This window comes from Hypanus sabinus, chromosome 15, assembly GCF_030144855.1.
Source record: "Hypanus sabinus isolate sHypSab1 chromosome 15, sHypSab1.hap1, whole genome shotgun sequence".
Classification (NCBI taxonomy): Eukaryota; Metazoa; Chordata; class Chondrichthyes; order Myliobatiformes; family Dasyatidae; genus Hypanus; species Hypanus sabinus.
The window spans coordinates 27,941,273-28,002,220 of NC_082720.1; the positions used below are offsets into that span (position 1 = coordinate 27,941,273).

At 38.9% G+C, this 60,948-nt stretch overlaps 1 protein-coding gene across 2 annotated transcripts; it reads left to right on the plus strand.

Annotated features, from left to right (window-relative positions):
* Positions 1–11,054: 11,054 nt before the first annotated feature.
* ttc1 (tetratricopeptide repeat domain 1) lies at positions 11,055–56,222 on the plus strand. 2 transcript variants are annotated; one of them, XM_059990144.1, is made up of 8 exons: positions 11,055–11,123; positions 12,373–12,786; positions 17,467–17,527; positions 22,911–23,023; positions 26,944–26,980; positions 27,167–27,315; positions 46,990–47,044; positions 51,974–56,222. In XM_059990144.1, exons 2-8 carry the CDS (start codon positions 12,388–12,390, stop codon positions 52,108–52,110), a joined length of 951 nt encoding a protein of 316 aa, XP_059846127.1. In that variant the 5' UTR covers positions 11,055–11,123; positions 12,373–12,387; the 3' UTR covers positions 52,111–56,222. The 2 variants fall into 2 exon arrangements, with proteins under 2 accessions (XP_059846127.1, XP_059846126.1); XM_059990143.1 differs by lacking the exon at positions 11,055–11,123 and adding an exon at positions 11,145–11,443.
* Positions 56,223–60,948: the final 4,726 nt, after the last annotated feature.

Below are 60,948 nucleotides of genomic sequence, written 5' to 3' on the forward strand. Positions count from 1 at the left end.
GTGTAAGGACCCGCTTATGAACTTCTTTCTGCCACAACATCATACCTGCTGATCTCTGACTGTGCTACCAGATCATCTACCTTATTCAGTGATGCAGACAACACAAATTGTGGGACCGCTTTGTTGAGCAGCTCCGTTCCATCCAGCAAAAGCGGAATTTCACAGTGGACAACCATTTTAATTCCTATCCCCATTCCATTCCAACATGTCAGTCAATAGCCTCCTCTTCTGCCACGATCAGTCCATTCTCATGGTGGAGGTGCAACATCTCATATTCTGTCTGGGTATTTAACCTGTGTGCATGAACATTAATTTTTTCCTTTCGTTTCCTTTTCCCCTCCCTTTCCTTCTTCCTCTTATTCTCTGCATCTGCAAAATTTCATGTTTATATTGCAATTTGCTTTGAGTAAACCTAACTTAATTTTCTAGACCATATGGATGACATCCTTTGGGAATGTTCTATGAACAAGTTCCTACTGTTCCAAGTACATTTATTATCAAAGCATGTATATGTTATCATATATGCATGGAGCATGAGTAGATAGGTGAAGCAACTTTTGTGAATGTTTAATATACAGTCTATTTTCTCATAATTTTAATTAGTGAGTTGACAGTGTCCTGGAGAGAATGCACGTGCTCAGTTGTCATCTTGGTACTGTGGTGATATCACGTGTAAGAACGCGATTGGAAAGAGTTCTGCGCATGCGCAGGAATGATACAAAGATCGAGAAAAACATGGCAGTATAAATACGTTGTGGTTGTTGTTAAATAAAAGTTCTATTTCTTCCAGAAGATGTTTCTTTAGTAGTAACCCACGGTACGCATGAATATAGAGCACACAATATGGTGTCAGAAGTGGGTCTGGAAGAATAATGCATTTCCTAACACGGGAGAATTGAAGATAATTTTCTGGAAAAAAAAGTTTGAACTGTTTTGTTGTTTGCTAACAGTTTTAGAAATGGAAGGTTTGCAGCCTCCATCAACAATTTAATTGTCTGGGAATGTAGTTGCGAACTGGTGAAAATTTACGCAGCATTCGAAATGTATTTATCGGCAATCGGTGCAGATAGAAAACCGGAAAAAATGAAAGCTGCACTTCTACTCCACGTAATAGGTGACAATGCAATTGAGGTATATAATCATTTTATTTTTGAAAATGGAGATAATTCATAGTTAAAATCGATAATGGACAAATTTGAAGCATTTTGTACACCAAAGCATAATGTGACGCATGATGAGAGGCACAAGTTTTTTATATGTATGCAGAGAGCTGATGAAACTACTGATCAATATGTTACTGAGTTGAGACACCGGAGTAAAACATGCGAGTTTGGAGAACTGACAGACTCTCTCATTAAAGACAGAATTGTTTGTGGCATTCTGGATAATGGTCTGAGAGAAAGACTGTTAAGAGAACAAGACTTTGACTTGGAAAAAGCTTTGATGCTCTGCAAAGCTTCGGAAACAGTGACATCACAGGCTAAAGAGCTTTTCATTGAGAGCTACAACGTAGACACAATGAGAAAGCGTGAATGTATTAGAAAAAATAATAATATGACAACAGAAATGACAGAGAACAAGACGTCATCTGAGAGAAAAAAGCTATGCGTTCGCCGTGGGTGGCAGCATCGGCCAAAACAATGTCCAGCGTATGGGAAAATGTGCAACGACTGTGGTAAGAGTAATCATTTTTCACGCTGTTGCAGAAGTAGAAAGAAAATAAAGCAAGTAAATGCAGTGCTTGAATATGAACTTGAGGAGTTTTATATAGATGTGCATTGTGAAAACAAAGAAAGAATGACTGGACTATTCCATTGCAAATGAACCAAAACAATATTCTGTTTAAACTTGATACTGGAGCACAAGTAAATGTTCTTGCGGAATCTGAGTTTACTGCATTAAAGCCAAGACCAAAGTTATACAAGACAAATATAAAAGTGACTGGGTATTCAGGTGCAGACATTCCAGTTAAAGGAAGATGTGTGGCAAAAGTATCACACACAAATATTGTGCACACACTTTCATTTGTGGTGGTGCCAAGGAATGGACAGTCAATTCTGGGTTTATCTGCCTGTGAGAGACTGAATTTGGTGAAAAGAGTCTTAGTCCTGGACAGTGACACAGAGTCAGAATACAGTGACTTGATGAAAGAGTATGAGGACTTGTTCAAAGGGCTTGGTTGTCTTCCAGGAGAGCACATGATTATAATTGACAACACAGAGCCACCTGTTGTACATCCATGTAGAAAAGTGACTTTTGCATTACGTCATCAACTGAAAACAACGCTCGACAGAATGGAACAGCTAGGAGTCATACAAAAAATTTGATGAACCGACTGAATGGGTCAATTCGCTTGTCATTGTTGATAAGAAAAATGGAAAACTGAGGATTTGCTTAGATCCAAGAGACTTGAATTGAACCATTAAAAGAGAGCATTTCAAATTGCCTGCTCATGAAGAAATTATGTCACAATTTGCTAATGCAAAGTACTTTAGTAAATTAGATGCATCCTCTGGATTCTAGCAACTTAAACTAAATGAACCGAGTTCAAAGTTGTGTACCTTTAAAACTCCTTTTGCCAGATATTGTTTTCTTAGGCTTCCATTTGGAATCGCATCAGCTCCTGAAGTGTACCATAAAACCATTCACATGCTATGTGAGCACATTGAGGGCGTGGCTACTTCCATGGATGATATCATTGTTTGGGGTCATCTAAACAAGAGCATGACACCAGACTTAGACAAGACTTTGAGGCAACACGCAAGGCAAAACTGAAACTGAATAAAGACAAATGTCAGCTAAGAGTGACTGAACTTACATTTGTGGGTGATATCATCAGCAATGAGGGTGTGCGTCCTGATCCATCGAAGATTTCTGCTACTGAGGACATGCCAAGACCACAATGTAGACATCCCACTCTGCAAAAATTCATTTCAGGGAGGTAGCACCACCACCCCTCCCCCGGTCATCCTCCAAGGGTGTATGTATACAGGACATTTGATTATGAAAGAACACAACAGTTTATATCCTTGTTGAGTATTTTGTTAGCAGTCTCAATGCTGATAGCCAAATGCTAATACAAATAGTTTTTCTATTTCTTTTGCAAACTTTCCTTGTACTGTGATGTGACTTGCTTGGCAGACCTGAGCATTTTGCCGGAAGTCTCAACCTCATAGCAGTCTGTGTCAATGAATTTTTTAAATTTTGCAAGACACCACACTCACAAGTGTTTTGTCAGACAGCTGACTTCTGAATTCCGTCTTTACATGACGCACCATGCTCAATGCCCTTTCTACATCACAATTAGAATTTGGCAGCACCAAAAGCAGCTTCAACTGGCAGAGCTCTTTGAGTCTCAGCTGCCCTGTGCTCACAGATTTTACTTTGGACAGCTTCCCCCAGAACTCATCAACTGGCGAACTTTTGTAGTTCGGCACCAGTCCTTCAAGGTTCGTTGAGACATAATCCAGGACTTCCAACTGGAGCTGTTCTCTTGCATCTGCCTTGATCACATTTGGAAATCTCTCTGCCAAATTCAAAATCTGCTCTGGATTCGCCTCATCTTGGTTCTCTGTATTGACTACTGACAGATTTTTCAAGATTTGGTCTTTCATTGAGAACTTCTCCAAGATTTTTTGACAGCACCTGACACAAAATGCTCTGGCATCTTTGAAGAACTGCTTTGTCTTGTAAGGGGGGATCTCTTGTGCTTCCTTGCTTAGCAACTGCCTCCTTGCCAGGTGCCCAAAAAAAAAGCTCTTCATCTGGGCGGCGAATTTCAGGGTTGCTCACGTTATATATGATCATGGAGTCGTTTTTTTTTATTCTATTACAACTTTAAGCAAGTCTACAGGGAGTTCGTCCTCATCACGTAGGACATCAATAGAGTAGCTCCTTAGCATCTGGCTTAAATAATGTTAGCTATGCTAATGAACGAATGACACCTGTTAAACTCAACAAGTCCTTTACTGTCATTTAACCCACCATGGGCAATAGAGAAAAAAAATTCACTGTTGCAAACAGTGCAGCAAACAACACCGTCATTATTTTTGACCCCTATTAGGCAGGGGTACATTTTAGTGTAGTCTGGAGTGAAGTATGTTTTATATATTCTTTTTTTGGAACAATCTGCCTTGGTGCTGCAGGACACTAAACTGAACTGATGGACAATGAAAGAGAGAGAGAGGTCGACTGTAAAGCCCGCCCACGGAGAAAACTGATAGGTCTACTTAGCACAAAGAGAGACCAATCAGGATGCTCTTTCTCTCTCTCTCACACACACACACACACACACACACACTCTCTCGTGCTCTCACTCTCAAAAAAAATTGATTTCCGGGATATTGTGTATAATTTGCGGAAGTCAGGGAACTGCTATCAATATGCAGGAGACTCCCGGAATTTCCGGGAGAGGTGGGATGTCTGGCAATGTAAAAAGGATGCTTAAAGGTTCATGGGAATGGTCAACTATGAATGGTCTTGTACATGGGAAAATTCATACCCAATCTTTCAGAACAGCTTGCTCCATTGAGGCAGCTAACAGAAAAGAAAAGCGAATGGGGCTGGAACCATGAACAGGAGAAAGCATGGCAAAATCTCAAGAAAGTGCCCACCAAAGAACCTGTGTTGAAATTCTATGATGCTGAGAGACCCATCAAAATCTCATGTGATGCATCTCAAGCAGTTTTAGGGGCAGTATTACCCCTGAAACATGATATGGAATGGCTGCCAGCGGCATATGCATCTCGTTCATTGTCTGATCCAGAAACAAGGTATGCCCAAGTTGAAAAAGAATTGCTCAGCATTATGTTTGCTTGTGAGAGATTTCATCAGTTTGTGTCAGGGCAATCTGTTGATGTTGAAACTGATCATGAGTCTCTGATTGCACAGTTTCACAAACTTTTAAGCAACTGCTCTTTGCAAATTCAGCGAACGATGATCAAATTGCAAAGATATGTGTCATACACACCTGGAAAATTCATGTACACGGCTGACACACTTTCCAGAGCTGTGGATCCAACAACAAAAGACAGTCACAGGAATGTTATTGATGTTCAGATATTTATTGATAGAGACTGTCCCGAAAAGTTGGAACTGCTGTGTAGTGTTCTCGCTCAGGTGTAAGAGAACGCTGAACTAAACACCGAGGTAAACGTAGTCAATGAAAACTGGATTGCAGTAAGATTAACCATTTACTGTTCACTCTTCCTCATTAACGTATGGTGAAAACTGTTGATAAAACAACACAAAATTTGTACAGTATTTGTTTCCTTCTTGATATCACATTTACATCATAAATACTTGCAAAAGTAAAACTACAACTACATTACATTAAAGTGCAGCATACAGTCAGAATCTACCTACGCCATTGACTGCTTTAAATACACTTCAGCACAAACTATCCGCAACTCTTTAAATAACAAAAACATAAACCTTATCAACCGTCATTACTTTTAACAGCATCAGCGTTAACATTTTAATTCGACATATCGATTATCTCATGAACTTGTGGCGTTGCTTCACTATGTTTCTAGTGCATAGAAAGACAACTTTTCTTGCGTTGATCTTGCACATGTGAGCCCCCTCCTTCCCGTTTCTCCAAACCCGTATTTTCCCACAAGACGCAGCGAAACCGGATGTGACGTCATCACATGCCGCGATATATCACAGACAACGAATTTACTTTAAACAATCCTACCTTTAACTAAAAAATGCTAACAAATGAATTACTAAAGTGAAAATATTATAAACTAAACAAATGCCATAAAGGCAACACACGCTGCATCTTGAGACAGAGAAGGACAAAATTCTCAGTCAGGTGATACAAGTGGTGACGGATGGATGGCCAGATAATAGGCATGACTGTACCTCAGTAGGACAAGATTATTGAATCAGAACTTTCTGTTGTGGATGGGATATTGTACAATAGGCATCCGTTAGGATCGTGAGACCATGGATTTGCACCTTGGAAGGTTTCCAGGGCGTAGGCCTGGGTAGGGTTGTATGCCGGTGGTTGCCCAAGCTGAAAACCTTGCTCTGATGCCACTGATGTTGTCCAAGCAGCTTGGCACTGATGTCAACGTGTGGTTAAGTGCCTTGCTCAAGGACACAACGCTGAGGCTCGAACCAGTGACCTTCAGATCACTAGACCAATGCCTTATCCACTAGGCCACACGCCAACACAATATTGTACAAAGGTAGCAGAATTGTGATTCCTAAAAGTCTCCGAAAAGAAATGCTTGGAAAAATTCATGAAGGCCACCAAGGCATTGAAAAATGTAAGAGAAAGGTGATGGAGTAAAGGGATAGGTAAATAGGGGTATAGATGATCAATTACCTGATGCATGTTACTGTTGCTAGACAGCCAAAAGGGAACCTTACCCAGCGACAAGTGACATACTAGACATTGTTCGCTAATAATGTTAGATATAGGTTGAAATAAGGAATTATTTGGTCACACAAAGCATTTTGAGGTATGACATAACTAAATATGGGAAGGATAGGTTAGGGGGTAGAACGTTCGAAAGTAGGGGGAGGTGTCAGCATGAGGAACTAATGTTGTATCCAGGCTAGCTTTGGCAGAAAATAATTATAACTAACCAATGATGATTTTACATCTAATTTTATCTTAGCATGTGATCAAAAGTATTCTAAAACTGCATTAACTTGTGTAATTATAATATTTCCTGTGATGATCAATGTTATAAATTGTGAAGAATTGTGTTCGGGGAAGGGCAGTGTCCGGAATGGCTGTTTGGGAGATCAGACTGTAACTTCCCCCATAGCATGCAATGGATAAAGAGTAAAAGTTTGATAAAGTATCGCTTGTTTTATGGTTTCATTGCGTCCGTGGTACTTGCGCCTTTGCATCGGGTCGGCCCGTCTTTGACAAGGGCGCAGGAAGTGAAGTTTTGGTACAGGATTGATCAAGAGATTGCAGAATTGGTGTCTTCTTGTCAAATATGGCTTAAATACCAACCTAGCAACCCTAAGGAGCCACTGCATCCACATCCTAGTCCTCAGAGACCTGATCAAAAGGGCAGCATTGATCTTTTTGTAACTGACAAAGATTATCTTTTTTCTTTAATTTTTTTATGAGTTTCTACAATGCGATGAAACAAAAAAAGTAAAAAGAGGTTTATACAGTGCTAAACAAACATATCAAAAGTACAGTTCATAACAATTAAGAAAATGCACACATAGTAGAATCATATAAAGTTAGTTACCACCCCACCCTCCCACTACCTAACTCCAAGCCAACCTTATGATATATAAAAAAGTTAATCAGAACTTTATCACCACGAAGCTGTATTTATAAAAAGAAGGTATATTGCCTACTACCCAATCTGTAATATGTTTACACATCAAAACAAAACATAAATCTTAACCATAAGAAGCTGGAAGTAAGGGATTTAAGTGCAAAAGAAAAAAAGGGAGGATGCACCCTTAATCTAAACGGGAATTATGAAAATATTCAAGAAAAGGTCCCCACACCTTTTGGAACTTCATGTCCGACTTAAGAAGTGAATAATGAATGTTTTCAAGGTCTAAGCAGGACATAGTATCTCTGAGCCATTGAGCATGAGTGGGTGGGGCAGCATCTCTCCATCTAAGAAGGACTGCACGTCTGGCCAAAAGGGAGGTGAAAGACAATGTACGACACTTAGTCGGAGTCAAATGCATGTCAACTTCTCCCAAAGTACCGAAAAGAGCAATCAGAGGGTTAGGTTCCAAATAGCAAGTAAGTATATGAGATAAAGTTAAAAAAAACTCTCCAGAATTTCTCCAAGCTAGGACAAGCCCAATACATATGAATAAGAGAGGTCTTGCACCCTTTGCACTTATCACAACAGGGTTTAATATCAGGATAGAACCAAAACAATTTAGTTTTAGACATATGAGCCCTGTGTACACCATTGAACTGTAAAAGGCAGTGGCGAGCACATACAGAAGTTGAATTAACTGACTTGAGAATTGAATCCCAAACCTTGTCAGACAAAGAAAAACTTAAATCATGCTCTCAGGCAGTTTTAATTTTGTCAAAGGGGGCTCACCTCAACATTGCTAACGTATCTCGAATAGTAGAAATTAAACCTTTACCCAATGGATTCATACGAAGAAACAAATCCACAGCATTTTTAACGGGTACCTCATGAAAGTTAACTTTTCTAGACTGGCACAGAAAGGGCATTAGGTGCTTTGAAGATCTTTTCATAGATAAGTGGTTTGCAACTTTTGAACAATTGTCTGTAAAGTTTGGCCTACCTAACACTCATTTCTTTAGATATCTCCAAATTAGACATTTTATCAACCCTTTAATACCAAAGATTATCTATTAATAACAGATTACTACTCTTTGGGTCCTGAAGTGTGTGGTCTGAGAAGAACAACTGCAGAGAGTGTAATTACATGCATGAAATCAGTTTTTCCATACATGGAGTACCTGATGAAGTGTTCACAGACAATGGTCCACAATTCAATGGTGAATGCATGAGACATTTTGCTCAGGAATGGGGCTTTGTTCATACAACACCTAGTCTATTTTTCCCTCAGTCCAATGGATTAGTTGAAAAGTCAGTAAGAATTATCAAGAAACTAGTGCACAAAGCAAAAGGTAACTGATGTGATTTTTATAAAGCTTCTCTGGCCTGTCACAGTACTCCACTTGAATGTGGATTTTCACCTGCTGAGGTCTTGATGGGATGCCGTTTGAGATCCAATCTGCCAATAAATGAGATCCTTCTGAGAACAGAGGGAGGTGAACAAGTGAAAAGATGGAAAGGTGAACACAAAGCAAAGCAGAAAACATACTTTGATAGTGTTATGATCCCAGCCCCCTCCTTTGTGAGAATCGCAAGAGCACCCGTCGAAAGGGGGGGGGGGGGTCAGTAGACCCAGTCGGAGAGAGAGAGAGAGACGTGCCAAATTGTAGGTACCACCAGGGATACAGAATAAAGACAACAGCGACTATTGTCTCATGGAGACCACGTGAAAAGCCCTCGGGCAAGGTGGGCTGGTTGAGAGAGAGATTGCATCATCCCAACCTGATTGACACCTGCGACCCCGTGAGGAAGTATAAAGGAGAGTCTCAGGGGGACAGCCCCCTCAGACGCACCAAAAAGACACGAGAGAGTGTTCCCGCAGCAGCGGGAAGCCATTCTGAAGGAAGCCACATGCGTTAGATTCCGGGATTGGAATTTGTGGCTGGAATCACAGAAAACCGCTTTTAACTAACATCGGGGAGAGGGAACCAACGCTCCCCCGATTTCACGGAAGATTCATCAAGACTCGGCAAGTTCTTTCTCTTCTCCCCCCAATCTCTCTCTCTCGGTCGCCCCACGCAAAACCCAGCGATTTTCAAAGGGCTGAGGCCTGCAGACTTTCAGAGTGACTTTTATATTTCCAACAGACAATCTATTAACCCCTAGACACCAGCAGAGCTCATTTCTTAATGATGATTATTACTATACCCTCGCTTTAGATTGAATGTTGATGATGTGCACTATCTGAATGTATGTATTAACCCTACTTTTGTGTCCCTTTATAAATAAAAACTTTTGAAAATAGTGACAACAGACTTCAACAGACCTCTCTATCTTTGCTGGTAAGTTATCCAGTTACAGGATACGTAACAATAGATATTCTCATCCATTACCTGAACTGCACCAAGGAGATGAAGTGAGGATACAAGACAAAGTGAGCACATGGACACAGAAAGCTACAGTACTTAAAGAAGTACAACCCAGATCATACATGGTCTAAACAGAAGAAGGAGCATTGTTAAGAAGAAATCACAAAGACCTCAAGAAAGAGCCAATTCAGAGTTTCAGTTAACTGAGGTAGACCAGACAAAACATGGAAATAACAACAAAACACAAGCGAACCATTTAGAAGGTCTACTCATGCTCATAAACCCCCAGAGAGTCTGATAGAGACATGTTAAATTATGCATTTGCTCTGGTCAATGTTGCGAATTGTTTTTCTTTTTAAGGAAAGGAAGGTGTGGTGATATGACGTGTAAGAATGCGATTGGAGAGAGTTCTGAGCATGCACAGGAATGATAGAAAGATCGAGAAAAACATGGCATTGTAAGCACATTGCGGTTGTTGTTAAATAAAAGCTGTATTTCTTCCAGAAGATGTTTCTTTATTAGTAACCCACGGTACATATGACTATAGAGAACACAACAGGTACTCTAGCTCAATAACAAATTTTGGAATCACTTTGATTCAGCTTTGGAGATTGAACAGATTCCCATTTTCTTGTAGATCAGATACACTCCAGTGGGAAACTTGTTGAGAAGAAAAATTATGGTAAAAGATAAGAGTAGGTGTGACAACACTGCCTTGCTTGACCCTATTCTGCTCAAGATTGGGCCGGTGTTAGAACCAAAGTTCACTCATTGGAGTGAGAACAAATCTATCCCCACCAATTGGCACAGTCCACCAGATCCAATAACCTCTTTGCAGCACACTGCCAAAGCTTTCTGAGAGGGCCTTCCACTACACATTGCAGACTTTGGGAGGTGGCTCTTTGAATTAGGGAGAACTTCTTCAGCCCAAATCAAGCAGCATAATGCGCCTCTCCGGAGGCTTCTGCCAAACCCAGACAGTGCCTTGTGTCCAGTTGCTTCTCTGGGTATAGTGCTGCAGAAGAGGCAGTTAGTCAAAGGAAAAGAGTAAGAGGATCCTGAAGAAGGGATAAATGTGGGAGGGGGCTGTGAATAGAAGAGTGGTGAGAACTATGAAGGGCGTACCTCTCAATGGTATGTACCGTACGTGCAATGTTAAAACATTCATGGTAATTTAATTCTTAAAGAACTCGAAATGCCCCATGATCTTTGAAAATTATGCTATACTCTAGAAAATGCAGTTTAACCAAAAACAATTAAAATTGTTCTGAATAAAAATACATGAGCATCTGAAACAAATGGAAACCCAGCAAACCTACATGCAATTGCAAGACTCGCTCGAACTTGTTAACACATGTTCTGGACAGTGTGAACTACATTTCCCAGCATGCCACAGGTGGGACGTTTCCAGTTGGTTGGATCAGCGGAAGTGAATTAGCGTTTCCGTCGAGCGAATTGTGCGCATTAGTGGGGTGGGTGAGCTGAAGCGCAGGTGAGTAGTGGTCGCCGTCGTCGGGCACCCCGGCCTTACCCTCGGGCATGACTGGGAGGCGAACGGGCTCTCGACCGTCCTACGCGATTCAATCAGGCCGTTATAAAGAGGTCGTCGCCTCCCTTTAAATGCATTGGGCACGGATGGTCCCGCGGTCTGTCCGAACTCGGGTTGGAGAGTTCGCAAACCCTGGAGGGTTATCGTCCGAGAGCATTAACTCAGCTTCGCCCTGGACAGATGATGCCTGATCGTCAGATTTACACGATCTTTTGCCTCTGTACCAGCCTTCTAGCTGGATTGTGTCGCCCCCTCTCCCAAGGGTAGTAGGCCCCATTTCACTTAAAACTGGTAGCGACAGAAGCTAGATTTCATCTGGATGCATCAGTAAAATAATGGTCGAAGCACTGTGGTTTGGATTAGGCTGGGGATCAAACTCCAATTTACCGACTGAGGCATGATGTGCGGTAAATTAAGTAGCTGCACTTATGCAACTAGAGTCCAATGACAGCCTAGAGAGGGTGTGATCTATTTTTGTTTACATGTGGGCATATTGTTCTTTCGGAGATACTAGGTTCTGATAACAGGTTTAATACGCAACACGTATAGATGCTGGGAATCTAAAATACGAACAGGAAGTAAAGCTAGGTATGTGACGCAGAGCGAATCTGAGGAGTATTGGCATAATACATCACAAAATAGAAACAAATTTGGGCTCTTCTGAAATAAATACTTTAAAACAATAATTTTCTGCCTCTTGTAGGCTGTAGCAAATTGCTTTACAGTTAATGAAATGCTTTTAAAGTACAGCCAGGGTTTCAGTGCACTTAACATATCCTGAGTTATCTTGTGAGCTAGTTGGTCTTGTCAGACTTGTTCAAAGAAATATTTTACCCCTTAAAGTAATGTATCACAAACTGGGAGAGCATTGGGATCTTTGTTTTAATATACAATATTAAAACACCACTCTCCATACAGCACTGAGTTGAAGCTGATGTATACAAGACATTGATTATTTTTTATATGTGTATTGTAACAAATTGTAGGAAGATGTGGAAGCAGAAAGAAAGATTTCTATGGTGGTGAAAATTCCTTTTCATTACATTTTGAAAAAATCTGTACAGTTTCAAGAATGTTTCTATGAGCTGTGTGTGGGATTGCATTTTGAATTATTCTGCCTTTCAGGAGAAGAGTTATGGTGAATTGATTATTAAGTAATCAGTTATTGTGTATATTTCCTTTCTGATTCAAGAGATTTGGCTTTCAAATGGATAAGGAATCAGAAGACAGAGAGATTCTTAAAAAATTGGGGACTGCTTTAAACATTTCTGATGGTGATACAGACAAGCAGGATGTATCTTCTGGCCAACTAACTTGTGACTCAGCTTCATGCAGGCTACCCACAGTGGATGGTGATGTTGCAGGAGCGAGTGGCAATGCTGACAGGCCACAGTTAGACATTAATGCTGACAGTCGAGGGTCAGCAGAAGAACGATTCTTTGAATGCAGGGAAGCACTTGAGACTGATGGGTGTGCAGATGTGGAAGAAGATGTAACAAAGTTGGAACAGGAGAATGATTCTAAGTTAGAAGAAACCAAAACACTTGAGTTTGATGAAGAATATTTACGAGAATTGGAAAAAGATTTGCCTGAAGAAGAGAAAAAGGTAAGGAGTGTAATTTTGCTTCATTACATGTTGACATTTGTTTTTATTTTGAATTTTCTGTTTAATTTTTAAGACTCTGATATTAATGTTCTTTTCATGTTGGTGCCCTTCACATTGAGTTTAAATGTAACTAGGCTTTAGTTTCTGGGTACCAAATATGAATAGTCTTGCTGGCATTTTTCTCCCCTTCCAATATTTATCTTCAGAGGTGTGCAATTGCCTTAATTAAAATCAAGTGTTTATTTCTATAAGTTTCCTTTCAGCTCAATTTGTATGCGGTTATTTACCTCACAACAAATAGGTTCCAAGGATGGCACAATGTTTGTATTGATGCTGTGGCGTTGGGAGAAAACCAGGTAACCAAAGGTGTACGAGGAGGGGCAGCTCATGCCTCGTGAGCCTGATTGAATTCTTTGAGGAAGTAATAAATAAATTGAAGGCAGAGCAGTGGATGTGGTATATCTGGTTTTTAGGTGTTTAGCAAAGATTCCCCCCCCCCCCCCCCCCCCCATGGTTAGGCTCATTCAGAAAATCAGGAGGCGTGGGATACTGGGAAACTTGGATGCGTGGATTCAGAATTTGCTTGCCCACAGAAGGCAGGGTGGTAGTAGACAGACTATGTTCTACCTGGAGGTGGGTGACAAGGGATCTGTTCTGGGACCTCTGCTTTTTGGATTTTTATGAAAGATTGGATGACGAAGTGAAAGGGTGGGTTAGTAAGGGTGTGGATGACTCAGAAGTGCGTGGGTTTGTGGATATTGTAGAAGGTTGCCGTTGATTGGAATAGGTCATTGATAGGATGCAGACCTGGGCTGAGAAGTGGCAGATGGAGTTCAAATTAGAATAGCATGAAGTGATACATATCGGAAGGTCGAACATAGGCAAAGTACAAGGTTAATGATTGGATTCATAGCAGTGTGGAGGAACGGGGGAATCTTGGGGCATATGCCTATAGATCCTCAAAGTTGCTGTGCAAGCTGTTAGAATGGTGTGTTGGTCTTCATCAGTAGGGGATTTAATTTGAGAGCTACAAGGTAATGTAATGTTGCAGCTCCTGAAAACTGTTTAGGTCACACATGGAGTATTGTGTTCATTTCTGGTTGTCTCATTTTAGTAAGGATGTGGAAGCTTTAAAAAGAGTGTACAGAGGAGATATACCACAGTGCTGCCTGGTTTGGAGAGCTTGTGTTAAAAGGAAAGGTTGAATGAGCTTCGACGTTTTGCTTTGGATGGGAGGAGGATGAGAGGTGTCTAAGAGGGATTGATAGAGTGCCTTTTCTCATTTCAGAAATGGCTAATGCTGGAGTGAAGAATTGTAAGATGATTGGAGGAAAGTATAGGGAGGCATGTCAAAGGTAGGTTTGAGTTGTAGGTGTGTGGGATGAACTGCTGGGGTGATGGTAAAGGCTGATACATTAGGGGTATTTAAGAGAAGATTGGTATGTAGGTGAAAGAAAAGGAGAGCTATGCAGGAAGGAAGAATTAGATTGATGTTGGAGCAGGTTAAGAGGTCAGCACAACATTGTGAGCCTGTACTGTTCTAGGTAACCTTTTGCATGGGCATATTTTGCTGTTCCTAACCTCAGCAGTGGCCTTGAGTCACTCCTGGCTGTAATGGCGGTATTGCCACCAGGCAAGCTTTTATTCTGTTATTTTGCACTCTTTATATTATCTTAACTGTTTGCTAGACATACATGTACTAATGTAACTCAGCTTTTTTCTCTGTATTTATATATCATGTATTTCATTGTACTAATGCCATAAAGCTAACAAATTTCACAACAAATGACAGTGATATTAAACCTGATTCTGATTAAACCACATTGAAGAATACACTACTTCGTCAAGACACAGCAAGCCCTTATTTTCAGCTGTTTTTTTTTACAGAGTGGCAAAGAATTAGATTTACACTTAAGATAAAGACAAATATAAGTAAAACAAATAATTGTTTTCATTAAAATGTACTTGTAGTACTATATTATGTTTTATCTAGGTAAATAAGCTTGTTCAGCATTAGTGGATCATTAAAATCTGAGTAATAACTCGTTCGACGAAGCGTGACAGTTTCGCTGTTTTTAATTTCATAAGAGTTTACAGACTTCCTTTGATTTTACTGGAGATGCACTTAATTGAGAATTGTGAAACTTTTAAGTCCTATATAGCACTAGGGTTGAAAGTTTGCATCTGCATACTCCAAACACATCAGATTTTCTCCACTGTAATAGTCTGACCATTATTTTCATCTTAGATTTCCAGCTCATTGTCTTTCTTGCACTGCCTCCTTCCCAGTATTGTAGACAATGAGCCTATAGCCTTCCTGTAGCTAAGTATCTTTTGTGAACTTTCTGCCCTGTGAATATTTGTTTCTTCTCTGCATTTTGGGAAGCAGTATTTTTCAGTCTTCTATTAGGAGTTCTAACTCCCCAGTTGAATCTAATTTTTTTGTGAATATAAACGAGCCTTGGCTGAAAACTAGTTTTCCATAGATATGAAAAATTGTGTGAATTTTGCTAGTTTCAGTTCATAATGTTAAACAGTATTTTAAAACTATAATAGTTTTATCAGCATTACTGGGTTCTGAGTTTGTACTCCTGATAAAAGCAGCAGCGATGTTGTTCATTCTTTCATAAATCCATTGCAGTGTGCCTATGTGCTTGGAATGGTGGTCTGGACGTTTCAGCCTATGTTTGCCATTGCCCATAAGGGAAGCTTAACATGTCACGAAGCAGAGCATCCATAAACAGTTGGGATTTGCATAGTTCATATGTGAAACTCATGTGGCACCCATTAGACAACATAAATAAAGTGTAATCCAATCACAAACAAGTGAAAGTCTGCAGTGATGGAGATGCAAGCAACACACACAAAATGCTGGAGGAACTCAGCAGGCCAGGCAGCATCTATGGAAAAGAGTACAGTGGATGTTTTGGGCTGAAACCTGTCTTCAGAGTCCTGATGAAGGGTCCCGGCCTGAAACATCAACTGTTTACTCTTTTCCATAGATGCTGCCTGGCCTGCTGAGTTCCTCCAGCATTTTGTGTACATTACTTAAATAAAATGTATGTTCTGCCAAGTTCATACTTATTTTATTGGAGGAAATCAACACCCAATACTTTCAAGTAGGCCTTTGGTGATGTACTATTCTTTTTAAAACTACAATTTGCATCCCACTCAAACTAAATATTAATGTGGTGTTACTCTTATGAGCTTGCAAGATTAAGAGACCCTGAAGGATAGCTGACTTTACCATACCATGTGATTGTCAGTTTGGGGAAAATTCTGGAAAGCAGAAATCGGAGCACTGAAACACTTTTCCTCCTCACCCTATATGTACTTTATGATAGTTCTTTCATAGGCGTAAACTGTTCAAGTTTCTTCTCAAAATACAGGTTAAAGAGAAATTAAAATCTTCTTTTCCTGTAGGGAAATTGAAAATGTAGGAACATCACCTTTTTTGCATAGTTTGTATCTGATTACATCTAATGTCTAATGGTGTGAATAATTAGGGATTAATTTAAAATTGAAGGTACAGAATGAACTGTACCCATGGTACGGTAGTTTAAAAAAAAAATGTTGAGCAAATAACTACCAGGGAAAGATGATAATTAAGTGAGCACTCAAATGTTTTTATATAAATATGAATTCTGGCCATCACATAATGTTAAAGTAGAAGATATAAGAATGAGATAAAATGCTATTATTTGTTAAAACTCTGGATCAAGAAGCCCTATATTAAATAGGCATTAGGAATTCTTCACATAATGAAATAATACTATCTACTCAACCTGAGAAAGCAGTAGTTTTGCTCTTAAAAGGTCGTAAAGCATAAGTTGTAAACTTTTTTCACAGATGTACAATAATTTTGCATACATTTAGAGTAAATTAATTTCCCAGCAACTGAGTAGAAGAGAATTCTAAAGAGTCAAAAGATTGGACCAAAAATTTTACTATTTTTGGGTACATGAGAGGCTAGGGGTAGCATAAATTGAAGACACGATAGAGAAATTGGTTTAGACATTCCAAAGACTTTGGACCAGATTCTTGATCTTCCAAGAATCAGTAGATTCTGGCATTGTACTGGATGACTGGAAAATTACAAATCTTATTCCACTATTTAAGAAGGGTGGGAGGCAGCAGAAAGGAAACTATAGACCTGTTAGCCAGATATCAGTGGTTGGAATTGATAGTTAGGGATGAGATTACGGAGTACCTAGAGGCACATGACAAGATAGGCCAAAGCCAGCATGGTTTCCTTAAAGGAAAATCCTGCCTGACTAACCTACTGCAATTTTTTTGAGCAAATTACAACCAGGGTAGACAAAAGAGATGCAGTGGATGTGGTGTACTTGGATTGTCAAAGGCCTTCTGAAAATGTGGATCAGCCCATGACTGAATGGCAGAGCAGACTCGATGGGCTGAACGGCCTACTTCTGCTCCTATATCTTATGGTCTTTTCAAGTGTCCAACTACATATTTGTCTATCACCACTAAGTCACAGCATATTACTTGATATTTTCCTGATGGGCATGAATACATGTAGTGTTATATCAAACGCTTGCTCTTCCAAGTTACAGAAAATTTAATTAGTATTGTCAAGTATCAGCTGCTGGTCTTGAGTGTTGAAACTTACAATTTGTGAATTGCTTTTTTTAATAATTTGATAACCATTCTGTTTTACAGCGAAGACAAAGTGAGAGTTTAACACTGAAAGAGGTTGGCAATGAGCAGTTTAAAAAAGGAGGTAGGTGTTTCAGAATGATTTAAACTGTTAAAAAATCACAGGCAGTATAGTTTGAAATGGTCATCTAATCTTTGACCAATCCTGCCTAATCACTGCACTACTATGAAGAAAAACACATTTATTTTCTCATTTCATGATTTCCCATGGCATTTTGCAGGTTGTAACAGTTGGGCCTGAGCCAATGAGGGGTGGACACAGGATGACTTGATGAATCAGAGCCAACAGAATGGTGCAGGACTGATAAGGCAAAAGATAATGAAGTGTTATTCTTGTCTACATGTGGACAAGAAAATGCAGGACCAGTAGCAGATGTGGAGAATAAAACAGTATTGACATTTCAGGTGGATGATCTCAAATCCAAATTAGGAAATTAATGAGCCAAGCATGTATTGATCCTTACCTTGGTCAATTAACTTAGGTTAACTGAATGACCACACTATTCACAACTTTATTGTATCAACTTATTACATAAAATGCAAATTCATTTCTAATACTTATAGAATTCCTGAATTTTCTTGTCAACATGTAGACAAGAATGACAGCGTTTCATTATTCTGTTCCCTTATCAGTTCTGCACCACCCTTACTTCCACATCTAAGACATTTGATTTGTATACATGTCCACTGTCCTTGTTCCAGCTAGCTGTTCCACAGGCTTTTAATTTCTTCAGGTTTTGAGGTGCAGAGAAGGATGGTGGGAACTAAGAGTTGTCTGTGAGGGTGCTGACTAGCAAAATCCAGGTGACATGGATGGTGTTGATACTATTTGAGAGAGGGCGGTGAAGGTTGATTATTAATGGCTGATATGTCTGGAAGAGGTAGATATTTCCAGTTTGCAATTCAGCCAGTTTGTTCACATAAAAAGCTTTATTAAATTTCATGAAATTATTGAGAAACAAATTGTCCCTGAAGCAAATATTTATCAAGGAACAAAGAGCACCTAGTTTATTCATGACACATGGTCCAAGATTGCAGTGATGGTGTAAAGAGAATGGAGTGTAGAAATGAATACTATTTGGGTTTTCAGAAGGTGTTTGGTAAGATGCCATAGAAGATTCAGGCACACATGAAAACAGCTCTCGATGAGAGCTAGAGTCAGAATAGATCTGTTTCAGGGTGGAAGGATGTGACTAGCGGACTGCCCCACACAGGATTCATTCTTAGCCCTCAAATATACTGTATATATGATACATTTTATGTGTAAGTGATAATATCAGTCTGGTCCGCAAGCTTCCTTAAATGTGAAAAAAATATATAATAAATTAAAAATAAATAGGTAAAAGAATGCAACGTGTAAGCTATCCAAATTCATTGAAGACATTGAAAAGCATGTCGCAATGAGAACATTTGGACTCTGCAACAGGATGTGGATAGCTTGAGTGGGTGAAACTTGGCAAATTGCCTTAAATGTGCGAAAGTGTGATAACATTTACTTACGGTAATAGGATTTAAAGGCAAACTGTTATGTATGTATGTGGAGAGAGGTTACAAGTGAAGGACCTAGGTGTTCTTGCACATGAATCACAAATTAGCAGGGAGATGCAACAAGTAGTTGATGGTGGGGGTTACTGAGGAGAAATGGAATTATGTGAACATTACAGATATTAATGGAAACGAGAACCAGTCTTCAGTTCTTAATGTAAACTGCAAGCAGTAATCTGTTTGAAGTTGAAAGGACACCTTTGCAAATAAACAGTAATGTCTGTGGAGCACAGGCTGACCTGCAGTAGGGTCTGGCTGCCAAGTGATAGGGTTTGCAAAGTGAAGTGTCTTGAGACTTTCAGATGTTGAACAGTGGGGTTATGTTAATTGACCTGCATCAAACCAGGCAACAATGGCTTAAATAATGTGCATCATTGTAAACAGCTTCAAGGAAGCTTGCAGACCAGAGTAATATTATCACTTAGCACTACAAATAGCAGATCTATCAATAGTTGGGAGATTTGTGCGCTCAGAGAATCAGCCCTCACAACACTAATCTTGGATGTCTGGTTCTCTGTCCTCAGAAGGGCGTTTTAGACTGTCTGTGTGAATCAGTTTGGCCCAGCAAAGACATTTGAACCTTCATAGGTGTCTTATCAATTAGAATGTGCTTCCACTGTAAATACTGTACATTAAAAGGAACCATTTGTCAGACACAAATATTGAAATAAACAATAATGTAACTATGGAAATTGTATTGAATCACCTACTGTACCTTTGGTCTTAAGGGTATAAGAATATGATCACAAGAACTTTGAGCTTAAGAGATTACCAAGAGGATGTCTCTTCGTCGTGATGAATAAAAGACTTTCATATCCACCTACTGATCCAGTTTCTCCATTGAGTCATAACAGTTGTAAAGGCAAATAGGATATTAGAAGGAAATTGGAGTTTAGAACTGGGGAAATATTACAGTTGTTTAGGGTGTTGTGAGACCACACTTGGAATATTCTGCATAGTTTTGGTCTCCATGTTTAAGGAAGAATACTGGCTTTGGAGGCAGTCTAAAGGCAATTCAGGAGGCTAATTATTGAGATTAGTGACTAAAGAGGTTACAACCATAGTCTTTGGAACTCAGATGAGTGAGGGGTGCTCTAGTATTAGATCTTAAGAAGGTATGACAGGCTGAATGCTGAGATGTTTACATTAGGGGCAGAGTCACAATTGAGGGAGCCTGATGTCAAGAAAATGGGTCCGTCACTTAAAACCAAGGCTCATAGGAATTCTTACTGAACATAGTAAATCTCAGGAACACTGCCCTAGAAGATTAAGGAGTCAGATCACAAAGTATTTGGAGAGAAGGTAAATAAATGTTTGAAAGATCAGGAATTGAGGGTTTTAGGGAACTTGCACTGAGGTTTTAAGACTGAATGCGGGGGAGGCTGTATAGCTGCCTCTTTGGTGTTCTTGTTTTTCCTTTATAGAAGAAACCTCATGTTGAACACTAAATGCATCAGACTACATTGGCAAAATTGAACATGAATTGCTGCTTGAACTGTATGGTGGGATTGGGAGATATTAAAGGGCAGGCATTTGGATCCCCAGCGGCTGCTTGAGAAGTGGGGTGATTGTTGTGGAACCAGAAAATCATGAAGGGAACCGTCTTTTGAGAATGCTGAGAAAGGAGTAGGGGAGATGAGCATGGCAGTGCCATCTTATAGCAGTAATGGAGGATGATCCATCCCACCAGTTCATGGAAGTTGAAAATCAGAACTGTGTCCATGCTATGGGTGGGAAGAAGTTGGATAAGAACAGAAGTGTGGAAAATGGAACATGTGTTGGGGACCCTGTCAGAACCCTGCGGTTGGTAGAAGGAAAGGCATTGTGAAGAAAGAGGAATTCAACTTGAAAATTTGTTTTCAGAATGGACATAACATAGTTAAAGGAAGTCAGAAAATAATCAACATAATTTTATCCAAGTCTGCAAAACATTAATAACATTCTTTATAAATGCCCAAGTAGGGTACCTGGCTAAGAACTAAAGCCCTGTGCTGATCAACTAACTGGTGTGTTCACTAAGTTTGTTAATCTCTTGCTTGGCAGTCAGACGTACCGACCTGCTTCAAGCAGGCTTTAATTATACCGGACCCTAAGGAGAACATGATAACCTGCCTCAATGACCATTATCCAGTAGTACCTACATCCACAGTGATGAAATGTTTTGAGAGATTGGTTCAGTACAATCATCCCCTCAAAAAGCTTCGAGACCTTGGCCTCAGTACATTCCTGTGCAATTGATCCTTTGATTCCTCACTTGCAGACCCCAGTCAGTTTGGATTGGCAGCAACCTCGCATCACAACCTCTATCAGGACAGGTGCACCACAAGGCTGTGTACTTGGCCCCCTGCTCTACTTGCTTTATACTTATGACTGTGTGGCTTGTTGTAACTGAATGAAGTTGCCAGAGAGTTGCAGCTGGTGGATATAGAAGTCTTTGTTTGGACACACAAACTGGCAGCCTTTGGAGTATTAAGAGAGAGAGAGAGTGAGGTGTACTGACCTGACATTACTGCACATTTTTATATGTTAAATAACAAAGTTAACAGGACAATTTCTTTGGTTACAGCGTCCTCATAATGCTTCTTTAGAGTTTCATGTTATTTTTCAAATGCTTGGATCTTCCCACCAAAATGAGTGTTAATTACTGTGGTCTCTGAATCGTATTCATGCAGTGAGGTGTTAATTGCATTCATACATATACAGACATCTTAAGTCAATTGGATGGTTCCTGTTCTGAACTGCATTCTAAATTTAATCTATGATCCATATTCAAGTCTGAAGATTGGCTGCTGGATATCATTAATATTTGCTATGTACCCGAACTCCAGAATACACACTAACAGGCTAAGCACAACTCCAATGTCATATTCAAGTTTGCCGACAACAACACTGTCGTAAGCCATTTTAAAGGTGATGATGAATGAGCATATAGGAGGGAGATTGAAATTCGGGCTGACTGGTGCCACAACAACATCCTTTCACTCAATATCACAATACCAAGAAGCTGATTATTGACTTCAGGGGGAGGAAATCAGGCATCCATGATCCAGTCCTCATTTGAGGATCAGAGGTGGAGAGGGACAGCTCAAGTTCCTTGGTGTTATCATTTCAGAGGAGTTGTCCTCTGCCTACCATGTAAATGCAATTCCGAAAATAGCAAGGCAACATTTCTACTTCTGAGTTTGTGAAGATTCAGCTTGGCATCTAAAACTCTGACAAACTTCTGTAGATGTATGGTGGAGAGTATATTGACTGGTGTATCACAGCTTGGTACAGGAACACCAATGCCCTTGAACAGAAAATCCTAGAAAAAGTAGTGGATATGGCCCAGTCCATCAAGGGTAAGGTCTCCCCACCATTGAGTATGTCTACATGAAACATTGTTGCAGGAAAGTAGCATCCATTATCAGAGACCCCCACCAGTCAGATCTTGCTCTCTTCCTACTGCTGCCAACAGGAAGAAGGTACAGGAGCCTCAGGAGTTTCGCCATCAGGTTCAAGAGCGGTTATTATCCCTTTTGAACCAGTGGATAATTTCACTCAACTTTACTTGCACCATCACTGAGATGTTCCCTCCACCTATGGACTCAATTACAAAGACTCTTAACCTCATGATCTTGATATTTATTGCTTATTTTGTTATAGTTATCATTACTCATTTTTGTATTTACACAGGTTGTTGTCTTTTCCACACTGGTTGAACACCCAAGTTGGTGTGGTCGTCCATTGATTCTGTTATTGTTAATACTCTATTATGGATTTATTGTGTATGCCCACAGGGAAATGAAAATCATGGTTGTATATGGTGAAATGTATACTTTGATAATAAATTTACTTTGAATTTTGTACATTGCTATTAAATGAAAAAAAGTAATGACTAATATTATTCCTATTACTTGCAGAGTATCCTGAAGCTGAGAACTCCTATACAGAAGCCCTTGGGATTTGCCCAGCCTGCCACCAGAAAGATAGATCTATTCTTTATTCTAATAGAGCAGCTGCTAGAATGAAACTGGTAAGCGTTTCTCACTTGTGATCTGAAGGATTGATTTTTAGATGCGTTTACATGTGATCTGCACAATGGGTTTGTAGACGTGGGTGAGGATAGATGTTCATATGAACTAGTTAAATTGAACAGTAATGTTAGTAGCAGGTTTATTATTTGAATAAGTTACTTTTATAGCTGAAATCAGTGGTGCAGTTCAATTATTGTGTGTGATTTTTGCCAATTGAATTGAGAGTTGGGAAAGGCTAAACATTATTCAACAGAATTTGAAAAAGGACTCTTTTGACATGGTTACATACCTTTTTGTAGTTCTGCTTCAAGTTACTTGCTTACAGTAAACTATTAATGGACTTTTTATCATGCATTTTTCACCCAGTAAAATAAAAAACAGTAAAATGATAATAGCAGCTGCCATGTAATGACTTTATCCTGAAGAAAATCTAAGAATAAAAGATCTACCTGTTGGAGATATCTTTGTGTCCAACCAAGAATGAAACTATCTAATCGGAAGTGCTTTAGCGCAGACTGTACCTTTAATCCTCTACCTGTGCAGGCATGAGCTCCACTGTGCACCAATAGTGCAGACTTGGGGAATAATGAAAATGAGATGCATGATTTCACTCATGTAAAGCCAAAGTCCTCCCATAGAAAAGAACAAACTTTGTAGGCCAAAGCATCACACACACACACACACACACACACACACACACACACACACACACTCTCTCTCTCTCTCTCTCTCTCTCTCTCTCTCTCTCTCTCTCTCTCTCTCTCTCTCTCTCTCTCTCTCTCTCTCTCTCTCTCTCTCTCTCTCTCTCTCTCTCTCTCTCTCTCTCTCTCTCTCCCTCTCTCCCTCTCTCCCTCTCTCCCTCTCTCCCTCTCTCCCTCTCTCCCTCTCTCCCTCTCTCCCTCTCTCCCTCTCTCCCTCTCTCCCTCTCTCCCTCTCTCCCTCTCTCCCTCTCTCCCTCTCTCCCTCTCTCCCTCTCTCCCTCTCTCCCTCTCTCCCTCTCTCCCTCTCTCCCTCTCTCCCTCTCTCCCTCTCTCCCTCTCTCCCTCTCTCCCTCTCTCCCTCTCTCCCTCTCTCCCTCTCTCCCTCTCTCCCTCTCTCCCTCTCTCCCTCTCTCCCTCTCTCCCTCTCTCCCTCTCTCCCTCTCTCCCTCTCTCCCTCTCTCCCTCTCTCCCTCTCTCCCTCTCTCCCTCTCTCCCTCTCTCCCTCTCTCCCTCTCTCCCTCTCTCCCTCTCTCCCTCTCTCCCTCTCTCCCTCTCTCCCTCTCTCCCTCTCTCCCTCTCTCCCTCTCTCCCTCTCTCCCTCTCTCCCTCTCTCCCTCTCTCCCTCTCTCCCTCTCTCCCTCTCTCCCTCCCTCCCTCTCTCTCTCTCTCAAGAGGGAAGAAGCCAGAATAAAAAGATGAGGGGAAGGGAGGGAGTACAAGCTAGAAGGTGATAGGTGAAGCCAGGTGGCTGGGGTAGGGGTGATGAAGACCAAATCATAGTGTTTCCAGTTCTGTAGGTCATCGTTTTCATCACTGCTCCATCCCATGCTACATCAACCCTTAAAATTAAGTTCACAAAAATGTTGCAGGAATAAGTAATAATTATTGTAATATAAGATCATAAGATATAGGAGCAAAAGTAGGCTATTTGGCCCATCCAATCTGCCCTTTACTGATGGCCCAATCATGGACTGATTCAATTCTTCCAGTCCTCCCCACTCCCCTGCTTTCACTCCATACCTTTTGATGTCTTGGCTAATCAAGAACACCTATCTCTGCCTTAAATACACCCAATGACTTGACCTCTACAGCCGCTTGTGGCAACAAATTCCACAGATTTACCACCGTCTGACTAAAGTAATTTCTCTGCATCTCAGTTCTAAAAGGACATCCTTAAATCCTGAAGTTGTACCCTCTTGTTCTAGAATCCCCTACCATGAAAATAAATTTGCCATATCTAACCTGTTCAGGCCTTTTAACATTCAGAATTTTTCTATGAGATCTCTCCTCATTCTCCTTAACTCCAAGGAATATAGTCCAAGAACTGCCATACATTCCTCATAAGGTAACCTTTTCATTTTTGCAATCATTCTTGTGAATTTTCTCTGAACCCTCTCCAAGTCAGTATATCCTTTCTAAAATAAGGAGACCAAAACTGCACACAATACTCCAAGTGTGGTCTCACGAATGCATTATAGAGCCTCAACACCACATCCCTGCTCTTATATTCTATACGTCCAAAAATAAATGCCAACATTGCATTCGCCTTCTTCACAAGTGACTCAACCTGTAGGTTAACTTCTGGCGTATCTTGCACAAGGGATCCCAAGTCCTTTTGCATCTCTGCATTTGGAATTCTCTCCCCATCTAAGTAATAGTCTGCCGGTTTATTTCTTCCACCAAAGTGCATGACCATATACTTTCCAGTATTGTATTTCATTTGCCACTTCTCTGTCCATTCCCCTAAACTAGCTAAGTCTCTCTACAGGCTCTCTATTTCCTCAACACTACCTGCTCCTCCATCTGTCTTTGAATCATCGGCAAATTTAGCCACAAATCCATTAATACCGTAGTCCAAATCATTGACATACATCATGAAAAGCAGCGGTCCCAACACCAAGCCCTGTGAAACTCCACTGCTAACCAGTAGCCAGGCAGAATAGGATCCCTTTATTCGTACTGTGTGTTTTCTGCTGACCAGCCAATGCTCCACCCATGCTAGTAACTTCCCTGTAATTCCATGGGCTCTTATCTTGCTAAGCAGCCTCATGTGCGGCACCTTGTCAAAAGCCTTCTGAAAATCCAAGTACACCACATCTACTACATCTCCTTTGTCTACCCTGCTTGTAATTTCCTCAAAGAATTGCAGTAGGTTTGTCAGACAGGATTTTCCTTTCAGGAAACCATGCTGGCTTTGGCTGATCTTGTCATGTGCCTCCAGGTAGCCCATAATCTCCTCCTTAACAATCAATTCCAGCCACTTTCCAACCACTGATGTCAGGTTAACAGGTCAATAGTTTCCTTTCTGCTGCCTCCCACCCTTCTTACATAGCAGAGTAATGTTTGCAATTAATGCCAGAATCTATTGATTCTTGAAAGATCATTGTTAATACCTCCGCAGTCTCTCCAGCTACTTCCTTCAGAACCCAAGAGTGCATTACATCAGGTTCAGGAGATTAATCCAACCTCAGACCATTGAGCTTCCTGAGCACCTTCTCAGTCATAATTTTCACTGCACTAACTTCACTTTCCTGACACTCTTGAATGTCTGGTATACTGCAGACATCCTCCACTGTGAATATGCTTACTTTTTGAATGTATTGTTCTCATTGTTTCAGCTTTATGATAATTAATCTAGCCAAATCCTTATTGGTTCCTTGCTCTGTTGGTTTTTTGCAATTGGTTTCTAGGATTGATCTTAATGACTTGATGAAAAAAAAAGACATCACTGTTGATCTAATTCAATTGCTAAGATGTTTTATTTGTTATCTCTTATTTGGATTCATTCTCCATAGCATAACATTGAGCGATAAAGAAATTGCTATTACAAAGATTGTATCTGCTAAATTGAAACAAGCTGGATAATGCATCATATAGTTCATTTTTGGATTTGATAAATATTAGCTATGAAGATTTTTTCAAAGTTACAAAGTTTTATTTAAGAAAGCAATATAGAATGTAATGAAAGTCTAGTGAGCTCTGATTGCAATTTGAAGGTTCCTACAAGAGCAAGTAGAGGAGTTATTTTGTTAAACTGCCACACTGGGTGATGGAATTTCATTTTTAAAGTTTTGAGTTTGTACAGTATTACTTCGAATTTTATTAACTTTGTGCCAAGTCTATTTGAAACTTATAAAATAATTTCAAGAAGTTATAGTTGTTAAAACTGATTGAAATATTAATACTAGATGTTATTTTGATTTTTTTATCCTTTTTAGGGTAATAAGGAAGATGCCATATCTGATTGTACCAAAGGTAAATGTTATTTTTAGTACATGACAAATTATTGTAGAATTTGGCATTGATAAGTAAAATGCTTATCCTATTTTAATTGCATTACTGGTCAGCCTCTTATTGTAATTTTAGGTTCTGTGAAATTGAATATTTTGGATTGTTTTTACTCAATCACTTATTGTTCCCCCCCCCCCCCCCAATTTGTAGCTATTGAATTAAACCCCAATTACATTCGTGCTTTCCTGAGGAGGGCAGAGCTCTATGAGAAAACTGAAAAACTTGATGAAGCTCTGCAGGATTATAAAACCATTGTAGAAAAAGATCCGTCAGTAGTCCAAGCCAGAGAAGCCTGCATGGTGAGTATGAAATAGCTGATTGCACATTGTAGCTGCAAATAAAAGGGTCAGTTTCTGTCAGTCGATATGATTTGCATGATAACTGAGCATAACCCACCATCTGTGGACAGATTTCTTCATTCCAATTTTCTTTCCATCTTCAGCTTCACAGGATTTGGTGTTTAAAGTTTATATCAAGATTTTAGAATTTATGTCTTCATGTGTTGAGTTGAGTCATGGGGAGATGAGGAATTTCTTCTCTTGTGGGGGTGGGGGGCTTGGAAGGTCATGAATCTTTGGAATTTTGTACCTCAGAGAGCTGAGGATGCTTGATGATTAGGCCAAGAGAGATTTTTGACCTACTGGGCAGTTGTACAGATACGTCAGGCTCTAGGGGCCTTTTGCCCTATCCCTGATCTTAAGTGGTATGTTTTCCTTCAAGAAGGGCAAAAAATTTGCCTTTTTACTTGCCCTGGTCATGGGAAACGTACGTGGGTTAGGGAAGCTCTGCCAGCTCTTGACAGTAAGTTTCCAAATTTGGATTAGTTGTGTGGAATGCCTCTATGAATCTGCATCTTCCCTCATTATTTCACCAATATCTAATGCCATAGGAAAAGGAAATGTTGGAAGTACTCAGCAGGTCAGAGCTGAATTTATTGTCATATGCACAAGTACACATGTTCACAAGGCAGCTTAAAACTTACTTGTAGCAGCATCTCAAGTTCAAGATTGTCATTCAACCTTACATGAATGCTCATGAATGAAATAGCATTATTTCGGAGCCAAGGTGTAAATCATAGTACCCACAGTCATACACAGCACAAGCCACGTATAACACATATAAGATAGCAGTAAAGTACAGTCACACAAAAAATAAGACCAAATCCTTGAGTCCATAAATGTTGCAGCAGTTTGCAGTAGCACACAATATATCTTGTCTTCTGCTGAGCCAACACTTGGGGGCAGCACCAACTCCAGTGTGGACTCTGTGTCACACTAATTCCAGCACTCTGGTGGACCGCCTGACCCCGATGCATCCCCCGTGCAGCTACAAACAAGTGACACCAGGGCTCGAGGCCCAGCCCACAATCTGACCTAGGCCACACAGCTATCCCGCTGTCCGCCAATAAACCATTGAATTGGACTTGCAGCATTCCACACCACCAATGTCCAACTGAGTCTGGCGATCACAAGAAAGGTGACTTGCTGTTAGACCTCACACCGCACTCTGACATCTCACGTGGCATCATCTTGCAGCATTTGTGAGAAAAAAAACATAAATTAAACAAACAATACACAATTTTTTACAAGGAGGAACACAATTAAAACAAAAAAATTAAGTGTAAAGTCGTCAAAATGGTCATAGTTGCTAAACTCTTATGTTTTACAAACCGTATGTTTAGCAGAAGTACAGCATGCTTCCATGACAGTTGATAAAAATCAGTTCTCCTCTGTCCCACAAGGATTTTTAAAAAGATTTTTGAAACCTTTAACTGTCAATATTGAAACTTTGTATGTCACAAGAGCAATAAATTGTCTTCAGCCAGATGCAAATCATGTTGAAGTTCTTAAATAATGAAACTGAACTGAAAACTGAATGGATTTTCATTGTCATTATTGACAAGGTCAGCATTTACTATCCAGTTACTGCAATTTTCAGCCCTTCAGAGTAATGCTTCTCAATGAATTTGTAATGGCATGGCTCTGTGGAAGCTGTAGTTACAGTCACTGGTCACTGAGTGGCACTATACATGCTTCAAAAATGTTCTGTATACTTCAAATCACAAATTTTATACTTGATCATTGAAATCCTTACTATCTAGAATAAAGATTTTCCCAACACGTTGGTTTAAATTTACCTATTACATTGATTTAATTTGAAAGCAGTAGCCTCTTCTGAAAGACTTGTTCTAAATCAACCGAAAGGAAGCTGAATTTGTATTTTGTGTTCTAGATATATCTGTAAGTACTCAATTTTCTTGGATTTGCCAGGATCTGAGACCACAAAATGCTTCCACCCTAAAACTGTATAAGGTAACTTTTCACACAGTTGTCTGTTTATCCCCTGATCTTTTGCTGATCATGTTAGTGCAGGGCTGGGGTGTGGCATTTAATGCTGAAGCCTTTGCAGCTTATTAAGAATTGCAGGGCAACCAAACTTTTATATTTATCTTCTGGCATTTTTCTGTTTGGCTCTACAAAATAATTTGAAAAAAAAAATGGTGCTCAGAGTGCCCAAGTGAGAAGAAAATGAGCACGATTTACTCACCTGCTGTAATGCTTGTATTCTATACCCAGTTTGTTAATGTAGATGGGCTGGATTATATTAAATGCAGTTATTGTTGCACTAGTTCCCATTCTTTTGGCCATACCTATTTTTGTTTGTAGTGTAGTTCTTTGGATTAGTTGAAATGGGGCTGTGCTGTTAGTGACAATTGGGCAAAGTTTGGGATGCATATGGTGTTTGGGTCTTGTACAAAATCACAATGGTTCACCAGGAACACTATGGCTACCTGTGAACAAGTTAATGCTACTTCAGCAAATTTGCTCTTCTGGACAGCTTCCCCCTGACAAGATACATAGTAAAATCCAGGGTCATTTTGTATATCTTTTAAGGAAGGGTAGATAACCATGATGAAATCCACTTCACTATCATATCGCTTGATGCATTTTCTATCTCCTGCTCCAGTAGCGGTGTGGCTTTGCGCACAATAGTTGCACTAAACCAAGCTTCATTTTGCTCTCGGTTTACACCATCATTCTCAAAAACTAAAAATGAGTGAGCAAAATTCAGGAAAATGTGGTTCACTTTCCTGATCTCAGAGACAAATGAAAGCTGTGAAAATAAAGCTGATTAAATTTGCCATTGGCTCCAGTGCATCTCTGCATCTTCATAGTCTTTGGTTGTCTGAGGAAAAGTGTTCAAAAATTGTAACTAAGGACTAGTGATCCCCAGCTAACAGTTTACATTGTGTTACGGACAATTTGCATTAAGCATTTCAGTGTACTACCTGTATAAAATCTTCCATATCTACTTGCAGGATAATCAAATCAATGTCTGCATCCTCTTTAAGGTCACCATCCCCAACACCAAAGATCAGATCATATTCAGCTGGCATTGATAGGCAGGCCACGTGATTGTCAAGAAGACAGAGAAAACTCTTCAGGGATGCCCTCAAAATCTCTTTCAACTGGTGATAAACCGTAGTCCAAGTTGCTTAAACCTGTTAAGTAGGACTTTGGATTACTCCAAAGGGAACGTGTGTAACCCCAGATGAGTGGAATGAGCAAAACGATAACAATGAACCTACCCATCTGCCCTGTACAATGCTACCTTATTTAAATGGCATAGATCCCCTCAGTCATATGATAGACAATTAAAATAGTTTAAATAATTTTAAATATTTTTAGAATGCAATCTGCTAGAAATAAATTAAAATCAAAGATTAAAGTAATAAATAAACTCAATAAATAAATTCTCACCATTTTAATTATAGAGTCAGTGATTTCATTTGTATAAAGGTGAGTGGCTAGAAGGGAAGTGCATTGGCTTCTCAGCCCACACATCTGTGTCCCACAGTGGAGCAGGAGATCAAAAGCATGAGTAGAGAAGTTAGAGTTAGACAGGTTAACACTCGGGGTTTTTAAAAGGAAAATTGAATCTTTGAACAGTTATCTCAGTTATTTTATTAACAGTTTGAAGAGAGAAACGCCAATTTTGTTAAGGTATAACTGGCTTTATCTTGTCAAAAAAAGCTGGATTTTGAAAGTTAATTTGAAAGTTAATTTCATCTCTTTTGCTGTTGAGCTATAAATAATATCAAATGAATGTATCACTGAAATATATAAGCATAGTTTTAGTCATTTTGAGTAAATTGGACAAATGAGATGGCAAACAGAAGTGTGGCGAATAGGCCTCTGTCAAGTTCCCATTTGTTCTGAAGGTGCAAAATTGAAAACTTTTAGCCATTCTGTGAGTTAGGTCATAGGAGAGTCGGGAGAAGAGTAAATGGCAGTGGGAGTGAAAAGAATATGCGAACATTTTGGCATGTGCCTGGAGAGAGTCAGTGGATAGGAAAAATATGTAATATGTAATTGGGCACAGATAGAAAAATGGACACTAAAGGCCACAATTGCATTCATAGCCCACCTTAATGAAGCTTAAAAGATAAAAGTCACAAAGCACTTTGCGTTCAGTGAGGTACACTTGAAGTGTAGCTGAGTAATATAAGGAAACCTGACAATCATTTTGCAAGCTTTCAAGTGCAGCTATGTAATATTAGCCAAGTATTCTATTTTCAATGATTAATGGAGTGGTGAATATCAGCCAGAATTCCAGAGAGCATTTGCATTCTCTTTGAAGTATACTGTTGAAGGTATTTGTCCATCTTGTGAGCAAATGAGACCTTAGTTTAATTTCTCATCCAGAACATGACACCTCTGACAGTGTAACTGTCCCTCAATAGTCTTTTAAAACACTCAGTTTGAAATTTTCTGTTCAAGCATGAGACTTGAATCATGACTTTCTGAGACAAAAAATGAATCTAATTGAGTCACAGCTGACTGCTTCAGCCACCAACAGCTGTAGTTTGGAATTATTGATGGCTGCTGCGTTTCTGCTCTTTGTAAAGCAAATGTGATGAAGTCAGAAAGTGAAAGAGAAAAGCAAAGGGCAGTGCGGAAACATAAAATTCGACAGAGAAAGTATTTACTCCATGAATTAGCTGTTATTAAATGTTTCATTTCCTCTCCAAATTTTTCATGTCACTTTAATCTTTTGGCCCCATCTTTTCACATTTCAAATTGTTATGGATTATGGCATTGCATTGTAATCCTGCTACCACTGATGTTGCTAGAGTACCTAATTTATGCCACCCAGCTCCTGAAAATGCACTACAGGCCCACTCCAGTGCTTCACCTGCTTCTGTCTATTTCTGAAATTGTTTTGCTATTTAACCACAAGAGGTATCAGTTTATTATAGTTGTAGAAAGCATAATGTATGGTTTTTAAAATAGAAACTAAATTATCTTGAGAAAAGAGAGTAGCAAGATGTGGGTGAAATGGAGCAGAGTGATGAGGGGCCTCTGGCATCTTCCCATTTGTTCTGGGAGGAACAGATGGATGTACTTCTGTATATCCTGCTCCAGTTATTCTTTGTCTTGTAACCTATTTCACAAAAAAAGATTTGACTGTACTTCCTTATTCTTAGCGGTGCCACAGGAGACCACCTTGCTTTTTATTTGGAATTGTGGTGTGCAGAACATGTTGTATTGAAAAGCACTTCTAAATAATTCAAGCTATGAAACCTAATTGCTTAGTAAACTCTGCCCTTCAAACCACCATTTATTAGGAAAAACATACTAAGGAGTTTGTTGTTCCTTTCCACGCCTTGTGATGCATCAGGCAGCAACCATGCAGTTTCGTTAGCATTTTTTTTGTCTGTTTTTAATGAGGCTGAGTTGCTAGCTCGATGCTCAATCCAGCAAGGATGGAAAGTGTGCAAGAAGGCGGTTGGATTCCAACCTGGGACCATTCGCCTCAAAGTCTGATGTGGATGCCACGACACAACAAGCTGGCATTTTAAGAGTTTAAATTGGATCTATAAAACCTTTACTTTTGTTTTTTTTTGCATTATCTGCAACCAAATGTACTCTTCCTATAAATTCCTTTTCAATTTTACTGTTGAGTTGTCTTTTCCTTGCACCTGCAGAGGTTTTCATGCAAAGTATCAAAATGCATCTGATGTCAACTAGTACAGGAAGGGATGAGGTCCTTAACCATATGAAATCACAAGTTTCTTCTATACCGTACCTGATCCAGTGGTTAACTAGCCTTACATTGTAGAGCCATCCAGTAATGATCTGGTATATTTGGTGCATCAGTGTGTGTTGGTATGTTACTTAATATGGGAAGTGCTGATTTTGCAGTGTGCCCCAAAGTTGTTGGGTTTTATTATACACTTTTTATCATTTGAAGTAAAATAAATTTGATTTAATCTTTTTAACCAATCTATTGCTAAGGTAGATTACCAGTAATTAATTAATTATGTTCCCAATAATGTGTTTGACCAGTACAGGTAGTAAAATTGTGAGTAGCGCAATTGCTACAATACATGTGACTAGTCTTAACATTTTACAAATAAGGAATAAGAAAATGGAGCCCAGTTTGGAAAGGAGGAAATGAGGACTAAACTCAACATTTGATATGAGATTGAGCTGGTAATAAACCCAGAATTGATGACCCAAGAGTACAAATTGAGACATGTAATGGTCCTGCCAGCAACTATATGACATAGGGATGAGAAATACATTTAAAAATGAAGTGAATGTAATGTGAGGGGCAGTGTAAGAGAGGAGATATATTAGAGCATGGTTATAAGATGACAAGAATTGTAAATGTGATTCCTTCAGAACCCAGGCTGTAGTGCAGGTTTGTGATATTATGCACTAAAAATATTGGTATCATATTGGATGAAATGGAAGTAATGGAGGTTGGGGGAAGGTCTTGGAGAGGATGCCGTTATTATGATGAGTTTGGAAGTCATTAAGTTTATGGATTTTTCAATTATCGCAAATAAAACTAGAGAATATTGAGAAGGTTACCAATATTGACAGTAAGTAGTATGAGCTTTAAAATGTCAGTATTTTGTCTTCCAGGATTGTATCTCTGTTGGTTGAGTCTGCAAGTAGGAAAGGGGGAGAATCAATGGCAAAGAAATATGGTTTACCGTTGATTGTTGCATCCAAACAATTTCTTCAGTTTGAACTGAAAATTGTTGTAATTCAGTGAACCATTCAGTCAGACAGCTTGACAGCACCAAGATGGTCAAAGGGCTGAAAGCAGTAATGGATATTATTAATTTATGTGGAAGTAAGATCATACTTGGCAATGGTATTATTAAGAAAGGTAGAGAGACTAAGAAATCATCTGGCGTTGACTTTGGTAGCTGATGCTGGTCCATGTGTTAAAAATAGGGAAACTGTTATTGGAAATGTGCTAGCTGCATATTCGTGTAAGAGTAAGGAGAAGGGTGGTGTGATTAACCATAATTTAACGAGGAATAATTCAGTGAAGTCATGTAGAATGCCATTCATAATTCATTGTCTCAATCTAATTTTAAGATTCTCAATTTAAATCAATACTTGAAATAACTGAAATTAAACTAGAAGGCAATAGCATTATCAAGGGCATTAGTGAAGAAACCAATTTTAAAAATGGAACTTTGTTTTGAGAGAATTATAGGCTAAAAGGTGATTTTTGTTTTTCATGATGGTTTAATGCCCAAATCACTAAATAACAGAGGGTGATGGCTAATACATTGTGCAGATTTTATCATTCGTAACAACCTTTGGAGGCAAGTTCATTTAGTCACTGTGACATTGATGAATTAAGCAAAGTAAGCTGCAGAAGATTGGATAACATGTAAATCGTGCTCTTAGTCTTGAATTGGCTATCAAATATTTTTTCCTCCAATTGGATTTGCAAAACAATTTTTTCTTCAATGGCTTTTCTTCCCAAGGAGTAAATTGGAGCTCAACATTTAGGCAATACGTTACTAATCTAGACTGACAGCAGTTCTTTAGATCTGGGTTCCTATCATCATCTGTAGCTCTTTTGGGAACCAGGGCATTTGCAGGAAGTATCATCAGGCCTTGGTGAGACAGCACCTAGAATATTGTGTGCAGTTTTGGTCCCCTAATCTGAGGAAAGACATTCTTGCCATAGAGGGAGTACAGAGAAGGTTCACCAGATTGATTCCTGGGATGGCAGGACTTTCATATGAAGAAAGACTGGATCGACTAGGCTTATACTCACTGGAATTTAGAAGATTGAGGGGGGGATCTTATTGAAACGTATAAAATTCTGAAGGGATTGGACAGGCTAGATGCAGGAAGATTGTTTCCAATGTTGGGGAAGTCCAGAACGCGGGGGTCACAGTTTAAGGATAAAGGGGAAGCCTTTTAGGACCAAGCTGAGGAGAAACTTCATCACACAGAGAGTGGTGAATCTGTGGAATTCTCTGCCACAGGAAACAGTTGAGGCTGGTTCATCGGCTATATTTAAGAGGAAGTTAGATATGGCCCTTGTGGCTAAAGGGATTGGGGGTATGGAGAGAAAGTAGGTACAAGGTTCTGAGTTGGATGATCAGCCATGACCATACTGAATGGTGGTGCAGGGCCGAATGGCCTACTCCTGCACCTATTTTCTATGTTTCTATCAGCAAGGAAGGGCACAACAGTTGTTCCTGGTTCCTCATGAAATAACTATGCATCATGATTTCCAGCTTTTTTCATCCACGTGTCACTCAACAAATAAAAATGATGTACACTTCCCATTTACTCTGACAATATTCATCTAGCCTCACTAACTCAGCTTTCAGATCCTTGTCTGTCCCTAACTTGTCAGGTATTTTGTTCCCTATCTGGGAATGCATGGCAAGAGTTTTCTCCAGCTAGATGTTTAGAAGATTGACACCATTAATTTTTGGTCCCTGTGCCAAATTCCGCTTTTTAATCTGGAAACTCTCAAGAGGTTGAGATGGCATTTGCAATATTTGATGCATATTTCACAACATATTTTCAACCAGGATATGGATTTAAGATGGTGCTACTGAAGCCAAGCAACTGCTTACTGGTAGTCAAAAGGCAAGAGATTCGACGATAAACATAATTAATAACACCTCTTCTGAAGTAAATTGTGGTAAATTATCACCGCAAACAATGAAGAGGCAAGCAAAGGCAAAGCGGATTGGGGGGATGAGCCGTGCTGCTGCCTTGCAAAGTCAAAAGCATGATGCGTTCGAAACAGGGTCGCAGATAGAGTTGGAGTGAGCGATTCGGAGAGGAAGAGTTTCGAAGCCAGTCCTTCTATCCTGGGTGCGAGGTTGGATTGCTCTAAGTGCCAAGCTGATTTGGAGAGATCAAGAACAGCTTCAGTTTGGATGGTGGGGTCTAAGCCCAGAGCGTATCACTGCAGTGGAGCCAGCTTCTAATACAAAGCACAATCTGCTGTTTGAACAATATAAATGGTGGCCCAGCAGATAGGCTGGAAAGGCAGGGTGTTAGAACTGGGTGTGAAGTTTGGGCCGATTTCACTTGCTCTGCCTTGATGTTCGCTCCTCTCTTCACAGCGTTGAGGCTGCCCAGACTGCTGTGTTTCATTTCTGCAAGCTTCATGCCGATTAGCTTGGCTAATATGATGAACTAAGACTGAGGATTTGGGCCTATTCCTGGCTGCTCTGGAGTTAGCGATTTAAGGACTCAATTCGGTTCGGAATGCTGTTTCTTGCTTCTATTGTTTGCATGATTTGTGCTTTTTTTCTATCTCTCTGTGCACTGGATGTTCTATATTTTTTAAAATTGAGTTCTTTTGGGTTCTTGCTTTGTGGATGTCTGTAAGCAGACAAATCTCAAGGTTACATAATTTACGCATACTTTGAATATTTGCCCACAGCACTGGCTTTAAAGTGTAATGCTGTCCATTTCCAAGATTGCCTGTTTATATCTTTGTTGTACCTTTCGTTGAAACCCTTACCTGTGCCTTTCATTACCTCAAAACTTAACTATTCTAGTGTGCTCCTTGTGCAGTCCTTTCTAAGATGGTTTATTAAAACTAGCTAACTGCTTGCATCAAGGCCTGGTGTGGAAACATCATTGCCAAGAATGGGAAAAGCTCACAAAAGTGGTGGATATAGCCCAGTCCATCCCAAGAAAAGACTCCCCACCATTAAGCACATCTACAAAGAACACTGCCACAAGAAAGTAGTGTTTGTCATTAAGGATTCCCACCATCAAGGTCATGTTCTATTCTTGCTACTCTTCAACCATTCAGGTTTCTGAACCAGTATGGATAACCTCATTCACCACAACACTAAAGTGATCACTGAACACAGTGTATAGACTCTCTTTCAAGGACTGTCTAACTCTGGTTCTTGATATTATTTATTTATTCATGCTTGTGTGGTTTATCTACTTTTGCACATTGGTTGCTTGTCAGTCTTGTGTATAGTTTTTCATTGATATTATTGTATTTCTTTGTCTGCTATGAATATCTGCAAGAAAGTGAATTTCAGGGTAGTATATAGTGACATAGACATACTTTAATAATAAATTTACTTTGAAATTTGTGGTAATTTAAGCTGATATCCTAAAATACTACCATTCTTTTGAGCTCGTCACCAGCTTGATTCCCTGTATTAAATCTTATGTAAGTAGCAAATTGATTTTGAAATGCTCACAAACATTCTCAGATTCTTCCAGGTTCTGATTCTCTTTGTCTGTGATCGCTTTTCACTTTGTAACCACTTATGTAATCTTTAAACCTTCATTTCTGGCAAACTGATTATCCCTCAATATATTATATTATGAATATATATAATGATTATATTATATTCATTTATTACTTCCATTATCGGCCATGTTTTCCACTGTAAGGACCTTGGCTTTGGAATCTCCTTGCTAAGTCTTTCCACCTGGCTGTTTAATAATTCTGTGAAGAACCATTGAGTAATTTACTATTATATTCATGTATAAATGCAGGTTGTTTCATACATTGTATGTTCATAAATCAAAGCACACGAAAACATAGACTCTTCAAAGATGTAAAAGAATTGTGGATGTGTGGATCAGCTTTGAATATCAGTGGGCTTTTTTTCTGTAAAAACATATTCTGGAAATTACCTGTGCCGCCTTATCTAGAAAAATGTTGGGGCTAAGATCTGTACAAAATCTGTACCGGCAACGGTGGTAGGGTCTTTTAAGAGACTCCTGGATAGGTACAGAGAGCTTAAAAAAAAATGACTATAGGTAACTCCACGTAACTTCTAAAGTAAATACATGTTTGGCACACCATTGAAGACCGAAGGGCCTGTATTGTGCTGTAGGTTTTCATTGTTTCTAAAATGGAATTCGAAATACAGTTTTCAATCCTTGCAAAGAACATTTGAGAACATTTTTTTTGCTAGAATTAGTTCATTTTTTCTTAAGCACGTCATCGCAGGAAGGTAGGAATGCTCATTTATCTACTTGCAAGTAATGTCAGTTCAGACATAATGTTCCTAGGAAGCAGTTGGTGACACCTTGCAGTTTAGGTGTTATTCTGTTTAATTTGCTCAGTTGGATACCTTGGTTCCAGATATACAAGCTGAGAAAATGTGCCATTCTTCACAATTGCCAGTTGCATCTTCCAGATAATTGATAGGTGTTTGACTGTTGCAACACGAGCATGAAGGAGAGGGTCATTTCTTTATATTTAAGTAATTTTTCCAGTAGATTTTGGTTGTTCGCCCAAAGACTCAGTTTTGATTGTGCAAAGTTATGTGTAGCATTTTGCAGAAAGGAGTAACTGGATGATTCTGTTGTGGGTTGCTTTTGGTCTTTTAAGGAAGTGTTATTTCGCTGTTTATCAAATAAATGAGTGGACTTGTTTTAATTATCTCAAAGGCTAACGAAGGCCATGGTTGACTGCTTCATGCAATCTGCTATTCATTTATCTTCAATAAAAATACCAATGTAATATAATATAGAAGGCTATAATGTTCATTCAGGTGATGTTCAAAGTCCCTTCATGGGAATGGTTCTAATGTTATTTACTCTGAATTCTACTGACCAACCAGTTTTCATCATTTTCTTTCTAATGTGCTAGATCTCCATTCTACACATATTTAGGCAGCATATGAAAAGACCCTTCAGCCCGGCTCACTCATGCTGACCAAGATGAACTAGTCCCATTTGCGTGCATTTTGCCCATATCCTTTCATATCCATGTATGAATCCAAATATCTTTTATACATGGGAATTGAACCTATTTCTTCCATCTTTCAGCTTATTCCATATACCCACCAGTCACTGTGTGCTGGAAAATGTTGTCCCTCAAGTCTCTCTTTAAATTTTTCACCTTAAATCTATATCCTTGAGTTTTAGGCTAACCTTACCTTGGGGGAAAGACTGAGACTATCCACCTTATCTGTGTCACTCGTGGTGGGGGTAGGGGTTTGGAATCTCAGCCTCTCCAGTTCTTCCTTGTAACTTAACCTTTTCAGTCCCAGTAACATCCTTGTGAAGCTTTTCTGCACCCTTTCCATCTTGGTAACATCCTTCCTATTGCTGGGTGATCAGAACTGAGCATAAAGCTCTGATTGTGATTTTACAAATGAACTTATACTGTGTTTTAAATCTTGTACTTGATGCCTTGGCCAGTAAAGCATGTGTGCCAGAAGGCACCTTCACCTTGTCTACTTGTGTTGCCACTTTCAAAGGATTATATATTTATACTCGTAGGCCTCTTTGTTCTACAGCACTCTCTAGGGCCTAGCATTTAATATGCAAGTATTGGCCTTGTTTCATGATCAAAAATGTAACACCTTGCACTTAAATTTGAGTTAAATTCATCTGTTGTTTCTTGACCTATTTCCTCAGTTCATCTAGATCAATGGCTCCCAAATTTGTTGGGACTACTACACCCTTGGCTCCCAGACTAATTTCCCAGTGCTGCCTCATCTGTTCCAGCCATTATAGAAAAACTATAAAGAATCTTGATTTGCAATGCATGGTGAAAGAAAATAGGTACTGTAAACCCAAAGCAGTGACAAATAATTGCAAACATATTAAAATCTATTTAAAGCTACAAATAAAATTATTTCTTCATTTAATTAGTTCTTAAAAAATTCGTCAATGATTTTATAGCATACATTATTAGTTCAACTGTTCACAACTTCATTGCTTGTTGATCTTTCAATGAGACGGATTGCCTTCTCAACATCAGGCTGAATGTCAGTCAAAGTCTTAGATCCCCACTTTCAGTAATTTGCAGCCTTTTTCAGAATCAGGTTTCATTTCACTGTCATGTGCAGTGAAATTTGTTTTGTGGCAGCGGTATATTGCAATATGTAACAAAGGCACTATAAATTACAATAAGAAATGTATTTTTAAAAGTAGTTCAAAAAGAGCAAAACTAATGGAGGTAGTGTCCATGGGTCATTGCCCATTTAGAAATCTGATGGTGGAGGGGAAGAAGCTGTTCCTGAAACACTGTGTGTGTATCTTCAGGCTCTTGCACCACCTCCTTGATGGTAGCAATGAGAAAAGGGCATGTCCTGGATAATGGTGATCTTTAATGATGGATGATTATCACATCACCTTTTGAAGATTTTCTCAATGCTGGAGAATCTAGTGCCAGTGATGCAGCTGACTGAGTTTGCAACTTTCTGCAGCTTTTTTCAATCCTGTGCAGTTGCCCCTCCATACCAGACGGTCATAGAACCAGTTACAATGCTGTGAAAGATACCTCTGTAGAAAATTGTGTCTTTAGTGTCATACCAATACTCCCCAAACTCCTATTGAAATATAGCCACTGCTACACCTTTTTTGTAATTGCATTGATACGTTGGCACCAGAATCTTCAGAGAAGTTGACACCCGTGAATATGAACCTTTCCCTGCTGATCTCACAATGAGGACTGATGTGTGTGCCCTTGACTTGCCCTTCCTGAAGTCTACAATCAATTCCTTGGTCTTACTAAAGTTCAGCGCAAGATTGTTGTTACACCACTCAACCAGCTGATGTATCTCACTCCTGTACGCCTCATCACCATCTGAAATCTGCCAATAATAGTTAACCAATTAGATTCATCAAAGTTGCTTCGTCTTCACTCACCTCTTTTTGCGGTGAAGTAAACCACAGTTTACTTCAGAAAATGTGTTACTAATAATATTTTTGTTGAACTTCTTTCTTTTTGAACTACCAGTATGTTGTTGCTCGCCTTCAATATTATCATAATAAACCAAGACTGCTTCTTACAAATGAAGATACATTACCCACCCTCCAGACACAGCACCTCACTTGTTGTTAAAGATGACAAATATCTCTTTCAGGGCCCCAACCATTTTCTCCATACCTTTCTGCAATCAGGCCACTGGAATTAATCCATCTTCATATGCCTTAATATTAATATCTTCATATTAATCCATCTTCATAAGACTGCCAGCAGCTCTGTTGTAATGTGGATATGTTTCAATATAATTCATCATCAAATTTAATTCAGGCTATTAGGGAGCTGTTTCGATATTTGTCAGTCAAAGAGGACATGAAGCAATAGGAAAGTTTAGTAAAGTACTTGCTTCCTTGGTTGTCATAGCTGGCTTGGTTTTGCAGTTTTCTACAATGGATTTCTACAAACCTGCACTTCTGTTGACTTTTTGTAGCTTTGTCTAAATCCCTCAGCGCTTCCAAACCTCTGCTCCAATTATGCATTAATTTTTTTTATCTAAAGTGCATCTTCTCAACCTACTGCATTTGGTATTGCTTGCAATTTTTTAGATCATTTTCCTCATTTATTCGCTATATGGATTCTCATATTTGATGTTGGGATTAACTTGGTTCTATTTTTAGGTTTAGATTTCAACATCACTTTCTTTGCTTGTATGTGAATATGTAGGAACTATTTCAGTTTAGATTGTTTAGGTGTTAGCAATGTCTTGCCTAGAAGGGTGGCAAAAACCCCTGTGGCACTTCGAAAGTAAATGATTATGTATTTGAAAGAGCCATGATCTGCAGGCTCATTGGCTCAATATCACAAGGTGAGATTGAACAGGGTAACACTTTCTCAACTGGCCCAACTGGGCTTCCTGGATTATAAATTTTCTATGATTTTTATGATCTCACTAATGTGTGGTGTAAACAAATGCAGAAAAAGATCATGGACCCGAGTTCCAACCATTTTTAAAAAAAAATTGTGTTCGCTCCTGTTCTCATAAATTCTATTTAAAATCTTAACCTAGATAAAAACAAAATTTTAGTCCATTTTCCTAATCATTAGTAGTCTCAAATGCACTGGAAACTTTCTTGAAGTTCAAAGCAAGTATTTAAGGGTCGGCCAATGGACAAAGATTTGTGAATGAATTTGGGAAAGTGTATCCTTATTAATTTTGTTTAGATAATCAGGAATAGTTTTTTTATTCTTTTATAAGCATGGAAGAATAAATTTAAGGTTTAGATTTTTCTTGACCAGTCACTTGATCAGTACAAATTAGAACTACAAAAGAATTACTACATATTTTCATATGCTCTAATTTTCTGGAAAAATGGGATTCATTTAATGTTCATAGTGAATGTCAGATTTGGGTACTAACATGTTTTTACACTACATTTGGCTTCCATCTATTTTAATTCCAGATGAGAGGGAGAGTGCGTGAAGCCACATTCATATGCTGGTTATTGATGAGAAGGGAAATTTGAATTAATGTTATGAAGTAAATATTTCAATTGTCCTTGGACAACTATTTCATGTTTTAGTAATGTTGATCAGAAAATTAAAATTGCAGATTATCCTGTAAAATTTTAATGTGTATTGGTAGTTAGCATACAATGTATAACCTTAAAACATATACGACACTATAATAGCAATGTACATCACTGTTTACCAATATCTTGTCTTCCAGTCTCCCGGGGGTTATGACCACCTTCAAATAACTAACTTGCTGCCTCATAATTTGATCCTTTTAAGGGTTTGCCTTCAAACTCACAGTTGAAGTAGTTCTTTAAGTAACTCACAATGCTCTTCTCAGGGCTCAACCTGTAACAATAGATCAACTACATAGTGATTTAAACACTAAGGAGCTGAAAAGGTCTTTCAGCCTACTTGCTAACCATTGATGGAAAATGGGGGGTAAATTATGAAACCCTTGCAGTTAACCTGTCCATGCATACTGCTGTCTCCCAACTGAACGCAAATTTATATTGTCACTCTTTTCAATGGAACAGACCAAAATCCATTACTATATCCAGAATTATGAACCACTTTGCCATAGTATTCTGCTTAATCATAGTCTCGGAGCTCATGGCTGCAGTGGAAGCAGTGACAGAGGTAACTTTATTCAGTTCCATGTAATCAATGCTAAGTCTCCAAGTTCTATCGGATTTTTGAACTAGCCATGTGGGTGAATTATTTTAGATGCAATTTCTTGCAAAACTCCATGTGTTAATAAACTCTAAGTAATGTTCTCTACATTTGCCTCTACTTGTTTCAGTAATCTGTATTGCTTCTGGGGTTTTGGATCAGGGCCTTTTTTACACACCTATCCTTGCATCCTACCAAGTCGTGCTTACATGTAGCAAATACTGCCTGGCAATCTAAAATAGTTTGTCAGGCCTGAGACTCCTCTGTCATATATTCTACCTTCACCCACATCTCCCCAACTGTACATATCCTAACCTCATATTGTTCCACTGGAATGTCAGTAGGGACCTGCTCTCTATCAACTTTAAACCACCAAATCATACAATGAATCAGATCAGAACTCAAACCTGCATTCCTAACAAATCACTTCCCAGTATATGTTCTTAAGCGATTGGCAAGTTGATGAACACTGCTCAGTAGGGCATACTCAGTTGTCCCAGCTGTGTATTCAGTGGTGTAGTCAACCCCACTACTTAAGGATGTCTGGTAAATCCAGTTAAAATAATAATATATTGTATTTTCCAGCTCGGTATATTGAATGCTTATGTTTTTTAGGGTGATTTGAGAGCCTTCTGTATTTCAAAGAAATTTTATTTAGTAGCCTCCTTGCCCTAGCTCGTACAAAGGGTCTACCTGCACCATCCTACCTTGCGATGCACACCAATGTAACCGAGGCCTGACACCATCACTGTGTACTAGAAGTGCCCATAGGTAACTCTGGTTACTGTCTTGGCTTCTCCTCTGCACCTCTGCACATTGTGGATAACATGGAGGACCTTCCAGGGGCATTGGGGCTTTTGTTACATCCTGACCATTCCATTCCTGTCTAGTTTGTGGTAAATTCCTAGCGAAATGACCTTCATGACCACAACTGAACCATTTCCATTGAGGATCCATGATGGGGAATGTAGGCATTTCAACCACAAACTCGACCACCCCCTCTAATAGGGGTGCTGTCAAGCACAACAGTGATATAGGAATCCCATCTCCTTTAATTCTGCCACTGCATACCCTGTTCTCTTGTTTAGAGAGAGGGTTCTGAAAGGGTTCATTTTAGAACCCTCTCCCCCGTATTCCCCTTAGCACCTTTCTCTCTTACTACTACCTTTTCCCGTATTCGTATCATTCATCTGCGAACCAATGCTTCAGTGCATGTGGCATCAAATAATTCACACACTATTCTGCTGTCCTCAGTCCTATGCAATACCAGTGTCCTAAGCCAGTTACTAACCTGCTGTTGAGTCAAATTCCATCTGTCCAAAGTAGGACCATTAAACACTCAAGAAAACCAACCACAACCTTGTCACAAATGCTGAGGGGTTCTCTCTTTTCTGCTGTCTACACTTATGCAGTGCCTCCACTGGGTCACCTCGATTACTTTCTACAGCGTCTCTGTCTCTTATATACATATAACATATACATCTTTTTAATCCTATGTAATCTCTTTCACTTTTTGCTAACTGCTTTCCACAATGCATCCTCAAGGATTCCTGACCCTCCACTCTCAACCTTTCCTAGTTACTCCTCATAGTTGGGTAATTTTCTTTGTATATAACTAAGAACATAATCTCTCCAATCCTCTGAACCCCTGGGGTTGTTTTTGTCCTCCTTTGCTTTTCCCATTTTTATATTCTAACCTAGTGAATGGTTCAGCTTGGCAGACTTTATATTTCTTCTCGAGTCCACCAAGGGATACGAAATTCTGTTGACTATTATCAACTGATCTAGTATAGGCAATTCACTACACAACGCTTAATTAATCAAAGCTTGCCCTTTATTGTCTCTGTACAAACATCAACGTAACAATGTTGACCCCAGGCCAACAACTTAGAACATGTATTCCAGTTAGGTAGATTTCAGGTGCATCATTGTGTCCACTTTAAAGTACTTTGATACGGCTGTTCCTGAGCAAAACCAGCTCACAAAATGACAGCCTGTTCTTTCAACCACATGACAAGAGCAAAAACAGTTGCCTACTTTCACTGTCCTTGATTCATTCGAGTTCAGCGTTTTCTTCCATATGTTAAATCCTTCATGGCTAACACCCTTTGGACCACAAATGTGTAATTGCTTGCAGTACTGTACCCTGTAACTGTTAGAATGTGAATGGGGCTCTTCAGCTCATCATGTACATTTCTCAGTATATTGCAACAAAAATAAAACAGACATATGGCAAAAAAATCTGCTGTGTGACACAATGCAAAGTTGTTTCTGGGATCCAAACCCAGATTCTAGCTTTGAAAAGTAATATGTTGGCTTCAGAATTGGGTAATGTTACTTAATATTACTTGTCAGTATAAAATAGTGGCTAGTACTATGATGGGGTGAGTCTTTCTTTGCAAACAAATTTATTGAAGAAGTAGAAGAAGTTTGCTTGATAGCTTTGAGGTAACTTTGCTCTGAACTGGAATGAAGAAACAGTCTATTAAAAGCTTTACAGTTTTAGATAATTGAAAACGTTTCTGTGTAAAATCTAATCTTTCCACAGGCTAGTCTAATTTAGAACAAGTGTACAAAACAAAATTTTAAGGAACCAAATTTTATTTGGGGTCATAGAGGACTGCAGCCCAAAAACAGGCCCTTCAGCCCATTGAGTTCATGCTGGCTTGGTTTTCAACCTAGAGCCATCTTGCCTGCATACTTGGCCAAAGTTATCTTAAATGTTAAGTTGAACCCACACCACCTCTGAGAGAAGAAGATCCCCCTCAGCTTCCCCTTAGTTATTTCTAAACCCTGAACCTACTCTAGTGTCACCCAACCTGAGGGGGAAAAGCCTTAATGCATTCACCCTATTGACACCCCTCATGATTCTGTACTCTTTTAAGATTGGTTAGACATGACCTGCCGTAAAAAAAAAGTCCATGTTGACTAACCCTAATCAGGCCCTGTCTATCCAAATTGTTGTATTGATTACCTTCCGATATTTTACCCATGATTGATGTCAGGCTCACCAGGCTATCTATGTTTTCCTGGCTAATTCTTGGAGCCTCTCTTAAACAACAGAGCAACTTGTTGGCTTAAACAAACCAATCACAATTGGTAATGAGTAATGAGAAGTCTGGATGTGTTGTCCACATCATTGTTATTTTTGTGACTTCAATTAGACATCAGATCTTAATCTGAACAATTTATAGGAATTTAAAAGCAGAACAATTCATCTGATTTGACATCACAATGCAATTAGCAAAATGAAGGAAGATGTCATCAACAGTGCTACCAAATAACAATAATTGTTCACTGATGCTCATTTTCATCAGGTCCCCTTGGCATAGACCAAGAGTTGAATTCTAAATAGAAGATGAGAGTGACAATTGGGAGGGGACAAAAAACAACCTGCTGGTTTGCTAACCCTTACCATTCTGAAATGGTAAGGCACCCCCTACCTCCACCTTTACCTCCAAGGATACCCTACTTGCAGGGCTGCACTTGAAGTCATCATCACTGTTTCTTCATTGCTATTTGTGACTTGTGAAACCTGGAAGCCCTAACTTTATACCTCCATGAGGACATTAGAACTGCTGTCATTCAAAAGGTGGCTTACCCACCTACCTGTTCCCCAAGGTTAATTGATGGTACCCAGTGAAAAGAAAAGATTGATAATTTCGAGAATCTGACAACTGAGGTATATTAATTCATTTTACCTACTTTATTATTATTGTGGTAAATATCACTCACATTTGAATGGTTGTTAGGAGTTCATGTTATTTGCTAACTTTAGGTCTTGTTCATTTCCTCTGTAGAGATTACCGCAACAAATCGAAGAAAGAAATGAGAAGATGAAAGAAGAGATGCTAGGTATGTATCATTATCATGTCCCAATACCTCTAGTGATAATTTTCAGTTAAAACTAATATTATATAAAAGTATTTTACATAAATGATTTTTCAAGTCAATAAATTATTACAGGGAAATGAAACCATAGCACTTTGAATTATTTAAAGTTGTATTCCATATACAAGTTGTGGGTTGTAAATCTTTTATATAATACTTCTACATATTTCAAAAAGTGGATACTCACTCAATAAAATTAAATATTGACTTTATCTTTATGAAACAACTTGTCAAGTTTGAGGTCTGAAATTGACTGCATGGCGTAGCTCTTACTATCTTTGCTTCTTTATCACTGCTGAACATGCCCATACAAATAAAATGCAATTTTTGACTTGTCAAGCCTTCTCTTATGGGTCAGAGCTGTCGTCCAGCTGAATGGGACCGCCCTTTCTTAGTTTTGCTCTTAGCTGATCATAGTCAGAACAACTCCTGCAATGCCTTTGTTCCTTCCTCCTACTGTGCTTTCAAATTCATTTGAGAATGTGTTTGATTTTATTCACAGTCTCCTTCTCTTCTAAGCAACTCCTTTTGAGAATATTCCAACTATATGCCAACAACACCCGTCACCGCTTCTACGATGCCAGTCTAGTTCCTTAATATCCTCCCCTGAATTAATTTTGAAAGCCATTGCTTTGCTTCCTCGCCATAAACTTCATTTTCTCATCATAATTCGTGTCCTGTTGCCAGTGTCTCAGCAAACTCGCATTCCATTTAACCTAAACTGAGTTTTCAATCCCATATTTTAACACTATAACAGTTTCATACACACAATGCTGGAGGAACTCTGCATGTCAGGCAGTATCTGTGGAAATGAATAACAGGTGATTGTTTGGGGCTGAGACTCTTCTTCAGGACTTGAAAAGAAGGGGTAAGATGCCAGAATCAAAAGGCGGGAGGAGGGGAAGAAGGTTAGCTGGAAGGTGATAAGTGAAACCAGGTGGGTAGGAAAGATAAAGGGCTGGAGAAGAAGGAATCTGATAGGAGAGGAGAGTGGACCATAGGAGAAAGGGAATGAGGAGGGGACCCAGGGGGAGGTGATATGTCATTGAGAAGAGATAAGAAGCCAGAGTGGGGAATAGAAGAAGCAGGAAGGGGGGAGGGAAACAATTTTTTAACCTGAAGGAGAAATCTATATTGATGGTGTCAGGTGGGAGGCTGACCAGACAGGAAATAAGGTGTTGCTCCTCCCCCTGAGGGTGGCCTCATCGTGGCACAAGAGGAGGCCATGGGGTTTCTTAATTAAGATATAACTTGGTGAAGCCTGTCTACACATGAAATATGCATCTGTTTTTATTGCCAAGATGCTTTTAACTTTCACCTTCCATCCTCATCTAATGCAAAAGTGTATATTTACTGAAATCCAACCTGCGTTATTGTCTGTGTCTTCTGAGGCTGGTACTAATTAGGTCCCACATGAAATGCACAGATTGTGCTGTTAGGTGCATTTAAAGATTGTGGATTTGATCCATGATATCAGATGGGTGAGCAGATCACAGCCAAGGTAGTTTTTGTGAAACAACATCTGACCAATCTCTTACAGAAAAGAAGTGAGAAATAATAAATCCTAAGGGTTCCAAGTTCTAATCACCACTAGTAATAGAAAATAATGTAAACATTCATCAGCCTAAGCAGCTTCTTTAGAAAGAAATAATTAGGAAATGTTTTGGAGTTTAATATCCCAATAGCACATTGCACTAATGTCGTTCACTTGCCTTATCATATTAGATAACAGTCACAGTTCTGTCAACATTTGAGTCCTTGGACTAGTAGTAAAGCCCATCTTTCCTATCTGAATTAACATATTTAGATAATTAATCTGCTTTAATCATAATTTCCTAGCAGCCATTTGGTAGTAGTATTGGGAAAATATTTGAAGCTTTGAGTCAGGCAATTTAAAAATGATAGAGAGAGGGAAGAAATTATTTTGCGACGAACAACAAAAAAAGGAATAGGAATGCTGTATCTTATTTGATTTAATACCTAACCAACAGGTGCATTTATCTCAAAAATGTACCTGGAATAATATATTTTGTTATTGGTTCCACTCACTAATCAAATAAAATTGTTGGTTTCAGAAAAATGTTTAAAAAGTTAGTTATGGTATGATTTGGCTAAATGGCAGCTTTATTTTCAGTAAGTGTCATGCTTTAGAGTTCCCAAAGCATGTTTTCTATTCAAGGACGGAATTTGTTTTTTTTAATTTACATTGATTCAGTTAAGTACACAGAAGATGTAATCTCTTTTGAGTTCAGTAAAACAAATAGTTTGTAGTTGTCATGTACGTGCTTTGAAGGATACCATAGTTTTGCATACATTGGTGGATTTAGTTGCTTTATTTAAATTTGATTTGATTACTAGAGGAATACCTGTGTGAGAGTTTCAGTTTCATTAACTAAAATTAGTTCAGTATTTGTTTACTAATAGTGTTGCATAATGAAAGAGAAGAATATTATCTTACCATGTTAACAGACTACAACACTTGTCCTTTTAAAAAAAAGTTTTGTGTTTCTGCACATCCAAAGTGGAGGTATTCTATTGTCTGGTATTATTTGGGGAGCACAGGGCAGAGTAGATCAGAGTGGGGAAACAATCTCCTTAATAGATCAAAACACAGATCTCTTGTGGCTATAAAGGCATCAAATAATAGGAAGGATACAGAAGAGCAGATTTGCAAGAGCTATAGATTATTGATAATGAAGGAGTTCAATTACCCTATCATGAATTGATTGAGGCAAAAGGCTGTCTTCATCAAACGTTATCAAGATACAGGACATTACAAAGGATACAGTAAACAAGAACAGCACCGTGATACTGGGTGATCTAAAATAAAAGTCAATGAGCATTTTGGGTTGCTGTAGCAATTGAGAATCACAATATAATTACCCTTGAATGTGGGAGGAAGATTGCAAATATTGAAAACAGGTCCAAAAAAAAAGGAAAGTCAATTTAGAAGTAATTCAGAAGAACACCAAGAGTGCTTTGGACAAACAAAGAATAATAATTGAGGGTTGGCATGCATTAGCTTTTGGGGAATTCACTGTTTTGATCTGAGGCCATGTGCGGTAGTGGATATGGGTCTGTACAGTTAACTTTGTGGATGTGGCCATTGAAAAGGTGTTTCATAATGTAGAACAGTTATTTTCAAGAATGGAAAGTTATAATTAAAGAACACGTTTATGGTGATTGACATGAGCTGACATAAGTAAAGTCTTTCATGACTATCAAGTCTTAGTACAATAGCTTTTGAGAAGCCTATGGGGTATCAGGAATTGTACCAGCGTGGATACAACTTCAATTTGGGATTTAGGAAAGGACTTATTGTGACTGACTTAGATTTGAGGATGAAGTATGCAATTTTGAAATTTACTAACGATGCAGAACTTGGAATTGTACTGAAACATGGGAAAGATGGCTAAAGGTGAGATGTGCACGGACTGGCGATACAGTAGCTGTATCGTTCAGAAAGGATTTAGATGATTTTTGGGACTGTTCATTAGAGATTTATTAAGGAAGTATCAGGGATGAAGAAATACAGTTATTTTGAGATGTTGCCTTTGTAATCCTTTTAATAGGTAATACCAACAGCATGTCTAATAAAGGTACTTAATTTCATAGATGAGTTAGATTAATAAAAGTAACCTGTTTCTGATAGCTTAAGAATGAAGAACAAGAGACAGCATGAGGAAATGCAATTCCATACTATGTAGTTAGAACACAGAATGCATATCGTACTTCAACTTACCTAGAGTGGAGGCCTTGGGTTGGCTGATTTAAATTGTGCTCTATACACTCTAGAGTTTTATGATCAATTTGCGGAGTGTCTCATCTAGATAGTTAATACTTTAACACTGTTGCTGGTCCATTGATATGCTTTCAACTCAAGAAAAAAACAATCATATTTATACTTAAAGTGCATAAAGTTTACAACCACTGTTAAACATATTTAACAGAGATTAAATATAAAACATATTTAAATGAAAGAAGAGATATGAAAGATTTAAATTCATTTTCTGAAGAAGAAAGAAATGTTTCTGTGCCGTATCTTCAAGTCTTATTTGCTTTTCACCAGTCCAGTCATTGTGGAAAATAGGCTGATGAATGCTCGCAGTACTTTTAGGGCCCTAACCAAATGTGATTTGCCATGTACTTGCCAAGATGTTGCAAACCTGCAGCTTTTGCGACCTGGAAGGGGTTTACTATATACTCACATTTCTTGGCAAGAATGCCTAGCAAAGGACATAAAGTTAGTCAGAGGCAGAACCATGATCGTTTTTAATCCAGGTGTCATGAGACATTACTTTGACTGAGAAGACTGATTGTTTATTCTCATATTTTTGGAATATACCTGATAGCTTCCTGGTTTATATGAATTTCTTTGAGTATGCTGAGATTGCAAAAAAATTGGATTGTGAAGGATCAGGGTATCAAATGGAGTAGCTTTTAGTTTTCCACGTTAGGTGGAGTTCTGCGTTCATCAGAAAGTTCCTAACAGTTTTGTTGCCAATTCAACTCCAAATTCCAGAATGATAGCTTCCATGTGCAAACTGTTTCTTAGTCTTTAAGCTCTGTTGCTTGCGTGTTTGCACTTACTAGCATGATGTAAATCAATTGCACAAAACCTTAGTAGGTAATCACCTTTTGTGGAACTTCGGTCCAGTGCATTGCTTCCTTTTGTACTGCTCAGCATCTTCTCAAGATGACTTTGTACTTCTGGACAATTCGTTGCGGAGTTACTCTGTAGCAGTGCTGCCTTGTTTATTGACAATGGAATGATTTGTTCATGCATTTGTGCAGCATTCAAAGAAATAAGATCTTGTTTTAATTGTCTGCAGGCTAAATCCTTTCATGTTAACTTGAAGAATCACGCTACAGATTATTTTCTTTTTATTGTAGGCAAGCTGAAAGATCTTGGCAACATGGTTCTGCGACCTTTTGGCCTGTCCACTGACAACTTCCTGTTACAGAAGGATCCAAACTCCGGCTCATACTCTATCAACTTTGTGCAAAACCCAAATAACAATAATAGATAATACTTATTACTGGGAATAGTTCAGTTTAAGAGTGTGCTTGAGCAAAATGTAGTTGTACAATTGTAAAATGCTGCTTTCCCAGCAAACAAATCTGTTCCAATTATTGCTGCATTTTTTGCAGGTACTTATTTTTCAAGTTTTAAGACACTTGATTTGAGCTGCTTCGAAGTAAAGGCAACAGTTGAAGCTGTAAGCTTTTTATCATTATAATTGGATAAGTATTAAACCAAGTATGATTTTGTTTTGGTGTTTGAAAAAATATTTTTTCATTTTCATTAAATGCAGATACGAATTGCCATGTAAGATTTTTGTTTGTTGTCTGCAAACTACTGATGGGATGTCTAGTTATGTACTGTTGATCATGCTGAATATCTTAATAAGTTTACTGCCTTATTTTCTGTGGACTCCCCCAAAAAAAACAAAATAAAGTTAGAATATACATTGGTATGTTTCCTTCTGGTAAAATAGCGATGCACTCAGATGCAGTAGCTTCTATGGGGTCAACCAAAGGTGTCATTGTCTTTTTTTAAGCTGCTTTTTTATGATCGCAAAACCCTGCTGGACATTAAAAATTTAAAGTACTGCAAGTCTACCCCATTAGTGAGGTGTTTGACAGAGAAACTGGAGATCTGGACCGTGCGGACTGCGATGCTGCTTTTGACAGGCATTGGTACGCGAAGGAGGTGTGCAGCCTTAACAGCAAGTGATCGTCCTAGTCACTTTTCTTGTGATTGCAAGACCCTTGGACATTGGTTGTGTGAATTGCAGCAAGTCCAGTTCATTGGTTTATTGGTGAACTGCGTGGGCAGATGGAGGAAAAGCTGTGTGGCCTCAGTCGTAGCAGGAATTAGCCCTCATGCTGTGGTGTTGCCTGCTTGTAGTCACCCAGGGCAAGGTGTTGGAGTCGGGTGCCGGAGACAATGTGCTGAGATGTCCATGCTGGATTCGGAGCTGCTGCCCTCACTGTTTGCTCAGCATAAGAAAACCTTTATTATGTTTGACTGTAGACTGCTGCAGCATTCAATAACTCAGAGACTTGCATGATTTTTTTGTGCAACTGCATTTTACTGCTCTCTTATGTGCTTGTAATTGTTTATGTGCTTGCTATCTGGCATGTGCAAAATGTACTTTGGGCTGTGTATGATTGGTGGTTGTGTTTTTTGCACCTTGGCCCCAGTGCAACGCTATTTCATTCAGCTATAGCCATTGGCATTCATGTATGGTTGAATAACATTTAAACCTGAACTTCAGAGAACTTGCTGAAAATAAAAATATTTAAAGCGTACTTCATTTTGATAAAACCTGCATTGCTTTAGTATGCAAGTAGAAGTTACTTATCTGTACCTAGGGAGGACAGCTAGCTTTCTTATCCAAACAATTTTTGAAAGAGCATGGATAATGTTATAAAGCATTGCACAATAACCAGCCATCTGGCTCAACAGATCCACACTATCGTGTTTAAGCTATACCTCTACTTCTTTCCAATCTATTCATTTTTATCTGGCATTGGCCTAATTGCATCTATGCTGTTCACTTCAGTTATTCTTTTTGATAGAAGTTCCACATATTTTACCCAAATAAAAACATTGTCATTACATTTGTATATCAAGTTGACTCACATTTCTTACAGACCTCATGAAGGAAATCATTTGGCACATCAAATCCATGCAGGGCTCTGCATACCCATCAGCTATATTTCCTTGTAAACTATTCACTCTTGTTTAATCATTAATAGCCACCGATTCTCCCATCAGCCGCTTACACCATGGATGATTTTCAGTAGCCAGTTACTGTGATAACCAGTGGATCTGTGGGTGTGGGAGGAAGCCTACATCTTTACAGGGAGAATGTGCAAGCTCCACATTGATGGCACCGGAGTTCAGAATTGAACTCAGATTGTTGGAGCTTTCAGCCAGTTGCAGTACTTACAGTGCTACTCTACCATCCAGAGAACTGTCAGTTCTTTCCTCAGCCTTTTTGTTTTTGAACACAGAGCTTTATTTCTCATTCATTCTTTTACAGTTATGACAAACTTGTTTTGAAATCATTATAGTGGATCATTTTTGCATCTTATCTACCGCCTGTCTGTCTCCTTAATGCCTTGTAAAAGTATTCAACCCCCAATCCTTTGTTCACATAAATGAGTATTACAACCATTTGATCAATTTAACTGAGAGTTTTTATATGTACATTTCACACTTCCTTTGTTTTTCACAGTAGAGCCCAAAAAAATTATAAAGCATAAAAAACTAAACGTTCATATAAGTTTTCATCCCCCTTTTCTTTGTACTTAGTTTAATCACCTCACGCAGCTATTACAACCAGTAGTTTTTTTGGATAAGTTTTCTATTAGCTTTGCACAATGTGATGGAGTGAGATTTGCCCATTCCTCCTTGCAAAATTGCTCAAATTGTGCCAGGATAGTTGAGGAGCAACGGTGGACAGCAATCCTGAGGTCTTATCAGAGATACTCGATTGGGTTAAGATCAGGACTCTGACTGGACCACTCAAGGACATCAGTTTTCTTCATTTAAAGCCACTCCATGGTGCTCTGGCAGTGTGCTTTGGGTCATCGTCCTGCTGAAGGATGAACTTCCTCCCCAGTTTAAGCTTTCTGGCAGAGGCTAGCAGGCTTTTATCCAGGAATATCTCTCTATTTAGCAGCATTCATCTTCCCATCAATCCTGACCAGATTTCTAATCCCTGCTGCTGAAAGGATCCCTATAGCATGATAATTTACAGTTGGGATGGTGACTTCTACAGCTCACTCAGAGTGACTGTGCTGTCACAGTAGCCTCTCTTACAAGTGTCATTCTTCTCTGGTGACTACGTTTTGAGGGGCAGCCTGACCTAAGCAGTGTGGGTGTGGTTTCATATTTTTTACACTTTTCCCCAGATTTATGCTTTGTTATAATTTCCCTGACTTACCTTAAAATGCTCTTGTCTTCATTTTGGTTTGGTTGGTTGAAAATCTACCATGCTGTTGGACCTTGTTTGGTGGGGGGGGGGGGGTATTCTTATGAATTAATTGAAAACAGGCGATCCTCCAATTTTCTGCATCAATAAATTGGGTGAGTTGGTAAAGGTAATTCTGTATATTGCACCTGAGAAAGGTTAGCGTAGTAATTACAATTGGATGAGTACATTTTCAGCTTCAAATGTTTGGTTTCTAATTGTTAGTAAATTGTTCACAAGGTTTGGAACTTTTGATTTGACATAATGCACAATGTTTTGTAGATTAGCTAGAAAATCCGACTTCAATATAGCTTACATTTAGAAAAAGTGAAAATAGTTGTGGGGACTGAATTCTTTTTCAAGGCACAGCACAGTGATCAGAATAATCGATAGTTGTGGACTAACCAATGTGCTAAAAAGATTTTGCACAGCTTCATTGCTGTTTAATTGTACTGGTTTTGAAATGAAGCCAAAGGCTTTTATTTATGTCCTATTTTAATGATTTTCCATTTTATAACAACAGATCCTTTCATTCTGTACCTCATTTAGAAACATGCACTGAGTTTATAGCCTTCCCTATTTGTATCATTAAAATGTGAAAACTCACATATACATAAGCTCATTTGCCGATTATGTGCTCACGCTGCAAGGCTGCTGCTGATTTCCTGTGCAGTAGTTTCTTACAGTTCTCTATATTAAGCCAAATACATTACTCTACCCACCCATCAATACTTAAAACCTGTTGTGTAAATTATAATGAACAGTAATCCCAGCAGCAATAGCTGTGGAACACCACATCATACCTCTTTATGCCAATTTGAGTCATCACTTCCAATCCCTGGAAACTAGATCTATTTCTTTGCTTTACATTATGCCTTGTTTCTGTGTTCTGATCTTTTTCTCAAGTGTGCTCTGTATTTTAGAAATCCAACTATTTTGGCTTCTCTGTCACCCTTGCACTTCAGCGGTGACTTAAAATAACACTGGACAACAAAGGTTTTGCTTCCTGAATACTGGAGTGTACGTTATGGATTTTGGGCTGCTGATTTCAAGAATCCCCATGAGATTTCCCTATAATGCACCATTTATTGGAAAACGTCTACATTTGTTATTTCTATTCATACTTCAAGCCAATTAAAATGTTCCCCACAATGTAATCTGAGTTTTTCTATTTTGTCCAAGCAGGCTTAGGCAGGGTGGGTGATGCATGGTGGGACAAGTTTTAGAAAGGCTACAAAAGCATCACACACAGGTATATCAGCTTGCATTAATTCCCGTTGCACATATTCTACACGCATAGCATATTGTGTGTGCTCATTATAATAAAGTAATTGTATTTTCAGATGTATTTTTGATAGCAAAATGTTTCACAAATTTTGTAATAGCTGTGATGAGTTATTGCTTAAATCTCAAAAGACAAAAAATGCCTCCTCTTGTTAAAGCGATTGAACGCTACTTTGGGTGCAAAATTGGCAACCAAGACAAAGCCTGGGCTCCTCATATTTGTTGCACAACATGCGCTATCGATATTAGCACTTGGCTCAGGGGTACTCGGAGGTCAATGCTGTCATTGTCCCAATGATATGGTGAGAGCAAAAGGATCATTAAGAGACTGCTACTTATGTCCGACCGGTGTGTCGATTTCTGTGCTAAAAATAAGAAATCTATTGAATACCCCAATCTCTCTTCAGCCATGAGACCTGTGCCACATGACAATCGTCTTCCAGTACCGAAGTTACCAGAGACATTCAGTCTTGCAGAGGCAGATGAAGATGCCATGATACATGCACCAGGAACACAACACTTATACAGATTTTGAACCCTTTATGTTAAATGAGTGTCATCTGCTGACTCAATCTGAGTAAAATGACCTGGTCAGAGATTTGCATTTGTCAGAGGCAAAAGCAGAATTACTGGGTTCAAGACTGCAAGGATAGAATCTGCTGCCACCATTTACACAAATTTCCATGAAGGTTTTCGATATTAGACACACGTTTCCCAGAATAACTGATGCCAAGATTAAAGAAGGTATTTTTGTTGGTCCACAAGTCAAACAGGTCTTCAATGACAGGCAATTCAGAGAACTTATAGTGAGACCGGAGAAAATCGCATGGAAGGCATTCAAGGAATTTGTTGAAAATTTTCTTGCCAACTGAAGAGCAGCAAACTACGTGCAACTGGTTGACTGCATGCTTCAAGTACATAAAATCCTGAAGTGCTGCATGTGACTGAAGATTTGTTTTTTGCATTCCCGTTTAGACTTCTTCCCTGCAAATCTTGAAGCTGCCAGTGACCAGCATGGTGAAAGGTTTCACCAGGACATCATAGTCATGGAGAAACGGTATCAGGGCAAATGGAATCCATCAATGCTGGCTGATTATTGTTGGATACTGAGAACAAACAAATATCAACAATATTTTTGGCTTATTTGAAATATTGCAAAGCATCAGCATCATTATGCAATTAAATGCATTGTATTCAATAGAAGTTAATTTCCTGTTTCTCCAAGTTCCTATGTGATACAATTAGTCCAAAATTATATTTATGTTCAGCTTCAAGTGCTCTATCATAGCCACAAAGAATCTCTGAGGATGCAACACTTTTGGGGAAAAAATGCCATCCAGTGTTATATAAGTGAAATTTTACAAAATCTATTCACTGGCATCCAGCTCCTGGGCCATTGAGTAAGGCTGAACCTGACTGACTGCAAACTTGTACAAAACATAGATGAGCCAAGTATCAGCTAGATTTCCAGAGCCTCTGTAATATTGTAAGGCTGCAAGTAAATACCAGCTGTCAACCTTAAGCCTTTCCTAGTTTGGTTGGTAGTGAGATGATGATTGTAGAAATTATGTCTTCAATTCGGGGGCTAGAAGTTGTGTCATGTCAAAATGTGCTTATAACTAATCATGTACAGTAGCCCAATCAATAACTAGTTCTATTGTGCATGAACCCCAGAGATTGTTTGCTGTAAAACGTATTGCCCATCTTGTGTGCGAAAAGACCTTTCTTCGGCTTACTCCATCACTGAGGGGAAATAAGGCAGATAAGATTAATGAATCAGGTGGGGAAAGAGAGGGATGGGGAAAGTTGATAAGTTGGAAGAGTGGAATTGGGGGGAAGGGAGGGAGAAAGCCATCTGCTTGGGGAAAGCAGACTTTAGACTCACTAAGGTTGGAGAAGTTCTGAAAGAGACATTGAGCAAGGGTTAAATTCAGAAATTAAAGCTAGCCAGCCTATTGACGTACCTAGTGCTGGAATCAATGACCTTGTATTTGGTTGGTTAGACTCATTGAAGTTCTTGTTTTCATGATGAAAACTTGCTTTTGGGTGAGAAGCCCACCTGAAACACCACACTTATACAACTGAATTTTTGGGAATTGTTTCTTAGTGTGCTTAAGTGTTCAGCATGTGACATTATTTCTAGGATAGTATTTTTTACATCTATGAAGTTCACATCACTCTCCAGTAGTCTATAGTGTTAACCATGAATAACAAAGGAAAATTAGTCTTCTGCATTGTGAATGACCATTGTCAATAACTCAGATATTCTCACTGATATCTGGCTTCTCCCTAACTACAACAAAACAGAATGAAGATGGTCTTACCAGTATCTGGGAAAGTGACTATGGCCACGAAACAATATTGGATCCTTCACACAAGAGATTCTGCAGATGCTGGAAATCCAGAGTAACATACAAATGCTGGAGAAACTCAGTGGGTCACAGAGCATCTATGGAAAGGAATAGAGTTGATGTTTCGTGAATTAGTTATTGATTGTTTTCAACTTCAAGTTATATAAGTCAATGGAGTATTGTGTGCAGTTTTAGTCCTCACCCTACAGAAAAGATGTAAATAAGATTGAAAGAATACCAGGAAAATTTACAATGAAGTTGCCAGGTCTGGAGGAACTGAGATATAAGGGAAGATTTAATAGGTTAGGACTTTATCCCTTGGACCGTAAAAGATTGAGAGATTTGATAGAGGTATACAGAACTATGAGGGGTATAGATAGAGTAAATGCAAGCAGGCTTTTTCCACTGTGGTTGGGTAGGACTACAACAAGAAGTCATGGGTTAAGGGTGAAAGGTGAAAAGTTTAAGGGGAACATGAGGGGAAATTAATTCACTCAGGGTTATGAGAGTGCAGAACGAGCTGCTAGCGCAAGTGGTGCATGCAAGCTCAATTTAATCATTTAAGAGTAGTTTGGATAGGTACTGGGATGGTGGGAGTCTGGATTCTGGGTGTGGGTCGATGGCAGTAGGCAGTTTTAATAGTTCAATGTGGACTTGATAGACTGATGGGCCTATTTCTGTACTGTCCTTTTCTGTGACTATTCTGTCTTGAGCTGTTTCTCCTGTCATGCACTGTTGCACATAATGAACTGTATGAAACAGGAGGCAATACTAAAAGCCTGGGACTTGTCATGTACAGTGATACCTTGCACTGGAAATTGCTTTGGGATGGGGAAGGACTGGAACTCTCCAGCTCAAGTTCTGTCTGCTGCATAGATTTAAGGGGTTGTCATAATTTCTCACATTCTTTTCAAAGAGACATGCTTTTTCAAGTAGCCTTTAAAATAAATTTCAGTTACTGAAAGCACTGTAAAACATAGGAGACACATTGATCCAATTCACTTTAAATAAGCTGTTGTTAGCAGTATGTTGCTTAAAATTTCAAAGTAAAGTCATTGCCTTCTATCATTTTAGCGTTAAAGGCCTGCAGAGTTACATTGGACTTGCAGACATTTAAGTGTGCAGTGAATAAGACCAGTAGTTAATATGAGAACTTGGCTAACTTGTGCATCTGAGCATCTGTATGATTAGCCATTGTGGAAGGAAACAACCATGTGTTGTTTCACTATCTTTTCATCCTCAAGCAATTTGGCAGCATCCATGATTTTTTAATGTTTTGTATTTAACATGTTTTTATATTGTCAAATATGTTGGTCAAATTTGAGAACTACTTAAGTTGCTAAATTACTTTTTTAGGTTAGAGCATGTGTTAGTGTCTGAATGTCCAGAATAAAAGTTTTATTGATTTCTACCTTTTTGTTTAATACATTAACGTACTACAGTGCAAGCTCTAGAGAGTATAAAAGACAAACCATTTTAGTATAGGATGCTCACAACAATAAGTTAGATAGTAAGTGGAACATAAATGATAAAATGTGAAGCTGGATGAGGTTGCAGAGGCTATTAAAGGATTTGGGAGGTTGGATTTATAATTTAGATGTTGCTACTCTTGAGCCAATATATGTAGATCATCAGGCAGAAGGCAAATCAATAGACCTTTATGGCATGTTTATCAGAATTTGGATGATCGCCAATTTGCACAGTATAAAAGATTAAATGCTTGCCTTTAAGGGTATTGAAATTGGTCTTTTCTAACAATAGTAAAGACATGGTTATGGATTTAGCAGAGGATGTGACTCTTCTTCCTTAAAGTACTATTTGCAATTTTAAAGCACTATTAAGATGGCTAAAATATTCCAAGAAGTTTTGAGAATACTTTTGAACAAAGATTGATGCAAAGCTACAGAATGAGGTATTTAGTCAACAGTACAATTTTAGTGTGGGAGGCTTGAAACTGGAAAGAGCTGACAAGGACTTGTGGGACTGGGGGAAGTTACTGACCTGGGATAGGAGTATCTGCTGAGAAACTTCAGAAGATTGGTGAGAATTTCAAGTACAGAGGCAAATGAATAGACCGTGGTGTGAGTTATGTACATCAGAATTAGGTTTGTTATTGCTGTCTTATATGACATGAGGTTTGTTGTCTTTCTGCAGCAGTACAGTGTAAAGATGTAAAATTACCAACTAAATAAAAACTGCAGAAAAAGGGCATAATAAGGTAGTGTTCATGGACCATTCAGAGATCCAG

Bases quoted from the DNA above. Each gene is read 5' to 3' on its own strand.
- ttc1 (XM_059990144.1), top strand. From the start codon at position 12,388: ATGGATAAGGAATCAGAAGACAGAGAGATTCTTAAAAAATTGGGGACT. The intron at 17,528-22,910 runs GTAGGTGTTTCA...TATTACTTGCAG, and splicing joins TGAGCAGTTTAAAAAAGGAG to AGTATCCTGAAGCTGAGAAC. The intron at 23,024-26,943 runs GTAAGCGTTTCT...TATCCTTTTTAG, and splicing joins CAGCTGCTAGAATGAAACTG to GGTAATAAGGAAGATGCCAT.